Here is a 72,089-nt window from a genome sequence, read left to right on the forward strand (position 1 = left end):
GTGAGGAGAGATAATAAAGACAAATGAGGTGACTAGCACAGTTACCTATGGTCGGCGTCCCTTCAACTGCACGCGCGCTTATCTATGAATAGTAACGACAGGTTTACCATCCCGAGATAAAACGTTACAGCTGTTTTGCTTTAAAAGAGGTTCTGAATCAACTTAGACAATGAAACGTTAGTAATAACAGAATCATAATTTCTAGAAGATTTCAATCAGAACTTCTGATTAAAAAAAATCCACATTCATTTCAGAAGATACTCATACGTAAGAACTTCTCATCTTCTCATTCTGGGCATAAATCCATACTGATGTTCTTCAGAATGAACTTAAACCTATCTTCAGCCAGGGGTTTTGTAAAGATATCAGCCCATTGATGGTCTGTATCAACAAAGTTTAAAGATATAACACCCTTCTGAACATAGTCCCTTATGAAATGATGTTTAATCTCAATATGTTTAGCTTTTGAATGAAGAATAGGATTCTTAGATAAACATATAGCAGAAGTATTATCACGGAATATAGGAATGTTACTCTCAAATATCTGATAATCTTCTAGCTGACTCTTCATCCAGAGCATCTGTGTACTGCAACCAGCAGCAGCGACATATTCTGCTTCTGTTGTTGATAGAGCAATAGTTGCTTGCTTCTTGCTGTACCAGGAGATCAAATGACTTCCAAGAAATTGGCAACTTCCTGAAGTACTCTTTCTTTCAATTCTGTCTCCAGCATAGTCAGCATCGCAGAATCCTACTAAGTTGTATTCTTTAGATTTTCTGTAAACTAAGCCAACATTAGTAGTACCTTTCAGATACCTTAGAATTCTCTTAACAGCAGTTAAATGAGATTCTCTAGGATCTGATTGGAATCTAGCACACAAACAAACACTGAACAGAATGTCAGGTCTAGAAGCAGTCAGATATAGAAGAGATCCAATCATACCTCTGTATAACTTCTGATCTACCTTCTTACTTACCTCATCCTTACCTAGGATGCATGTTGGATGCATAGGAGTTTTGGCTTCTTTGCAGTCTAGAAGATTAAACTTCTTCAGAAGTTCCTTCACATACTTGGTTTGGTGAACATACGTTCCTTCTGATGTTTGATTTATTTGTATTCCAAGGAAATACTTGAGTTCTCCCATCATGCTCATTTCAAACTCAGCCTGCATAGACTCAGCAAACTCCTTTCCAAGTGTAGCATTAGATGTTCCAAAAATAATATCATCTACATATATTTGACAAATTAAAATATCCCTTTTAAAGGTTTTACAAAAGAGAGTAGTGTCCACTTTTCCTCTAGTGAAACCATTATCCAGAAGGAAAGAACTTAAGCGTTCATACCAAGCTCTGGGAGCTTGTTTCAATCCATATAACGACTTCTTTAATTTAAAAACATGATTAGGAGACATAGAGTCTTCAAAACCAGGAGGTTGATGGACATAAACTTCTTCATCTATATAACCATTTAAGAAGGCACTCTTAACATCCATTTGATAGAGAGTGATGTTGTGTTGAGTGGCAAATGAAATTAATAGACGAATAGATTCTAACTTGGCCACTGGTGCAAAGGTTTCTGTATAGTCAATCCCTTCTTGCTGACTATAACCCTGAGCCACCAGTCTGGCTTTGTTCCTTACCACTTCACCTTTCTCACTGAGCTTGTTTCTGAAGACCCATTTTGTGCCGATTATATTGAATCCATCTGGTCTAGGGACAAGATCCCAAACATCATTCCTTGTAAACTGATTCAGTTCTTCTTGCATAGCAATTATCCAGTCTGGATCTTCTAGAGCATGATCAACAGAAGTTGGCTCGATCAAAGATACAAGACCTAATTGACAATCTGCATTGTTCTTAAGGAATGCTCTTGTTCTGATTGGATCATCTTTCTTTCCAAGAATGACATCTTCTGAATGACCAGAGATGAGTCTGGATGATCTTCTGACAGATGGTTCTTCAGAAAAGTTTAGGTTCTCCAGAGAAGCTGATACTTGATCTTCAGATTCTTTGCTTCTGAGAAGCTCTGCTTCTGATGCGTTGCTTCTTGGCTCAACAACTTCTGATATATCAATATCACAATCTGCAAAATTATCAAACTGCTTTGGTTTTTCAGAACCAAGCTTATCATCAAACTTGATATTGATTGATTCTTCTACAACCAATGTTTCAGTATTGTATACTCTGTAGCCTTTTGAGCGTTCAGAATATCCAAGAAGGAAACATTTTTGAGCTTTGGAATCAAACTTACCAAGATGATCTTTAGTGTTCAGAATAAAGCATACACATCCAAAAGGATGGAAATATGAAATGTTGGGCTTTCTATTCTTCCACAATTCATAAGGAGTCTTATTTAGAATAGGTCTGATAGAGATTCTATTCTGAATATAGCATGCAGTGTTTATTGCTTCTGCCCAGAAATGCTTAGCCATATTGGTTTCATTGATCATGGTTCTGGCCATTTCTTGCAGAGTCCTATTCTTTCGTTCTACAACCCCATTTTGCTGTGGAGTTCTAGGACAAGAGAAATCATGGGCAATACCATTTTCTTCGAAGAATTCTTCAAAGGATCTGTTCTCAAATTCACCACCATGATCACTTCTGACCTTTATGATTTTACACTCTTTTTCAGATTGAATCTGAATGCAGAAATCAAAGAACACTGAATGAGTCTCATCCTTGTGTTTCAAGAATTTTACCCATGTCCAACGGCTATAATCATCTACGATGACTAATCCATATTTCTTCCCTCTGACAGATGCTGTTTTGACTGGGCCAAACAGATCAATGTGCAAGAGTTCTAATGGCCTTGAGGTAGAAACAACATTCTTGGACTTGAATGCAGGTTTGGAGAACTTGCCCTTCTGACATGCTTCACAAAGAGCATCTGATTTGAATTTCAGATTAGGGAGTCCTCTGACCAGATTCAGTTTGTTAATCTGAGAAATCTTTCTCAAACTAGCATGACCTAATCTTCTGTGCCAGACCCACTGCTCTTCAGAAACAGACATAAGACAAGTCACCTTCTGACTCATAAGATCTTGCAGATCTGTCTTATAAATGTTGTTCTTCCTCTTGCCTGTAAATAGGATTGAGCCATCCTTCTGATTTACAGCCTTGCAAGACTCTTGATTAAAGATTATATCATAACCATTGTCACTCAATTGACTGATAGATAAGAGGTTATGTGTTAATCCTTCTACAAGAAGTACATTAGAAATGGAAGGAGAGTTACCGGACTTTATAGTTCCAGAGCCAATTATCTTGCCCTTCTGATCTCCTCCAAACTTGACTTCTCCTCCAGACTTAAGCACCAGGTCTTGGAACATAGACCTTCTTCCTGTCATGTGTCGCGAGCATCCAGAGTCCAGGTACCATGACATGTTGTGCTTTGTCCTTTTTGCAGTCAAGGATATCTGCAATAGGAATAATCTTATCCTTAGGTACCCACATTTTCTTGGGTCCTTTCTTGTTAGATTTTCTCAAGTTCTGATTGAACTTGGGTTTAACATTGTAAGCAATAGGAGGAACAGCATGATAATTTTTAATGTGAGTTTCATGATATTTCCTAGGTTGTGTCACATGCTTTTTGGTGTGTGTTATGTGAAAACTTTGAGCATGTGAAGTGTGCCTAATATCATGGGAGTGGCCATACTTGAACTGATCATACAATGGCTTGTATGTGAGTTTCATTTCATCAACAGGTTCAAGTTTGTATGGGGTTTCACCCTCAAAACCAATGCCGACTCTTTTGTTTCCAGACACAGCATATATCATAGAAGCTAGCTGACTTCTGCCAATACTTCTAGATAAGAACTTCCTGAAACTTAAATCATATTCTTTCAGAATATGGTTTAGACTAGGAGTGGATTGTTCTGAATCAGAAGGAGATCCAACATTATTGGATAATTTTAAAAGTTTTTCTTTTAATTCAGAATTCTCCAACTCAAGCTTCTTTGTTTCAAATTCAAATAGCTTTTTCAGCTTTTTGTATTTGAGACTAATCTGAGACTTGAGTTCCAGAAGTTCAGTTAGACCGGAAACTAACTCATCTCTAGTAAGTTCAGAAAATACCTCTTCAGAATCTGATTCTGATGTAGATTCTGATCCGTCATCTTCTGTCGCCATCAGCGCACAGTTGGCCTGCTCATCTTCAGAGTCTGAATCATCTTCTGACTCATCCCAGGTTGCCATAAGACCTTTCTTCTTATGAAACTTCTTCTTGGGATTTTCCTTCTGAAGATTTGGACATTCATTCTTGTAGTGTCCAGGCTCATTGCATTCATAGCACATGACCTTCTTCTTGTCAAATCTCCTGTCATCAGAAGATTCTCCACGTTCAAATTTCTTTGAACTTCTGAAGCCTCTGAACTTCCTTTGCTTGGTCTTCCAGAGTTGATTTAGCCTTCTGGAGATCAGGGACAGTTCATCTTCTTCTTCAGATTCTGATTCTTCAGGATCTTCTTCTCTAGCCTGAAAAGCGTTAGTGCATTTCTTGATATTGGATTTTGATGCAATAGACTTGCCTTTCTTTTGAGGCTCATTTGCGTCCAGCTCTATTTCATGACTTCTCAAGGCACTTATGAGCTCTTCCAGAGAAACTTCATTCAGATTCTTTGCAATCTTGAATGCAGTCACCATAGGACCCCATCTTCTGGGTAAGCTTCTGATGATCTTCTTTACATGATCAGCCTTGGTGTATCCCTTGTCAAGAACTCTCAATCCAGCAGTAAGAGTTTGAAATCTTGAAAACATCTTTTCAATGTCTTCATCATCCTCCATCTTGAAGGCTTCATACTTCTGGATTAAAGCTAGAGCTTTAGTCTCCTTGACTTGAGCATTTCCTTCATGAGTCATTTTCAAGGACTCATATATGTCATAGGCCGTTTCCCTGTTAGATATCTTCTCATACTCAGCATGAGAGATAGCATTCAGCAAAACAGTTCTGCATTTATGATGATTCCTGAAAAGCTTTTTTTGATCATCATCCATTTCTTGCCTTGTCAGCTTTACGCCTCTGGCATTTACAGGATGTTTGTAACCATCCATCAGAAGATCCCATAGATCACCATCTAGACCAAGAAAGTAACTTTCCAGTTTATCTTTCCAGTATTCAAAGTTTTCACCATCAAATACCGGCGGTCTAGTATAACCATTGTTACCGTTGTATTGCTCAGCAGAGCCAGATGTAGATGCAGGTGTAGGTGTAGACTTCTCACTTTCATCAACCATCTTTTACTGAAGCGTTTTTCTCTTCCTGAATCTTTTCTAAACACGGTTAAGTGCTTGCACCTTAGAACCAGGCTCTGATACCAATTGAAGGATAGAAAAACACTTAGAAAGGGGGGGTTTGAATAAGTGTAGCTTTAAAAACTTGACAGATAAAAATAAATTGCACAGTTATTTTTATCCTGGTTCGTTGTTAACCAAACTACTCCAGTCCACCCCCGCAGAGATGATTTACCTCAACTGAGGATTTAATCCACTAATCGCACGGATTACAATGGTTTTCCACTTAGTCAGCAACTAAGTCTTCCAGAGTCTTCTGATCACACACTGATCACTCCAGGAACACTGCTTAGATACCCTCTAAGACTTTTCTAGAGTCTACTGATCCACACGATCACTATAGTTACAATCTGCTTAGTTCACTCCTAAGACTTCCTAGAGTATTCTGATCCACACGATCACTCTAGTTCCTTACAACTTAATGTAATTCTAAGAGTATTACAAATGCTTCTTAAAAGCGATAATCACAACTGTGATATTTCTCTTAATCGTTTAAGCTTAATCTCACTAATATATTACAACAGCAATGTAGTGAGCTTTGATGAAGATGAAGATTCTGAGCTTTGAGTTTGAACAGAGTTTCAGCAAGTTAATTTGAATTGTATTGTTCAGGATCATTAAAATCGTCAACCTTGCTTCTCATCAGAACTTCATATTTATAGGCGTTGGAGAAGATGACCGTTGAATGCATTTAATGCTTTGCGTGTTCCGTACAGCATCGCATTTAATGTTATACGCTTTTGTCAACTACCTCGAGCCTTGTTCACGCTGTGTCTACTGACGTAGCCTTTAATAGCTTATAACGTTCCTTTTGTCAGTCAGCGTAGCTTGCCACTTGTACTTTCTTCTGATCTGATGTTTGTGAATACAACGTTTGAATATCATCAGAGTCAAACAGCTTGGTGCATAGCATCTTCTGATCTTCTGACCTTGAAGTGCTTCTGAGCGTGATACCATCAGAACTTCAGTGCTTCTGTTCTCTTGTTCTTCTGATGCTTCCATAGACCCATGTTCTGATTCTGCTTCGACCATCTTCTGATGTCTTGCCAGACCATGTTCTGATGTTGCATGCTGAACCCTTGAGACAAAGCTTCTGAGTGCTGAATTATGCGTACTCTTTATATATTTCCTGAAAAGGAAATTGCATTGGATTAGAGTACCATATTATCTTAAGCAAAATTCATATTATTGTTATCATCAAAACTAAGATAATTGATCAGAACAAATCTTGTTCTAACACTCGTTTCCTCTCTCTCTCTCTCTCCCTCTCTCTCTCTCTCTCTCTCTCTCTCTCTCTCTCTCTCTCTCTCTCTCTCTCTCTCTCTCTCTATCTCTTGTATTTAAATTTTCATTAACAAATTGTTAAATATATTGATTGAGTGATCGATTCGTAGCGATTTTCCATTGATTGTTAAAATCTATGTTTATTTGTTGATTGTCTTACAATATAAGTGATTGTGATAGTTTTTGATATTAGCGAGCTTGAAAGAAAAATCTGAAAAATCGATCCGCCAAGTGTTCGATAATTTGTCAATTTACGTTTTTCTTATTATTTTCATTGGAAATAGGTTACCATAGTAAGCCTATTAAAACTATTGATTGAAAATTGTGTCTATCAACTCACTTATCATTATTATCGATTTCTTACAATTGTGCGCATATCCGAGTTTTCAATAATCGGTTCGGTTTATATGACTTAATTGATCTTGGCAAAACCTTCCGCTTACCATATCTTTTGTGATTTTCAAAAACTATTTTAAAAGGTCATTTTTGACTCGGGGATCTATTCACCCCCTCTAGATAAGTTTTTTTCATCGATTATATGGGAATGCATATCAATACTCATGGGCTACATAGCTAATTGAGGAAGAAACTGAAATGAAGTTTCACATTCCTTACCTATTGTTCTCCCAACAATATAAGTATACCTCAAGGATCTTCAAAATTTGAATAAATAAATCTTCTAACTATAAGAAATATTATGAAGAGGAATATTATTATAACCCTCAGCAATATAGTATAGATTGTGTTAATGAAACAGGGGCCCCACTAAGCAGAACAGACTTGAAATGTAGCTTGCACACCTCCTCTTAGGAACTAACCATTCCGAGAACATAGTTGGTGGAGCTATGGAGATGTACACTCACAACTAGGACATTGACACTGGAGAATAACACAAACTCTTCTTGATCGGAATGAATAATGACTAGACTTGGTAGCTATTTTGACCCACATCGGTCAGGACTATAAAATTCAACGAATACGTTGAATCTCATCGGTATGACATGCAATAGTTGGCTTAAAAGACTTGTAGATGATAGTACTAATGGGACAAAATCCACTTACATAAACGATTAGTTTCAATGAAGTCATGAGCAAGAACCACAAGTTAGTTCGAAGCTCAAAAACCAAGCCAACAACGACCCAGATGATAAAGTAGAAAGACTGGGAAGAAAATTATAAAGCACATCATACATGAAGAAAGCATCAACAGAAAAGGTAAATACATAAATATCATTGTTCATGCAGGTATCAAGGAAACATAAGGGCACAACACCTTGTTGGCATTCTAATTAAATAAAATAAAAAATAAAAGTCATGCATCTCCATCTTGAGATCTGAAGTTGCATTGCATGTCTATGATACCTCAAGGGTTATGGATTTGATTACATATCTTGTAAGCTTTTGGTTTTATTTATTTTTAATATTGAGTTTCCTCATCAATTGCGGATCACTAGATTGCTATATTTTTTAAATCCTTGTTTAAATATATGCACAAATCAAAGTGTATGCTTTGAGTCAATCTATTGAATTTTGGGATCAAGAACTATGTGTGAAAATGGTCTGAATCTTGACTTTGGTAAAATCTTAAAATGATTTTTAAAACATGAAAAATCGATGTTCTTCCAGTATGACTTGAATCACACTATTAATCTGATTCAAATTAGACCTCCAAGGAGTTAAATGACTCATTTCATATTTTCATCACTCGAGTCACAGACTTCATAACTCGAATCACATACTATGTGACTCGAATCACAAGACTACTTAATTTGAATCACACTAAACTAAACGATTCCCATTTTCCTTCTAGAACCCTGACTTAAATCACAAATATTCCTGACTCGAATCATGTGATCCAAATATCATATTGTGTGACTCAAGTCGTGCAAATGGGTTTTCATATTTTCTTACTTCTTGATTCAAATCACTTAGTTCTCTAACTCAAATCACACCCCTTGTTTATAATTGAATCATACACCATTATTTACTGCCTTTTGTGCTAGATCTCTAGCACATATAAATACCATTTTCTCTCAAACCCAGACAATTTTAGAAAACATACATTTCCAATATTTATTTGAAAAATCAAAACTCAATTGTTCTCTCATTTTCAAAAAGAATTTTGAATCTTTCTTGAACACTTGCAAACAATTTCTTTCATCTTTTACCTCATTCATTTTCTATTATCATGTGGATCCAAATCGCATTTTCGGAGGTTTGTGATTATTGAGGAGATTTTGTTATTTGATTTAACATTTATTTAAATATCTGTTTAAGATTTCATAGGTTCATAAGGTGTGTGGTGTTGTGGCTAGTATCACAATTCAAGATGAAAAATGAGGTTCTTCTCTCGAGATTCACTTTGGTAATATTATGTGAAAGCTTACGGACAAGGTGGGAGTTCTTCTCAATCTTTGAGTAGACAAACACTCAAGATACCACTAGGATTGAGGATATATTGTTGTAGAACTGGGACTTTGAAGCATGATTATTGGGGCTAGAAGATTCAAGGAAATTTCAAGTAAATATCTCACAAGAAATCAACTCGGGTATTGTGTATGAATAAAGGGATCCAGTTATAAGGATTTTATATTTTCAGCATTATTGGGATATTGTGATTCTACTAAAACTCGTGTAATTTGTCACATATAATATTGGAAGGGCAAATTTTTCAATGAGAAACCATTAGAGAGTAAGCTTAGGAGGAAGTTGGGTGAAAACTATATAACGTGCAAGTATACACAGCCCATAGTAGCAAATGATAAAAAGTAAGAATGACATTCCCACAGGGAATGTAAAAACTCAGATTGATTTGCCAAACTATCTTTTGCGAATGGGCATGAGCAAGGATAACAATAATGTTGGTTGTCACAGGTTCAGTTTTTAAGTAGACAATGATAGAATTAAGTTTGTCTAAATAAGTGAAGTCATAAATGGAATATATGTTGGGCAATGATATGTTAATATACGTTTATCTAGTGTGCGTATATGATGTGATATGCCGTGCCAGATGAGATCAGAACGTGATCTTATGGTGTATTCCTACAACATCAGTACATGTGCAAGAAAGCAAGAGGACAAATTCCTAAGCCTCGCATTTAACTTTAATGCATGTCCAGCTTCATTCCAAATTTCCCCTATGATTGTAGCTTTTTATTCCTAAAATAGTCATTCTAGTGAATATTCCTATCCTACTATTTTCAATTGTATTTATCATGAGTTCACTTGTTCATGGATTCCTCATATCAAGAAGCTTCTATCTTTTCCTAAGTTGACCAACCAAAGAATTAGATTTATAACAATATAATGCAAGATAAAATCAGTCACTAACCTCACATCAAATGACACAAAAGATTAATTCATATTAAGTTCTTGTTTCTCAACATAAGAGAATTTAGCTCATAATGAAAAAGAAATGAACACTTAAGAGTAAATTCTTCGTCTTCTTACAATCTTTGATAAAAAAGAGACGGGGTTCTATCACGCTATGTCATACCCCAAAATTTGCCCTCATATATTGCCAAATGTCATTTTATTTCAAATAAGTGACATAAACTAGTTGGTAAGGGTTTGAGTGTAAAGGTACAAGAGTGAGAGGTCCTGGGCTCGAATCTCACTTCTAACATTTCTCATTTTTATTTTATTTTTTAATTTTAGTTTTAACTTTATTTTCCTTTATTCAAAAATCACAAAAAAAATTAAAATTACTTTTTTATCATTTTAATTTTTAATTTTTATATATACTATTTAAGCACTATTTAAAATATTAATTTTTCAATTTTCCTTTTTTAAAAAAAAAAAGTCATCATAAAAATATAAAAGATTTGCTTTCATCATTTTAAAAACATTGCATTTTAGGATAGTTTTATTTAGGAATGAATTAATATAATTGATCCAATATATTGAGAATTAAAATCAAATCAAATTTTATTTTAATTTTTTATTATATATGGTTTAATTATTTGATTATTGGCTTTTGTATTTAACCTAAAAAAAAATCAATATAAAGGGACCAATTCCTATTTTTTTTTGAGAGGCTGGAACGTACCCTGTTCCTGTAAGTATCTACACAATAATTTTCTTTTCCTCTCTACAAACGATCAGCAGCCTTTACAATTCTCACACAAATTACCAGCAAACATCATAAAAAAAAAATCCAAAAGCTTTCATTGATTAAACGAAGAGGAGGGAAGAAATTTGGAGCTGAGAACCCCAACCAAAACTCAAGAAACCGTGACTTTCAAGAGAGGTGTAGACCTTGTTTCTCATTGCCCCAAGCCAAACCAAGTACACCAATCGATTCCTTGGATTCTTCTGATCAATCTCAGTCACTCACAACGCATCAAAGCCTTCCGAATCGTAACACCACCACCCTCGGTTCCTAAGCTTTCTTTTATTTTTGATTTCATATATACAGGAACTTTTTATGTAATTTAACGGTATATTCATGCTTATAACATTGTTTTGATTCTGTTTGGATGGTTGAATTGGAGTTTAGATGCAGGAACGAAGTCCCACCATTGTTAGGGGTTCATGTTCTTCAGAAGAGGGATTTTTCGTAAGGTCAATTTCAGACCGAATTAATGGGCTCAATGAACTCGTGGGATCGCATATGATCGAACTGGGTTATTTTTTTTGTGTCTATCGTTGAATATTTGCAGGTTAAAGGTGGGGAACCTACAGCCACGTTTAAAAACCGTGGTCTAAAAGTGCTGAGTTTTCCTGAAAAAAAACTAGCGAGGAAGAAGAAACAATAGGGGCGCGCTTTTCTTTTTTTTTTAAATCGTCAGTTGTGTTTTTATTATATAATTATCGTTGCACTATGAAAACATGAGACAAACACAGCATAGATGGCAACGGGATGCGTTCTGTGTTGGCCAGCGAGAAGACCTGGGTTCGTATCCCAGGAAAGTCACTTATTTTTTACAATTGCAAATTCGTACGATCCAGTGTGTTAGTCAGAGCGACATCCACCATACGCCTTCCAACCAATGGCCATCAGACTTCAGGAAAAGATAATCCAACACTCCTGAGAGCGCATACGCACCATGTACCTCTAAGAGCCTACCACACCCAATTGCAGTTTCTTCAAATTTTTTTCTTTTTAATTACATAATCTTTATTTTATATATATATATATATATATATATATATATATATATATATATATATATATATATATATATATATATATATATATATATATATATATATATTACATAAAAATATTTTTTACTAAAACCATAAAAACCTTTTCATCTTAACATATTTTTTTATATTTTTTTTATCATCGATTCCTCGATTTTATTTTATATGTTTAAAATACTCTAAATGTATTTAAATTGTTTTAATTCATAAATTAATTATAATTAATCAATTAAAATATATTTTGACCTTTTAAAGATCCATATTTTATTTTTAATCGATTTAATTAATTAGGTCGAAGACCAATAATTAATTAAATCCGATTGTTATTCAATTCAATTTCCACTCGATTTAAATATTTGCAAGAATTTGCCATACACTAAAAAATGTTATTTTGATGTGTCCTTTTCAGGGTTGATTTTTCAGATGTCTTCCGATTACGCGCCACGCCTTTTACGAAGCTAAGTCCCGATTAAATTTCTTTATTATTTTATTTTTCTTTCCCTTTTATTTAAATACAAATATTATTTCTGTCTATTATTTCTCTAAATTATTTATTTTTTGTCAAATAGAAGAATTGTCATACACTCACTGTCTGTCATTTTTTCTGTCAATTCTCAGATGATCAGAGTCAATGCTCGAGGCAACCTCCGACTGCCAACCCTATCAGATCAAATCAAAAGCTAAGTGTTATTTTTATCTTAAATATTTGTTTTATTTCATTTTACTTTGTTTTTCAAATTATGATTAACCCTAGTTGTCAATGAATCGATAATGCACTCACTGCCCCTTTGGTTTCTATTTTTCCCACATTTTTAGGGTTTGCCTACCGCCAAAGCTCAATAGTCGGTAATCCTAAAACCTTAACCTCTTTTAGTTTTTCTTATTATTACTTATGTCAAACCCGCTGGTTTCGTTCTCCCTTTCCCCCGCTGGTTTCTTTTTCCCCTTCCCCATATTGCTTTAATTATGTTGTTTATACTATTGCGTGGTTAGTAATCTTAGGGAATGCAATCCTTGAATCAATTTAGAACAACTAATTATAAGATAATATATTGAATTAATCACGTGTTTGTTGCACCCACGCACACTTTTTTGGTAACCTCTTTGCTGCCTGTTGCCAGTTGCTTGTTGCCTTGTGTTTTTTCGCAGAATAGCCATGTCCCTCAAATACGAGGATACCTCAGCCATGTTGCCTCGATTATGCAAAGATCATAGGTCCCTAATGATGCTGCCTTCGATACACTAATATGATCTCGTCCCTCGGAAGTTGCCTACGAAATGCTGAGGTATCCTCTGGTTGCCTACGAAAGGCCATTCTGATCCTTCCTTTAGACTACCTGCCTCTCTATGGCATGGGACAGTCTTATGGAGAACGATATTGCGACGACCCTTCAACCTCCAAATGAAAGGCTTCCTGCCCTCTTATGGCATGGATAGACCCTTTCACCCTGAAAGGCTAAAAGAACTATTTTCTACATTATTAAGGTAATTGCTCCTAATTGCCTTGCTCTGGCTAAAATTCTTTTCTTATTCTTTCTCATAAACCTTCAAAATGGCTACGCTCATTTACGAGCTAAAGTCCGTATTCACTTCTTCTACATTTCTGAAATCAAAGAGCAAAGCAATTAAAAGCCCATGGAAAACCATGGATGCAAAGGGTGCCTTACACCTTCCCTTTGCATAAATTACCCCCCGAACCCTGTTTTCTTTAAAAAGGTTTTTTTCTGTTCTTTTAGCCTTTCTATTTATTTGGATAAAATAAAAGTCGGTGGCGACTCATGCTTAACCGCGACATTTCGATATAAAAGTCAGTTCACCGTATTACAGAACTGGCGACTCTGCTGGGGATTTTTCGATTAAAAAGAGGGGTTACCTTAAAAGTTTAGGATTCACTTAATTGTTTTCTATTGTTTGCTTTGCTTGCTTTATTTTTCCAGGGCTGTTTCGGGAATAACTAAAGGACGAATCCTATACCCGGATTCAAGAACACTTAAGATTAGGAGTGGCATAGTCATGGCGACCTCTTTCACATATGTGGAAGATGAGTCAATATGAAGTTCACAATTGAGTTAGGACTCCATAGCACATGCACACCTTTCTCAAATGAGGGGGGTCTATGTATGTGTCTGTGGGTGCGCCGGAGCTCAAGGACCTTTAGTTACCTTTAACCCATCTTGGCCTTTAGGAACGTAGTGGGGGGACTACTCTTGGCAAATGTCGAGAACTAGTCGCTACCCGATACTACAATTAAGATAGGTCTTTTCTCAAAGTATCATTGCATGATGCGAATGTATCATGTCCGAGGGTGCTTTAGAAGGGATGACAATTCTGGATAACTTGTAGAACCCGTTACTGATATCATCTTTATCCTTAGAAATACCTTTGGGGAAGGGTATCTCCCATGATCTAAACTCCATGCAAGCCGAGCCTAAGGAAATTGTGTGACTTATGTGACTTGCGTGACTTGTTTGTGTTTGCTACTAACCTTCGTTTCCTCGCAGGTTTTGTTGAAAGGACTTGTTTGTCCTTACTATCTCACACTATGCCTAATGAACTTCATTCGCATAACATCATGACATCATGACATCATAAGCATAACATGATTTAACTAACCCTTTCAAGGATCTTAGGAATTTAGGGCGCACAATTTCAGGTGCCTTTATCAAAGACTGAATTCCTATCAAGGGGCAAGAGGATTTATTTTCCTCTGGCCACATACCTTCCAATTCAGAGACTCGATACCTATCAAGGGGCAAGAGGATTTATTTTCCTCTAGCCATATGCTTTCAAATTCAAAAGTACAAGTATCCCGAATCAGAGGCTATGACCCACTGGATATGGTGAGCTTGATTCTCAAAGAAAGACATTCAAAGACAAAAGTCAGAATTCTTCAGACAAAGACACGACCAAACCATTTTCTAATGTTGCTAACTAAATTCCTAAAGATCCTTGAAAAGATTGCATTTGCATTCATAACATCACATAAAACTAACTTTTCCTTTCAGGTCGACCAACTAGTCAGATAAATACCATCAACAAATCAATCCTAATCTGATGAACATTCTGGAAGCTTGGCCCCCAGACTTCTGAAACATTCCAATCAGATATACATTCCGGAAGCTCAAACCCTGGACATTCTGAAAGTTCCAATCAGATGAACATTCTGGAAGCTTGACCCCCAGACTTCTGAAACATTCCAATCAGATATACATTCCGGAAGCTCGAACCCCAGACATTCTGAAAGTTCCAATCAGATGAACATTCTGGAAGCTTGACCCCCAGACTTCTGAAACATTCCAATCAGATATACATTCCGGAAGCTCGAACCCCGGACATTCTGAAACATTCTTATCAGATACACATTCCGGAAGCTCGAACCCCGGATACTCTGAATCTCTACACCAGTTCCACAACAATGACGCAAGTCAGATGCACCTAAGTGTCAATTCACCAAAATCAATATGTCGTCGACTCAGACATTACAACATCCGTTGAAGATCAGATTGATTACTCTGAGGGATGCTCCTAAGAAATCTAACACCTCTGGCTATAAACTCAATGCGAGGTGCGCGTACCATTCCAACATTCCTGGACATTACAAAAATAATTGCTGGACATTGAGGAATAAGATTCAAGATATAATCGATAACGGGGAAATCAAATTCAACCCTCCCGAAACTCCTGTGGTGATCACCGCTTCTATGCCTAGTCATGACAAGACTGATTGACGTCTAGACGGACGAACTTTTGGATCATTAGATCTACTTTCATTTGCAAGTTTCTTTTCTGTTTGTTTAAACATTTGACTTATGATAGACATTATATGTTTTAATAATCATCATCAGTGCATTGCATATGTTTGTCTTGAATAAATTAATTCGATATCACTCATTTTATATTATGTCTTTACTTTGCATATGTTTTGTGATATTCAACTCCTGCTAAGCTGTAAGCCTTTTAAGGGAGGATGACGAAAACGATACCGCAACCTCATACAATATGCTTTTGAGCGGACTATGCTGACGATGTACAGGCATTGTTTCAATTCCTAAACAGTGGAGATATAAGGATGTTAATCCCTCGTCAACCCCTTTGAGCCTAAGAAGTAGAAGTTTATTTCTTGTACTAATTAAAACCCTTGATCATAACCTGGGGCAGGGTAGTTCTCAGTTAATTTGGCTGTACATTCTATTTTAAGAGAATCATTCAGTACACCTTTCAACAAAGGTTTCAATCACAAGCGTTCATCCGCACACATCAAAGAAGTGTTTGAGGTGTCAATCAAAAGCCAATGATGGTTCATCAATCATTAAGCAAGGAAGTCAATATCTTTCAAAAAGAAAAAAAAATGAATGAAAAAACATGTATACAAAGAAAAGCCTGCTAAGTCAAAAATCAAAAAGATGACTTAGGCAAAAATCAAGGCATCCCGCTGACTGTAAGCTCAAAATAGACAGTTCAGGCAAAAGTTAGGGATATCAAAAAGATGAAAAAAGAGAAGTCAATAAATTCCTGAACAACACAATATTGTGACTACCAAAAGGAAGAAGTGACTGCCATCTCAAAAGTTCTCTTTGCTTGTGAACCATCATCATTATCAAAGGTGCAAATCCAAAAGTCTCTTGGAACCTGAATGCATAAGTTGAATTAACTGAGCTTAGGACTGAAGATCATCACGAAGAGGAGTTGGTACAATCAAATTTTGAGCCATTATCCTTTGTTTCTTAAACCGTGAACCAAGCCACGTTACAACCCTTTAAAGTCCTAATTGAAGCATGGTTAGTTCGAAAGTATACTGTCATCAAAAAGGTATCCTGACTCCTTAAGGTTTACCAAAAATGCTGAGTTGATATTTCATTTTACAAACATCACGTTGTTACAAATATCATGTTTTACGAATATCGCGCTTTTACATCTCTTGCTTTAACGTTTTTCAAAAACTCAAGACAAATGTATGCATTGCATCTTATGAACTCATTATTAAACAAATTCTGCTACGTAATTTCAAACGTTAACAACATAAAGAATTTGCACAGGGTACAACTAATGACCAACAGTTATCCCGACATAGTACTCCAAGAAGCAATGTCTCCTACGTATACAAGGGGCATGGCACGTTTTGCCAAATCAATCTGAGGCAATTAAGTCAAGATTCCAAGAATCTCTCAAATGCCAAACAGTAAAAGGCACACATCACAAGTGGGTTTCAAACTATTTTCCGATCAATCTAGGGCAATCAAGTCAAGATTCCGAGAATCTCTCAAGGATGCCAAAACAATCAGGGGCATGCATCCAAATAAGATCTGAAGCTACTTCCCAACCAACATGGGATATTGTCTTTGGCCTATGATTACTAGGGGTATGTCGCCCATAATGCATGTCTCATAAAGTCCTCGCGAGGCGAATCTTTTCAAAGTCTCTACTAGCAGGGGCAAATCTATGCAAGTCCAGTTTGACATCTTGATCAATACTCAGCGGTGTGTCCTAATCAAATCCAGGAATGGTAGTTACTATAATACTGGGGGCAATGTTCAAGGCATCCATGCCTTCCCACAACTCCGATTTCACAAGATCATATCCCCACAGAGCAATCCTCAAGAAGATATCTTTAAACATACTCGTCCCGACAAAGACATGGCTCCCCAACAGAGTTTGCATCTTCAACACTACCGGTTCTCCAACACTTTGCTCTTCTCCAACATGGTGTATTAATATCTCTAATCCCCAATCAGGGTACATCAAGTTACTGATCGTCCCCAAGCAGAAATCATAAATCCCCAGCTGAGCATCTTCAAGATAGGATCAAACATCAAAATTACAATGACATGGAGATCCATCTTCTCAATCAAGATGTGTCAAATAGCATAAATCATATTCATACGTCATAAATCATAAACATATTGATACATCGCATGCATTTCATACAAAGTTTCTCATTTATTTTGAGGGACTCATTACATAACACCTGCATCATGATATTATATAAACTGTTATACCTATTGCAGAATACAGGTACAGACAAATGAACAAAATCTCCAACTTTCCAGGATCTAATTCATTTACTACGAACGGTGGTGACACCATCATTTTCAAAGATCTAATTCAGTTACTACGAACGGTACTGACACGGTCAGAGATCTAATTCCATCATCACGAACGGTGTGGACACGATCAATTACCTCCTCAGTCTAATTCAGTTACTACGAATGGTGATGACACGACAAGAGATCTAATTCTATCATCACGAACGGTGTAGACACGATCATCTCTCCAAAGATCTAATTTCAGTTGCTACGAACGGTACTGACACGATCAACCTTTAAGGATCTAATTCTATCATCACGAACGGTATAGACACAATCATCTCTCCAAAGATCTAATTCAGTTGCTACGAACGGTACTGACACGATCAACCTTTAAGGATCTAATTCTATCATCACGAACGGTATAGACACGATCATCTTTCCAAGATCTAATTCAGGTATTACGAACGGTACTGACACGATCAACATTCGAAGATCTAATTCAGGTATTACGAACGGTACTGACACGATCAACATTCGAAGATCTAATTCTGTCATCACGAACGGTGTAGACACGATCATCTTCCCAAGATCTAATTCAGTTGCTACGAACGGTACTGACACGATCAACCTTTAAGGATCTAATTCTATCATCAAGAACGGTGTAGACACGATCACATTTCCAAGATCTAATTCAAGTATTACGAACGATACTGACACGATCACTCTCCATCAAATACTTCTCAATACAAAGGATCCGGTCTAACGTACGACCCATCCTTCAGCCTAACGCACGGCCTTTCAAACATCTTCGGATGCAAATTGGATTCAGTCTAACGCACGACTCATCCTTCAACCTAACGCACGGTTTTCCAGACATTTGAGGATGCAAATCGGATTAGTCTAACGCACGACTTATTTCTCGACCTAACGCACGGTTTTCCAGACATCTGAGGATGCAGATCGGATTAGTCTAACGCACGACTCATTCTTCGACCTAACGTATGGTTTTCCAGACATCATCTGCTAATGCAAACTAAATTCAGTCTAACACATGACTCAACCTATTCTTCAGAAATGGTCTAACATACGACATATTCTGGTTCTCAATTCTATCAAGCTCGATGGCATCTTCAAGCCCATCTCCAACGAAGGTCCCTACTTCAGCTAGGACAAATTTCTGGGTATTCTAGTGTTCAATCCTCTTCTACCTTCAGATTCCGACAGGCACGCATGCTAGTCTACATCTTCATATATAAGAAAATTGAACAGGGGCAGTTGTCATACCCCAAAATTTGCATTAGCAGATGGCAGTCTCCTAGTAGAAGACAGTTTGTTCCCCTAGCAATTGTCAAATGGCAGCCTTTCCCCAAGGAAAGACAGTTTGTCTATTAAATATTTAAGAGATCGACAAATGGCAGTTTCTTCAAACAGTTTGTCTGTTTCTGGGATGTTTAGTTCCCCACAGAGTCGATGAATGGCAGTTTTCCTCTTAGGAGAACAGTTTGTTGATTCCCCGGCATCAGTCAACGAATGTTGGTTTTCACCCCGAAAACAGTTCGTCCGCCTTCAAGCAAAGTCATTAGCCCCTCAAAAGAGCGCGGGACCATGTGACGATCCTTCAAAGACGTCAAGTCAAAAGGGAAGATGGTGAAGTTTCTTTATTTACCATCAAATGGTATCTTACCTCCAAGTGCTGGTAAGAAGTTTGATGAGGAAACAAACCTTTGAAGTTTCTTTATTTACCATCAAATGGTATCTTACCTCCAAGTGCTGGTAAGAAGTTTGATGAGGAAACAAACCTTTGAAGTTTCTTTATTTACCATCAAATGGTATCTTACCTCCAAGTGCTGGTAAGAAGTTTGATGAGGAAACAAACCCTTTGAAGTTTCTTTATTTACCATCAAATGGTATCTTACCTCCAAGTGCTGGTAAGAAGTTTGATGAGGAAACAAACCTTTGAAGTTTTCTTTATTTACCATCAAATGGTATCTTACCTCCAAGTGCTGATGAGAAGTTTGATGAGGAAACAAATCTTTGGAAATTTTCTCTTTATCTGAGATATTGTCCAAACACGACTGAGACCAGTTTCGAGATATGGACATCCGAAACAAGGGGGAGGTTGTTTACCTTTTTCTAAGTATCAACACTTAGTTAAAGAAGATGGATCGCGCATCCTGCACTGCCATCCATTCGCCAGAATCCACATCAAGTATTTCTACAGGAGTTTGTCTCCTCATCCCCCGCCAAGTGCGACAACGGGATCAAGTCACGCAAAGATTTTATCAGTTACAACATCTCAGGAGCGCCCAAAATTCGGGCATTCCTCGATATTTAAGTCTCTTTTACGCAGGAGAGATCGAGATATCAATCTCTCTCCCTCCAGATAAAAGAAACTTAAATAGGGGCATCTGTCATACCCTAATTTTTGACCCCCCCCTGAGATGACATATCTTCAGGATTTTCATCAAGTCAAAGCAAGTACCCAGAGCAGTCTGGCATTCAATCAAGGGTGTTCAAAGACAAGAAAACTTAGGCAAAGGATCAATCAATAGAAGGATTAGTCTCTAATACAATCATAAGACTCAAGAGCTTCATTATTTCACCTATGATTGATTAGACACCCAGTCATCTGAGTACAGGTTTACTCAGGTCACCAGACTAGGGCTTTTGAGCCTATCAAGGACTAAAATCAGGGATCACCTTTGGGAAACCCTAAAAAGCCCCAGGGGATCATTCAAAGACATCAATCATTTTCAAATAGCTCATATGACAAGATCCACTGGACATTACACCTCAATTCAAAGTCTACAATCATTATTTTCATATGGTCGACAATTAGGGTTTTTGACCTAATTCACCAAGATAGTTGACTTTTAATTAGGGCATGGATTCAAGACTCAAGACATGATTCAAGAACCTCTACTACCTCAATATAATCCATTTACATCACTCATTTGAGGAGAAGATCTTGATTCTACACAAAAGTCCAAATTCTCACTTTATCAAGAAAAAGTCAACTGTATGAGTTCACCTTTGACTTTTGAGATTTTTGGTCAAACCATGAATTTTAAGGATCAATATCATCAATATATGGATATTAAAGTCATTTGACCAATGAAATTCAAAAAGAATCTTCAAGGAGCAAAAAGTCGGGAATTAGGGTTTTTGAGGGCATTGTGGGAACTCAAAATTTCACCTACACAACTCAAAAAACTTCCAACATGAAAGTTGTAGATCTTGCAAAATAAAATAACATCTTACAATGCAACTTTTTTCAAAAGATCAATCATTTAAGAGTTTTGGAAATTTTGAAGTTTTAGGTCATAAACACTTAGAAAATTTTCTAAGTGTTTTAACCTAGTTTTCTTCCAACTTTGGCCTCATTTTTAACAAATTTGCCAAAGGATTCTGAAGAAACTCCAAACTAATGATTTGAAGTAGATGTTTAGGGCTTTCCAAATTGTGTTCAACCTTCTCCAAATTCATTTTGAGCTAAGAGTTATGCTTGTTCAAAGTTGGCCTCATGAAGTGAAATTATAGGTCATGTACAATTTGAAACTTTGCAATTTTGTGCAAATGACCTCTCTTATGGATGCTACACGACCCATACCACATCTGAAAACATGCCATGCATTCATTTTTACCATGACATGAGAATTGAAGAAGATTCTAAAAACAAGAACATGTGATTATGTAATGATTACATTTGTGAATTTATGGCAAATTGATGAATCACCCAAGGAATCTTCTCACCAACCAATTAGAGCTCATTTCTGTCTCAGAATTGTCCCCTAAGATCAAGCAAAATCGAGGGCTAGGGGATTGATCAAATGGAATCAAAATTCTCATCATTGCATAAGAGATATTTGCAAATTTTCTTCTTGGCTAAGAAACCAAACTCACTACACTAAGCAAGCTTGCTATGTTCAATTGCTCTGAGACAATTGCCTATAAATAGAGGTCTCTTTCTCATTCAGAAAACACACCAAAGCAACCATATTCCTTGCTTTCTCTTTCTCTTCTCATGCTTATTGTTTTTCAAAGTTATTTGGCAAGAAGAATCGTTTTCTTCAAACCAGAGCTTATCTTTGGAAAGTAGGCATTCTAACATCTCAAGGGAGATCATTTGAGGTGATCCAAGCACCTGGATCACTTCTGTAAGTGGAGGAACGCCATTTTTGCTCTCACTTTGGAGCTGTTGCAGTTGGAGGTCCATAGAGCAATTCAGAAGGTTTCCAACAAAGCCAAGCATCCAGGCACGTTCCATAGGAGGTAGTGAAGCTGTTCAGATGGCTGCAGCTCATCTGTAACTCAAGAATCATCACTCTCCATGTTCACTTGAAGCTCAAATCGAGGGAGGTCCATAGAACAATTCAGGAGGATTGAGGTTACAATAAACATTCAGTTAGCATCACTGAGTCCCAAGGAAGCTTTTGGGATCATTCATACAAGCCCAGTTGCTCTCTATCATCCTCACGACTTCCATTTTCAGAGGTAAGTTTCTGAACTCCACCTCTTTAATTTAAGCACTCTTTATGATATAGCTCGATTCTATCTTGTTCAGCATCATCAGAGGATTGAAAACCCTCTATCATCATTCATTTATCTTTCAGTATAGTCATTTAATTTGATTTTCAAATTTTAGAGTTCTTCACGTTTTTTAGTAAATTAGTTAGATGTAGTTAATATAAATTTATGTTAGTTACATATTCAGAATCGTGAGTGAATTTAGAACAAGTTTCATGTTTACATCGTTGCAAATGGTTGAGAGTTGAGAGAGTTCAGATTTTCAAAAATTCAAAGCTAGAGGTTGAAGATGACAATGGTGGTGGCGCGCAAATTTCAAATTCAGGGTTAAGTTTATTTTATTTTGATTGATACCTGTTTCATTAACGACTAAATCGTTATAGCCCAGTGGTAAGGAGTGTTTGTGTGTTGCGCGTGCCCAAGGTCTGGGGTTCGAATCCCCCTCGCCCCAGACCTTTTGATATTATTTTTTTTTTGCTTCTATACACTTGAGTAACATATGAGTTGCAAAGGAGTCAGTTTACTATCACCATACGCGCGCTGGCTCAGTGGTGTTGGTTTTGGGTGTGTGACCTAAAGGGCGTGTGTTCAAACCTTGGAGGAGACAAAATCATTTTTTTACCACTAATTTCCTTCATTTTTTCTCATAACTTCACACAATTAATTCATCTATCAAATTAATTTATTTTCACTTCATTTTTCACACACTTGTTATTTAATATACTTATTTTATGAATAATCAAAAAATCATAAAAAATATTATTTATTTCATGTATTTTAATTAGGTTTAAAATAGTATGTTTTAAATGTTTTCTTAAATACTTTAAAATATATATTTTTATCTTGTTACCTTTGTGAATAATTTTATGATAAAACCCTAATTGTTTAGGTCTTAATTAGGCATAGATCTTTATCTTTACCTTAATTAAGTTAACTTTTGTCAATTTTCAAAGCTGTTATCAGTCTCCGATTAAACGGATGATTAAGGTTTTCAAACAACAAAACCTTATATCATTTCAAATCATTTTCAATTTGCTTTTATAGCCAGTACTGTAAAGTATTGGGCCTCTAATAGAGTGTAAGTCCCAAACACCTTCTCTTCTTAGCTTGTTTTCAAAACTGTATTTTCAAAATCTTCTTTCTGTTTTCAAAACATTCTTCTGGTATTTGAAGGGCATTATTCCCGGTGAAACTCTTCAGATACCTATGTGACCTTTGTCCATCTTCACTTCTTCTGTTTTCAAAAACCCTTTACTGTTTATCATATATATTCAACTGTTATCCATCAACTGCTGGTAAGGCTTTGTACATACTTCTTCAATGGCCTCCACTCCATCCAGGTTAGGCTTTACAAGCTTTCAATTTACAGTCTTTATTTAAATTACTGTCAAATATAAACTGTGCATATATATTAGTTTAGAACTACGTTTGAGTATAAACCCTAGGACAGTTAAACTATATATATTATAGGAATATGACCTAGGATTGAGAATGTCTTCCCGGTGAAGGCTCTTTCCTAATTAGAGATCTGTAGTTCAAACCCCCAAGATGAATTATTCCCGGTGAAACATCTTGGCAAAAACCTTAGAATCCAAAAAATAGGACACATCCACCCAAAGAGGAATTATTCCCGGTGAAACCTCTTACCCACTTGCTTAGAGCCAAAATAAGTTCAAAACTACATAAGCTTTCTCTTGTGCTATAACAAGGACCCTCGATTAGCCTCCTCTTGGGCTTTGTACAAGGACCCACAGGCTTCTTAAAAGCATTTCCAGCTTCCTCTTGAGCTTATATACAAGGACCCATCAGGTTTCTTATAAACATAGGAACAGGTCTTTAGTCACCTTTTAGCCTACCCTGGTGAGTTTCTTCCAATTTAAACCAGACTTTAAACAAGCTAAGTTTGTCTCAATTTCACATTGAGTACATTTTTGGAATAAGAGACATGGACAGTCTCTGTCACCCTTATCTTCATCAATCTTCCTTAGCAGAGTCTAGGATCCATGTTTGCTTATCCTCAGTCAGTGTCAGCCTTCATCTTGGGCTTTAAACAAGAAGTCTCCACTAGATAATCTTTCTGCCAATCATTTTAGCAAAATCCCTGGAAAGGGTTAGCCTCTAAAATCATTCTTTCATTTTAATCAAAATCCCTGGAAAGGGTTAGCCTCCAAAATCATTCTTTCATTTTTAGCAAAATCCCTGGAAAGGGTTAGCCTCCAAAATCATTCTTTCATTTTAATCAAAACCCCTGGAAAGGGTTAGCCTCCAAAATCATTCTTTCATTTTAATCAAAACCCCTGGAAAGGGTTAGCCTCCAAAAATCATTCTTTCATTTTTAGCAAAACCCCTGGAAAGGGTTAGCCTCCAACATCAGTCTTTCAAAACCAAAGATTCATTCTCTTAGGAGATAATTTCCCCAAAAAGAGTCAAAACCCCTGGAAAGGGTCAGCCTCCAAAAACATGATAAAATCAGTCTTTTAACAGACAAATTCACCAGCTGAGTCAAAATCCCTGGAAAGGGTTAGCTTCCAAAGAAAAACAGTCTTTTAATAAATAAAATCTCCTCAGTAGAGTCAAAACCAACAAAAATAGTTAGCCTCAACCTTGGGCTTCATACAAGGCACCAAAACAATAAAACTCCCCTGTTAATAGTCAGCCTCAACCTTGGGCATTATACAAGGCAGATAATAGAGTCTCCCTAGTGAGTTCTTCATCATTCAGTAGCCACAACCTTGGGCTTTGTACAAGGCAGATTAAACCATATTTCATGAGTCAAAGATTCCTAACACCTAGGATCTTTTCCCCATAGAGTCATCCATACTCAGTTTGTTTAAGAGTCCGCCACAACCTTGGGCTTTGTACAAGGCAGAAAATAATGTTTTCCCTAGCTAGAGTCAGCCTCAATTCTGGGCTTTGTACAGAACACCAAATAAAAATTCATCAAAATAAACACTCTCCAAATAGAGTCAGCCTCAATTCTGGGCTTTGTACAGAACACAAAAATACCCTGTAATTAATCCCTAGTGGAGTCATCTCCCAGAGTCAATAAATAATAATTAATCAATCAAAAAGCCTCAAGCTTGGGCCTCATACAAGCCAGCTAAAGTCAAATCTTTTATACAAATAGATAGACATAGCTTATCTCTATAGAGAGATATTTTTACTACTCTACCACATTCAAACAAACAAACATTATATTTCATTTTAATCAAGTCTCCCATTTAGGATTTTGAAAGGCATGAGCTGGCAGTAAAACCCAGACATGTGGTAACTTTCCCTAATTTGGATGAGCATCTTTCTTTCATTTAAGAGGCATTTGACTGGTATACTTGCACATACACAAGTAAGGTCCCCCTCTTGAATGAAATGAATTCAGTTATTCTGTCACTCCTTTAAATGTTTGTGGTAGAATAGTACAAATACCTCTCTGTAAAGATGATTTCATGTCTCTTTACTGTAAACATAGATTTAATTCAAAGCTTCAACCTTGAGCTTCAAGCAAGGCACCAAAAATAATTAATTTCCCTAGTTAGTTCCCCGAACTACATTAAGCTCTGACTTCCATTAGGGATATGTAGGCATGCGGTTCACAAGGAATCTCAGCGAGCTAATAAAATACCAAAAATAGTCAGTCTGTCTGTCTGTCTTTCTTTTATTCAATTCAATTCCTTCTCATAATACAAAGGAGAAACTTTCCCAATAATCATTAGCAGCACAAACACATTTAGACACAGAGAAGGTTCCTGTAGAGTACTACAGATATGTAGGGTGTTTAAACACTTCCCTATGTATAACCGACCTTCCGGACTCCAGAATTTCTAGTCTAGGTGAAATCCCCACACTTAGCAAACTCCTAGGGTTTAGTTGAGATCTTTTTTCCCCTTTCCTACTCGTAGGACAAATAAGAAAGTTCGTGTGATATCGTAGGAAGAACTGAAATAAAATTCATCCCACCACGGGCGCATTCTCCTTCCAAATTTTGCGTGAAGGGTCTAGCGTGCCATCCTCCCAAGTGAAACGGGGAGGTAAAAAAAAACGACACCACACCGCGAGCGAGCTAGCAAAGCAAGAGCAAATAGTCATCACACCGATTAGCCATAAAGCGTACAAATGTCGACTTGTGCGACGAGCATAATCACAATACACCTGCAAGAGGAACAAGCAAACCAAATAAGCAGATATAAAGTAAAAGGATCGTGTCTCCCGGATGAGAACACGATACAAATGAATAGGATTGTGTCCGCAAGTGAAGCGGAACACTCGAATAATAAGCGCCGGTCGGTGACTATCCAAAAGCCTTGCATACTAACACACAAGTTAGAGATAACAAACACCGCAATCAGAATTGCGTTATTATTATAAAGCGAAAAGAAATGGGCAAGTAATGTAAACACGAAATGGACAATGAAATATCAAAGTGAAACCACACATGACTGATCTACAAGTTAATGAAAATTAAGCATATAGCAAGATAGTACGTCTCATAAGCTTTCCGACGATATAAAGAACGCGCAAATCGGAGTTACGAGCGAAAAGTTATGCAAGATAGAAGTTAGAAAAGAAAACGCAAAAATAGCACACAGGAACCGGTTCCTGCATAGGACAACCCGGTTCCTGGTACAAAAAACCAGAAACTAGCCAAACAGAGTAAACTGGGAACCGGTTCCCACCTAGGGACAACCCGGTTCCTGGTACAAAAACACAGGGGCATGCATATTTGAGATAACTGGGAACCGGTTCCCACCTAGGGACAACCCGGTTCCTGGTGCAAAAACCAGAGGGGAAAAACAACGCAGGAACCGGTTCCCACCTAGGGACAACACGGTTCCTGGTACTAAAACACAGAAAATCAGCAATTTTGGATTGAGTGGGAACCGGTTCCCGCCTGGGACAACCCGGTTCCTGGCGCAGAAAAACAGGTTTTTATGCATTTTTAAAGCTTCGGAGCCATTCGCACTCAATCCAAAACCGTGCCGACTTGAGATCAAAACAAACAAACATCGAATATCATGATATACATGCGAAGAAATGCTCTTGAAAATGAAGGCACAAACACGATCACACATCAATGTAAAGCATGTTATGAGCAAAGCGCGAATGCGACGCGTCAACCAAGGCAAAGATCATGTTAATGCAACAACGACATCAAGAATTAACATGTACGATAGTGATCAAGCTACGAAACATATTCAACTCATGATTTAAGCATCAAACAAGTCAATTATCACGCAAAAATTCACCGCACGCATTTACATAAACACTTTGAGTGCGTCGTAAACCATATACATGAACATCAATGATTATATGCACGAAATCACCACCAAATCACGGATTTGAACACGAATATCACAATTCCTCATTAACGAGCAACAATTATATGCAACGAACATTAAATCTAAACACCATTCGTATGATCATCATCGATTCGAGCAAAAAAATAACAAATCACCGATCAATTATCATCAATCATCCACAAATCAAGAACAAAATATAGATCTAGATTCAAATTCACATAACGATCAACAATTAAGCACTTAATTCAAGATTTGAAGCTTACCGGATGAAGATCTAACCGAAGTGCGAACACGAACGCGACTCGAACACGAACACGACACGAACGCGACACGAAAACAAAATCCAAGAGGAGAGGAGAGAGAGGCGCGCGCTATGTAGTGAGGAGAGGAGAAGAATTCGAACTTCGGATCCTGATTTCTTCAATCCATGCTCTTGATCTTGATGAAAATTGATGAATATTGATGAAAGTTGTGTAATTTGTAGTTTTGATTCAAGAGAATTGAGAGAGAATTGAGAGAAAGTGTTTGTGAAAAATGGTGAATGGAAATTATGAGAGTCCTCCCTCCTTGATTTGTGAAGAGCAAAAGTTTATATATTGTCAACGCGAAATGTCCAAATTGCCCTCGATGCGTCTTATTTTGGCTCGTTTTTAAGGAAACTCGGTTCGGCTCTGAATTTTAGAACGGAACCAACGTCCACTCGAAGATGACTAAAATTGTAGATCATAGCCGCGAGAATCGTCTCAATCGGATAAGCGACGAAGAAATTACGCGCGTTTGAATGACGAGAAACGTCGGTTCAACAGGCGCGACTGTGCAGAATTTTGCGCATACCGCTCAAAGAACTCGATCAAACCCTATCTTCGGCTCAAAATCTGATCTGGCACGTGTGACGAAGAATCGAAGCTAACGAAATTTCCAAGAAAATGCCACCGGAACGGACTTCATACGATAAAAATCGAAGAAATTATTAATTTTCAAATTCGGCGCGACATACTTGAAAACTCACTTTTTATCAAAAGAACGCGACGATCTTAAAAATGCTGGGAGTTTTCGGTGCATAATTGGCCTTCGGTCCGAACATATGAAATCTCTTTAATGACGGCACGGAGCTCCAGTTAAATTTTCAAGCGAATCCGACTAGCGGATTGTGAGATATGAATTTTTCGAGGCACGAAACCCTACATTCAGCACTATTTTTCACCGTGAATTCTTGAGTAATTTGCAGATCCGACAACCTTCCTCAAAGAATTGGCTTCCGAGCCAAGCATGAAAGTTGTAGATATCGTCGAAACGATCGGGTTAAAGCGGGAATTCAGCTCATATTACTCTCAGAATACGACTTGTGAATTTTCTCGTATTTCCACTGTTTGAACCATATTTCACACTGTATTTTATTAAAATCACAAGAACTCTTTGTTGCTTTTTTTTCACATTGTGAACGACGAAATAAACGCCGTTAATAACTTATAGCTCGAATAAAGAGGGAAAATTTTGGGGTGCAACAAATACACTTTACAATCCACAAACAGTGCAACAGCAACCAAACCAAGAGAACCAGGATAATTCAAGATACTCCATGAACAGTATAATCCACAAGCCACAAACAGTGTGCAACCGCGGTTTGGAAGGAGAAGATAATCACAATCCAGAATCTCAAATCAAGAACATCCAAGAAAAAAAAATCAAAATTGCAACCGAGAAAACAAACCAAACACGACCCAGAATCACGATTCGTGAAGGAATCGCCAAGCAAACCAAAGCCCTAACCCCTGAATCAGAATAGCATCTGCACGAAACAAATTCCGCGGTGATCGATCAGGACCTAGACACGATGAACAACAAAACTGAAGCAATCAGAACCAAAAAATCACAGGTTTGATCGACGAGGCTGATACCATGTCAATAATTCTTGGCTTGATACCTTTCTCATTATTATTTCTCGTATATATAATAGTTACAAGGCTATACCGATAATTACACTAAATAATTACATTTAATGAGACCATATCAATTTCTAACTAATTCTTATTCACACACAAAACCAGTCAAACCTTCTACTGCTAGTAGAAACAAGAAAGAAGATAAAGGATTTCCTTGACGCAAGCCTCTCTCCACATCAAAGACCTTGGTGGAACTCCCGTTTACCAACACCAACACTGAACTCAAAAAAATTAGAGCTTTCATCCATAATATCCATGAATTCCCAAACCACGTCCTTTTTAACAAGAATATAAGATAATCCCAAGACACTTTGTTGTGAGTTTTTTCAAAGTCAACCTTTAAAATGAGACATCTCTTAAGTTCTTATTTAACCTTTTAGAATAATCCATCACCTCATTCAAAATAAAAATTCCATCAAACATTTGCCTTTGAACCAAAAAAGTCGATTGAGATTTAGAGATCAACCCATTCACCGCCTTCTTTATTCTATTGGCTAGAAACTTAGCAAACATTATTCTATACAAACTACCGAGCAAACAAATAGGTCTAAATTCTTCTAGACATTGAGGGTTGTCTGAAAGTAAAGAAGGAGGAAGTGATTGCTTTTGGAATCTTGGCACTCCAATAAAATTTATTTACAAACCTCAAAATGTCTTATTTAAAGATCTCCTAACAATTCTAGGCATTTATATGTGTCGACACATAACTTATATGTGTCGACACATGCGGAAAATTTTCTAAAACATTGCATACTTTTTCAATTTCTAAGCATTCCTTTTGCCTCTAACTTGCACTACTGTAAATATTTCATACATGTATCATTTTAAACTTGATGAAACTATAAACACATACAAATATTTCTCTTCATCTTCAACCTTCCATCTATGCATACACACAAGCAAACTACACATAATCATTTTTTTATTGGGTGCCATCTAGACTAGGTTGATAACGTCCAATTTAGGTAGTTGTACCGGGTAATTGGGTTGAGAAAATTTGGGCATTTCATTGGAGAAAAGGCAAGGGTTTCTCCTCCAAGATCAAGATGTTGATTTGGGGGTTTCGACAAGAGTTGCGCATTTTAGACTGCCTAAACAACTCCTCGTTTCCTCTCTCTCTCTCTCTCTCCCTCTCTCTCTCTCTCTCTCTCTCTCTCTCTATCTCTTGTATTTAAATTTTCATTAACAAATTGTTAAATATATTGATTGAGTGATCGATTCGTAGCGATTTTCCATTGATTGTTAAAATCTATGTTTATTTGTTGATTGTCTTACAATATAAGTGATTGTGATAGTTTTTGATATTAGCGAGCTTGAAAGAAAAATCTGAAAAATCGATCCGCCAAGTGTTCGATAATTTGTCAATTTACGTTTTTCTTATTATTTTCATTGGAAATAGGTTACCATAGTAAGCCTATTAAAACTATTGATTGAAAATTGTGTCTATCAACTCACTTATCATTATTATCGATTTCTTACAATTGTGCGCATATCCGAGTTTTCAATAATCGGTTCGGTTTATATGACTTAATTGATCTTGGCAAAACCTTCCGCTTACCATATCTTTTGTGATTTTCAAAAACTATTTTAAAAGGTCATTTTTGACTCGGGGATCTATTCACCCCCTCTAGATAAGTTTTTTTCATCGATTATATGGGAATGCATATCAATACTCATGGGCTACATAGCTAATTGAGGAAGAAACTGAAATGAAGTTTCACATTCCTTACCTATTGTTCTCCCAACAATATAAGTATACCTCAAGGATCTTCAAAATTTGAATAAATAAATCTTCTAACTATAAGAAATATTATGAAGAGGAATATTATTATAACCCTCAGCAATATAGTATAGATTGTGTTAATGAAACAGGGGCCCCACTAAGCAGAACAGACTTGAAATGTAGCTTGCACACCTCCTCTTAGGAACTAACCATTCCGAGAACATAGTTGGTGGAGCTATGGAGATGTACACTCACAACTAGGACATTGACACTGGAGAATAACACAAACTCTTCTTGATCGGAATGAATAATGACTAGACTTGGTAGCTATTTTGACCCACATCGGTCAGGACTATAAAATTCAACGAATACGTTGAATCTCATCGGTATGACATGCAATAGTTGGCTTAAAAGACTTGTAGATGATAGTACTAATGGGACAAAATCCACTTACATAAACGATTAGTTTCAATGAAGTCATGAGCAAGAACCACAAGTTAGTTCGAAGCTCAAAAACCAAGCCAACAACGACCCAGATGATAAAGTAGAAAGACTGGGAAGAAAATTATAAAGCACATCATACATGAAGAAAGCATCAACAGAAAAGGTAAATACATAAATATCATTGTTCATGCAGGTATCAAGGAAACATAAGGGCACAACACCTTGTTGGCATTCTAATTAAATAAAATAAAAAATAAAAGTCATGCATCTCCATCTTGAGATCTGAAGTTGCATTGCATGTCTATGATACCTCAAGGGTTATGGATTTGATTACATATCTTGTAAGCTTTTGGTTTTATTTATTTTTAATATTGAGTTTCCTCATCAATTGCGGATCACTAGATTGCTATATTTTTTAAATCCTTGTTTAAATATATGCACAAATCAAAGTGTATGCTTTGAGTCAATCTATTGAATTTTGGGATCAAGAACTATGTGTGAAAATGGTCTGAATCTTGACTTTGGTAAAATCTTAAAATGATTTTTAAAACATGAAAAATCGATGTTCTTCCAGTATGACTTGAATCACACTATTAATCTGATTCAAATTAGACCTCCAAGGAGTTAAATGACTCATTTCATATTTTCATCACTCGAGTCACAGACTTCATAACTCGAATCACATACTATGTGACTCGAATCACAAGACTACTTAATTTGAATCACACTAAACTAAACGATTCCCATTTTCCTTCTAGAACCCTGACTTAAATCACAAATATTCCTGACTCGAATCATGTGATCCAAATATCATATTGTGTGACTCAAGTCGTGCAAATGGGTTTTCATATTTTCTTACTTCTTGATTCAAATCACTTAGTTCTCTAACTCAAATCACACCCCTTGTTTATAATTGAATCATACACCATTATTTACTGCCTTTTGTGCTAGATCTCTAGCACATATAAATACCATTTTCTCTCAAACCCAGACAATTTTAGAAAACATACATTTCCAATATTTATTTGAAAAATCAAAACTCAATTGTTCTCTCATTTTCAAAAAGAATTTTGAATCTTTCTTGAACACTTGCAAACAATTTCTTTCATCTTTTACCTCATTCATTTTCTATTATCATGTGGATCCAAATCGCATTTTCGGAGGTTTGTGATTATTGAGGAGATTTTGTTATTTGATTTAACATTTATTTAAATATCTGTTTAAGATTTCATAGGTTCATAAGGTGTGTGGTGTTGTGGCTAGTATCACAATTCAAGATGAAAAATGAGGTTCTTCTCTCGAGATTCACTTTGGTAATATTATGTGAAAGCTTACGGACAAGGTGGGAGTTCTTCTCAATCTTTGAGTAGACAAACACTCAAGATACCACTAGGATTGAGGATATATTGTTGTAGAACTGGGACTTTGAAGCATGATTATTGGGGCTAGAAGATTCAAGGAAATTTCAAGTAAATATCTCACAAGAAATCAATTCGGGTATTGTGTATGAATAAAGGGATCCAGTTATAAGGATTTTATATTTTCAGCATTATTGGGATATTGTGATTCTACTAAAACTCGTGTAATTTGTCACATATAATATTGGAAGGGCAAATTTTTCAATGAGAAACCATTAGAGAGTAAGCTTAGGAGGAAGTTGGGTGAAAACTATATAACGTGCAAGTATACACAGCCCATAGTAGCAAATGATAAAAAGTAAGAATGACATTCCCACAGGGAATGTAATAACTCAGATTGATTTGCCAAACTATCTTTTGCGAATGGGCATGAGCAAGGATAACAATAATGTTGGTTGTCACAGGTTCAGTTTTTAAGTAGACAATGATAGAATTAAGTTTGTCTAAATAAGTGAAGTCATAAATGGAATATATGTTGGGCAATGATATGTTAATATACGTTTATCTAGTGTGCGTATATGATGTGATATGCCGTGCCAGATGAGATCAGAACGTGATCTTATGGTGTATTCCTACAACATCAGTACATGTGCAAGAAAGCAAGAAAACAAATTCCTAAGCCTCGCATTTAACTTTAATGCATGTCCAGCTTCATTCCAAATTTCCCCTATGATTGTAGCTTTTTATTCCTAAAATAGTCATTCTAGTGAATATTCCTATCCTACTATTTTCAATTGTATTTATCATGAGTTCACTTGTTCATGGATTCCTCATATCAAGAAGCTTCTATCTTTTCCTAAGTTGACCAACCAAAGAATTAGATTTATAACAATATAATGCAAGATAAAATCAGTCACTAACCTCACATCAAATGACACAAAAGATTAATTCATATTAAGTTCTTGTTTCTCAACATAAGAGAATTTAGCTCATAATGAAAAAGAAATGAACACTTAAGAGTAAATTCTTCGTCTTCTTACAATCTTTGATAAAAAAGAGACGGGGTTCTATCACGCTATGTCATACCCCAAAATTTGCCCTCATATATTGCCAAATGTCATTTTATTTCAAATAAGTGACATAAAGTAGTTGGTAAGGGTTTGAGTGTATAGGTACAAGAGTGAGAGGTCCTGGGCTCGAATCTCACTTCTAACATTTCTCATTTTTATTTTATTTTTTAATTTTAGTTTTAACTTTATTTTCCTTTATTCAAAAATCACAAAAAAAAATTAAAATTACTTTTTTATCATTTTAATTTTTAATTTTTATATATACTATTTAAGCACTATTTAAAATATTAATTTTTCAATTTTCCTTTTTTAAAAAAAAAAAGTCATCATAAAAATATAAAAGATTTGCTTTCATCATTTTAAAAACATTGCATTTTAGGATAGTTTTATTTAGGAATGAAGTAATATAATTGATCCAATATATTGAGAATTAAAATCAAATCAAATTTTATTTTAATTTTTTATTATATATGGTTTAATTATTTGATTATTGGCTTTTGTATTTAACCTAAAAAAAAATCAATATAAAGGGACCAATTCCTATTTTTTTTTTTGAGAGGCTGGAACGTACCCTGTTCCTGTAAGTATCTACACAATAATTTTCTTTTCCTCTCTACAAACGATCAGCAGCCTTTACAATTCTCACACAAATTACCAGCAAACATCATAAAAAAAAAAATCCAAAAGCTTTCATTGATTAAACGAAGAGGAGGGAAGAAATTTGGAGCTGAGAACCCCAACCAAAACTCAAGAAACCGTGACTTTCAAGAGAGGTGTAGACCTTGTTTCTCTTTGCCCCAAGCCAAACCAAGTACACCAATCGATTCCTTGGATTCTTCTGATCAATCTCAGTCACTCACAACGCATCAAAGCCTTCCGAATCGTAACACCACCACCCTCGGTTCCTAAGCTTTCTTTTATTTTTGATTTCATATATACAGGAACTTTTTATGTAATTTAACGGTATATTCATGCTTATAACATTGTTTTGATTCTGTTTGGATGGTTGAATTGGAGTTTAGATGCAGGAACGAAGTCCCACCATTGTTAGGGGTTCATGTTCTTCAGAAGAGGGATTTTTCGTAAGGTCAATTTCAGACCGAATTAATGGGCTCAATGAACTCGTGGGATCGCATATGATCGAACTGGGTTATTTTTACAATTGCAAATTCGTACGATCCAGTGTGTTAGTCAGAGCGAGATCCACCATACGCCTTCCAACCAATGGCCATCAGACTTCAGGAAAAGATAATCCAACACTCCTGAGAGCGCATATGCACCATGTACCTCTAAGAGCCCACCACACCCAATTGCAATTTCTTCAAATTTTTTTCTTTTTAATTACATAATCTTTATTTTATTTATTTTTATTTATCTCTAATATATATATATATATATATATATATATATATATATATATATATATATATATATATATATATATATATATTACATAAAATTATTTTTTACTAAAACCATAAAAACCTTTTCATCTTAACATATTTTTTTATATTTTTTTATCATCGATTCCTCGATTTTATTTTATATGTTTAAAATACTCTAAATGTATTTAAATTGTTTTAATTCATAAATTAATTATAATTAATCAATTAAAATATATTTTAACCTTTTAAAGATCCATATTTTATTTTTAATCGATTTAATTAATTAGGTCGAAGACCAATAATTAATCAAATCCGATTGTTATTCAATTCAATTTCCACTCGATTTAAATATTTGCAAGAATTTGCCATACACTAAAAAATGTTAATTTGCTGTGTCCTTTTCAGGGTTGATTTTTCAGATGTCTTCCGATTACGCGCCACGCCTTTTACGAAGCTAAGTACCGATTAAATTTCTTTATTATTTTCTTATTCTTTCCCTTTTATTTAAATACAAATATTATTTCTGTATATTATTTCTCTAAATTATTTATTTTTTGTCAAATAGAAGAATTGTCATACACTCACTGTCTGTCATTTTTTCTGTCAATTCTCAGATGATCAGAGTCAATGCTCGAGGCAACCTCCGACTGCCAACCCTATCAGATCAAATCAAAAGCTAAGTGTTATTTTTATCTTAAATATTTGTTTTATTTCATTTTACTTTGTTTTTCAAATTATGATTAACCCTAGTTGTCAATGAATCGATAATGCACTCACTGCCCCTTTGGTTTCTATTTTTCCCACATTTTCAGGGTTTGCCTACCGCCAAAGCTCAATAGTCGGTAACCCTAAAACCTTAACCTCTTTTATTTTTTCTTATTATTACTTATGTCAAACCCGCTGGTTTCGTTCTCCCTTTCCGCCGCTGGTTTCTTTTTCCCCTTCCCCATATTGCTTTAATTATGTTGTTTATACTATTGCGTGGTTAGTAATCTTAGGGAATGCAATCCTTGAATCAATTTAGAACAACTAATTATAAGATAATATATTGAATAAATCACGTGTTTGTTGCACCCATGCACACTTTTTTGGTAACCTCTTTGCTGCCTGTTGCCTGTTGCTTGTTGCCTTGTGTTTTTTCGCAGAATAGCCATGTCCCTCGAATACGAGGATACCTCAGCCATGTTGCCTCGATTATGCAAAGATCATAGGTCCCTAATGATGCTGCCTTCGATACACTAATATGATCTCGTCCCTCGGAAGTTGCCTACGAAAGGCCATTCTGATCCTTCCTTTAGACTACCTGCCTCTCTATGGCATGGGACAGTCTTATGGCGAACGATATTGCGACGACCCTTCAACCTCCAAATGAAAGGCTTCCTGCCCTCTTATGGCATGGATAGACCCTTTCACCCTGAAAGGCTAAAAGAACTATTTTCTACATTATTAAGGTAATTGCTCCTAGTTGCCTTGCTCTGGCTAAAATTCTTTTCTTATTCTTTCTCATAAACCTTTAAAATGGCTACGCTCATTTACGAGCTAAAGTCCGTATTCACTTCTTCTACATTTCTGAAATCAAAGAGCAAAGCAATTAAGAGCCCATGGAAAACCATGGATGCAAAGGGTGCCTTACACCTTCCCTTTGCATAAATTACCCCCCGAACCCTGTTTTCTTTAAAAAGGTTTTTTCTGTTCTTTTAGCCTTTCTATTTATTTGGATAAAATAAAAGTCGGTGACGACTCATGCTTAACCGCGACATTTCGATATAAAAGTCAGTTCACCGTATTACAGAACTGGCGACTCTGCTGGGGATTTTTCGATTAAAAAGAGGGGTTACCTTAAAAGTTTAGGATTCACTTAATTGTTTTCTATTGTTTGCTTTACTTGCTTTATTTTTCAGGGCTGTTTCGGGAATAACTAAAGGACGAATCCTATACCCGGATTCAAGAACACTTAAGATTAGGAGTGGCATAGTCATGGCGACCTCTTTCACATATGTGGGAGATGAGTCAATATGAAGTTCACACTTGAGTTAGGACTCCATAGCACATGAACACCTTTCTCAAATGAGGGGGGTCTATGTATGTGTCTGTGGGTGCGCCGGAGCTCAAGGACCTTTAGTTACCTTTAACCCATCTTGGCCTTAAGGAACGTAGTGGGGGGACTACTCTTGGCAAATGTCGAGAACTAGTCGCTACCCGATACTACAATTCAGATAGGTCTTTTCTCAAAGTATCATTGCATGATGCGAATGTATCATGTCCGAGGGTGCTTTAGAAGGGCTGACGATTCTGGATAACTTGTAGAACCCGTTATTGATATCATCTTTATCCTTAGAAATACCTTTGGGGAAGGGTATCTCCCATGATCTAAACTCCATGCAAGCCGAGCCTAAGGAAATTGTGTGACTTATATGACTTGCGTGACTTGTTTGTGTTTACTACTAACCTTCGTTTCCTCGCAGGTTTTGTTGAAAGGACTTGTTTGTCCTTACTATCTCACACTATGCCTAATGAACTTCATTCGCATAACATCATGACATCATGACATCGTAAGCATAACATGATTTAACTAACCCTTTCAAGGATCTTAGGAATTTAGGGCGCACAATTTCAGGTGCCTTTATCAAAGACTGAATTCCTATCAAGGGGCAAGAGGATTTATTTTCCTCTGGCCACATACCTTCCAGTTCAGAGACTCGATACCTATCAAGGGGCAAGAGGATTTATTTTCCTCTAGCCATATGCTTTCAAATTCAAAAGTACAAGTATCCCGAATCAGAGGCTATGACCCATTGGATATGGTGAGCTTGATTCTCAAAGAAAGACATTCAAAAACAAAAGTCAGAATTCTTCAGACAAAGACACGACCAAACCATTTTCTAATGTTGCTAACTAAATTCCTAAAGATCCTTGAAAAGATTGCATTTGCATTCATAACATCACATAAAACTAACTTTTCCTTTCAGGTCGACCAACTGGTCAGATAAATACCATCAACAAATCAATCCTAATCAGATGAACATTCTGGAAGCTTGGCCCCCAGACTTCTGAAACATTCCAATCAGATATACATTCCGGAAGCTCGAACCCTGGACATTCGGAAAGTTCCAATCAGATGAACATTCTGGAAGCTTGACCCCCAGACTTCTGAAACATTCCAATCAGATATACATTCCGGAAGCTCGAACCCCAGACATTCTGAAAGTTCCAATCAGATGAACATTCTGGAAGCTTGACCCCCAGACTTCTGAAACATTCCAATCAGATATACATTCCGGAAGCTCGAACCCCGTACATTCTGAAACATTCTTATCAGAGATACACATTCCGGAAGCTCAAACCCCAGATACTCTGAATCTCTACACCAGTTCCACAACAACGACGCAAGCCAGATGCACCTAAGTGTCAATTCACCAAAATCAATATGTCGTCGACTCAGACATTATAACATCCGTTGAAGATCAGATTGATTACTCTGAGGGATGCTCCTAAGAAATCTAACACCTCTAGCTATAAACTCAATGCGAGGTGCGCGTACCATTCCAACATTCCTGGACATTACAAAAATAATTGCTGGACATTGAGGAATAAGATTCAAGATCTAATCGATAACGGGGAAATCAAATTCAACCCTCCCGAAACTCCTGTGGTGATCACCACTTCTATGCCTAGTCATGACAAGACTGATTGACGTCTAGACGGACGAACTTTTGGATCATTAGATCTACTTTCATTTGCAAGTTTCTTTTCTGTTTGTTTAAACATTTGACTTATGATAGACATTATATGTTTTAATAATCATCATCAGTGCATTGCATATGTTTGTCTTGAATAAATTAATTCGCTATCACTCATTTTAAATTATGTCTTTACTTTGCATATGTTTTGTGATATTCAACTCCTGCTAAGCTGTAAGCCTTTTAAGGGAGGATGACGAAAACGATACCGCAACCTCATACAATATGCTTTTGAGCGGACTATGCTGACGATGTACAGGCATTGTTTCAATTCCTAAACAGTGGAGATATAAGGATGTTAATCCCTCGTCAACCCTTTTGAGCCTAAGAAGTAGAAGTTTCTTTCTTGTACTAATTAAAACCCTTGATCATAACCTGGGGCAGGGTAGTTCTCAGTTAATTTGGCTGTGCATTCTATTTTAAGAGAATCATTCAGTACACCTTTCAACAAAGGTTTCAATCACAAGCGTTCATCCGCACACATCAAAGAAGTGTTTGAGGTGTCAATCAAAAGCCAATGATGGTTCATCAATCATTAAGCAAGGAAGCCAATATCTTTCAAAAAGAAAAAAAAATGAATGAAAAAACATGTATACAAAGAAAAGCCTGCTAAGTCAAAAATCAAAAAGATGACTTAGGCAAAAATCAAGGCATCCCGCTGACTGTAAGCTCAAAATAGACAGTTCATGCAAAAGTTATGGATATCAAAAAGATGAAAAAAGAGAAGTCAATAAATTCCTGAACAACACAATATTGTGACTACCAAAAGGAAGAAGTGACTGCCATCTCAAAAGTTCTCTTTGCTTGTGAACCATCATCATTATCAAAGGTGCAAATCCAAAAGTCTCTTGGAACCTGAATGCATAAGTTGAATTAACTGAGCTTAGGACTGAAGATCATCACGAAGAGGGGTGGGTACAATCAAATTTTGAGCCATTATCCTTTGTTTCTTAAACCGTGAACCAAGCCACGTTACAACCCTTGAAAGTCCTAATTGAAGCATGGTTAGTTCGAAAGTATACTGTCATCAAAAAGGTATCCTGACTCCTTCAGGTTTACCAAAAATGCTGAGTTGATATTTCATTTTACAAACATCACGTTGTTACAAATATCATGTTTTACGAATATCGCGCTTTTACATCTCTTGCTTTAACGTTTTTCAAAAACTCAAGACAAATGTATGCATTGCATCTCATGAATTCATTATTAAACAAATTCTGCTACGTAATTTCAAACGTTAGCAACATAAAGAATTTGCACAGGGTACAACTAATGACCAACAGTTATCCCGACATAGTACTCCAAGAAGCAATGTCTCCTACGTATACAAGGGGCATGGCACGTTTTGCCAAATCAATCTGGGGCAATTAAGTCAAGATTCCAAGAATCTCTCAAATGCCAAACAGTAAAAGGCACACATCACAAGTGGGTTTCAAACTATTTTCCGATCAATCTAGGGCAATCAAGTCAAGATTCCGAGAATCTCTCAAGGATGCCAAAACAATCAGGGGCATGCATCCAAATAAGATCTGAAGCTACTTCCCAACCAACATGGGATATTGTCTTTGGCCTATGATTACTAGGGGTATGTCGCCCATAATGCACGTCTCATAAAGTCCTCGCGAGGCGAATCTTTTCAAAGTCTCTACTAGCGGAGGCAAATCTATGCAAGTCCAGTTTGACATCTTGATCAATACTCAACGGTGTGTCCTAATCAAATCCAGGAATGGTAGTTACTATAATACTGGGGGCAATGTTCAAGGCATCCATGCCTTCCCACAACTCCGATTTCACAAGATCATATCCCCACAGAGCAATCCTCAAGAAGATATATTCAAACATACTCGTCCCGACAAAGACATGGCTCCCCAACAGAGTTTGCATCTTCAACACTAACGGTTCTCCAACACTTTGCTCTTCTCCAACATGGTGTATTAATATCTCTAATCCCCAATCAGGGTACATCAAGTTATTGATCGTCCCCAAGCAGAAATCATAAATCCCCAGCTGAGCATCTTCAAGATAGGATCAAACATCAAAATTACAATGACATGGAGATCCATCTTCTCAATCAAGATGTGTCAAATAGCATAAATCATAGTCATACGTCATAAATCATAAACATATTGATACATCGCATGCATTTCATACAAAGTTTCTCATTTATTTTGAGGGACTCATTACATAACACCTGCATCATGATATTATATAAACTGTTATACCTATTGCAGAATACAGGTACAGACAAATGAACAAAATCTCCAACTTTCCAGGATCTAATTCATTTACTACGAACGGTGGTCACACGATCATTTTCAAAGATCTAATTCAGTTACTACGAACGGTACTGACACGGTCAGAGATCTAATTCCATCATCACGAACGGTGTGGACACGATCAATTACCTCCTCAGTCTAATTCAGTTACTACGAATGGTGCTGACACGACAAGAGATCTAATTCTATCATCACGAATGGTGTAGACACGATCATCTCTCCAAAGATCTAATTCAGTTGCTATGAACGGTACTGACACGATCAACCTTTAAGGATCTAATTCTATCATCACGAACGGTATAGACACAATCATCTCTCCAAAGATCTAATTCAGTTGCTATGAACGGTACTGACACGATCAACCTTTAAGGATCTAATTCTATCATCACGAACGGTATAGACACGATCATCTTTCCAAGATCTAATTCAGGTATTACGAACGGTACTGACACGATCAACATTCGAAGATCTAATTCAGGTATTACGAACGGTACTGACACGATCAACATTCGAAGATCTAATTCAGTCATCACGAACGGTGTAGACACGATCATCTTCCCAAGATCTAATTCAGTTGCTACGAACGGTACTGACACGATCAACCTTTAAGGATCTAATTCTATCATCACGAACGGTGTAGACACGATCATATTTCCAAGATCTAATTCAAGTATTACGAACGATACTGACACGATCACTCTCCATCAAATACTTCTCAATACAAAGGATCCGGTCTAACATACGACCCATCCTTCAGCCTAACGCACGGCCTTCCAAACATCTACGGATGCAAATTGGATTCAGTCTAACGCACAACTCATCCTTCAACCTAACGCACGGTTTTCCAGACAACTGAGGGTGCAAATCGGATTAGTCTAACGCACGACTTATTCCTCGACCTAACGCACGGTTTTCCAAACATCTGAGGATCCTTTGAGGTATATGAGAGGTTGTGAGGTCCACTTGAATTGTCAGAACTTGATTTTTCTTGACGGGAAGCAAGAGCCCTAGTTGTGGGTTGTTTACTTAGATCTTGAGCTGTTGATACTTGGATGAGCTTGAGTATAAAAATGTGATGGGCAAATTTTGGGGTATGACAACGTGTTATGTTAACAACCAACCTTTATGTGTTTTAGTTGATTGTGGAGCTACTCATTCTTTTATCTCTACCGAGTGCGTTTACCGACTTGGTTTGGAAGTTACTTCATTACCCAAACCTATGGTCATTTCTGCGGCAACGGATGATACCGTGGAAGCTCGACTGATTTGTAAAGATTGTTCGGTGTCTTTTAATGGTCGTGACTTCCCGATTGATCTAATTTGCTCACCCCTCAAGAGGCTCGATGTCATTCTGGGGATGGATTGGTTGTCTGTTGGAGCGGTAAAGCGGCAAGCAACAAAAGTTTTGGAAATATTTACCCGGGAAATTATCGTGTCCACAGAGATTAGTGCTAGCGAATCGCCGTTCGACGGATTCTTAGTTATGAGTTTGGGTTAAAATGGGTTTTAAGTAAACAAGGAAAATATAACATATGAACATAAAATAAATTCATTCTTGATAGAGAATAGCTTATTTGGTTTGAATCTAAACTACTCCTCACAAACTTAGATTTATCACTCCGCCGTACTGAATCTACAATACTCGTCAGAATTACCACATATCCCTCACATCAATGTCCATTTCTGCAACACCGACGGGAATTCAACTATATTGCTCTTTCGATGATGTCTCAACCGATCGAACAATACAAAGACATTAAACTCAGATATTATGTGGATGTTAACCCCAATCCTATGTCTAGAATCAAAAGCTAACAGATATCCCCCTAATCAAGATTTGTGATGTCTATTTCTACAACAACACAAATCTAAAGCATTCAAGCAAAAAGATCAAGAAAACACCTGTCGCCCTCGGTTTTGTGAGACGCAAACTGACTCTTCTTTTGCTTTTTGAGTTTGTGAAAATCAGAGAGTCGCCACCGACTTTTATTTTATCCAATTAAGGAAAGGTTTATAAAAGAAACAGAAAAAGACTTTTAAGAGATTTTGGGTAAGGGGATAGGTTATACAAAGGGAAGGTGTTAGCACCCTTTGTATCCATGGTTATCCATGGGCTCTTAGTTGCTTGGCTCACTTCTTTGAATCGTTTGTCTTGCCTTTAATTGCTTGTATGTGGTCTTAAAATTCATTTTGTGAATTGACTTTGTAATGATCCTTGTGCGGATGTATACAAAGTGTTTTGTTTTTCGAAAGATGTTTTGAAAAAAGACCTTTAACTTCGTAATGATCCTTGTTTGGATATATACCAAGTATTGTCTTTTTTGAAAGTTTTGAAAAAACGGTGAATATGTGAGATATTTGTTGTTTTGATTTGAGCAAGCAATTAGGAGGTCTATCCTATATTTATAAGGTCTTTTTCTAATTCTTTTAGAAAATTCTCCTTTTACCAGATGTAAACAAAAGTTTGAATTCGTATTTGAAACAATAGAATTGGATTTTTTGAAAAGAGTAACAAAGGGATTACCCTAAGAGGTGCAAGTGTGATTTGTGTTTTGATTCAGATATTTTTATCTTTGAAGTTAGTGACCTAACGCTTCAGTTTTTTTATTTTTTGACATACACGCAGTTTTATATGTACTGGAATTTAAAGTGCGGGAATGTAAAATGCGGAAAGTAAATCTACGCTATTACATCGATTGTGCGGGAAATGTAAACTACGCTATTTACATGATTTTGACAACCTATACACTTGATCTAGGAATTTAAATTGCAAGAAAATAAAAGAAACATTTTTGGATTTTTTTGATGATTGATTTTAATTAGAATTAATGCATGATTAATTTAATTAGAATGAGGAAAAAGGTAGAAATAAAATTTAAACCTAAAAATTAAGTTTAAAATATGTTCAAAATACTTGTCAATTAATTTTAAAAGAAAACTAATTTTTTTGGAATTTTTGAAATTGATTTGAAAACTATTAAGTTAAATAATATATAATTATACAAATAATTAGAACTTAAAGAGAAAATTATACTAAATATGTACAAAAGTAGTCTATAATATATAAACTAAATTTAATATAAAGAACAATTTTTTTTCTGATTTTTTTGATTGGTTGAAATAATTAAAAAGCAAATATATAAATATATACTAATTAATTATGCAAAATATTTTAATATTTAAGAAAAATAAAATATTTTTATATCAAAAAATAATAGATTAAATTATAAACCTAAAAATATTTTTGTTATATTTTTTGGATTTTTTAAACTATTTTTAATTAATTATTGAAAGAAAATTAAATAAAAATAGAAAAATATATTAATAGTAATCCTGTGTGGTAATTAAATGTGGTTTATGATATAGTGGCGCGTTTTGATGCGTTAGATGTGTAGCTGTCATGATCTGATGGTTCAGAATTTGAGGAACATGGCATGTACAGAACCTGCAAAGCACTGAATCAAAGGTCATTTTCAAAAAACACGCGTGCGCCCTCCAGCCAATGGGAAGGAGCCACGCATCATCTTCTTCATCAGAACCACCCTTTTACACCTTACATTTGCAGGTGGTGTAAAAACTCCCACCTATTACACCTGCAAAAAATAGCGAATACAAGCAAAACGTGATATAAATTTGGCGCGATGCCATGGTTGAATTCGTCTGGTCCATACGAATTCAATGGGACATGTTTGAACCTGTAATTTTGCCTAATTTGGAAAGCCCTAATTTTGAGATGAAGAACCCTAAAATGGTAGTTTCGTGTACAAGCCCCCAAACTTCAATTAAACTTCCAGAAATGATCAGAGCATCAAACTAAATTAAAATATATGTCTACATCTTGTTGAACATGCATGTATGATGAGATTTTTGCAAGTTTTAGTTCGAGCAAACCGTGAGCTATAGTGCTCGATTCTTGGAGTTTCAAAGCTTGAAACTGATTGGAAAAGGTTCAATGATGCTCAGAGATGATGTTTGAGTGTTTAGTTTGGATTAAAAACAACTTAAACTGAAAATTCGAATTTCAATTTTCTTTGAAAATTTCAATTGGATTCAAGAGTGTTACTGTCATACCCCAATTTTTGACCTAAGATACCACCTCATATCATTTGCATATGCATCATTTGCATCTCTAACAAAATTGCATAGCTTGTGTTTGCTACTTGTGACTCAGCAGGATTTAATCAGGAAATCACTCATCAGTACAAGTAACAATCAATTAGGGTTTTGTTCTCCCTTCATTTCAAATGAATCATCTTCATCAACAATCAACATTTGGTCCTCAGAGATTCATTTCAACAAGCTCAAAGGCTCTGAACCAACCAGATTAGGGTTTTGACTGAAGATAGCATACTCCTGACTTTTGCTCAGGATTTGACCTAAAGACTTGGGACATGACCTCAAGACCCCAAGTGCATCATTTTTACCTAATCCATTGGCTCAGAACATCTCCTATACAAAGATTGATCAGACAAATCCTCAGATCAGGGTTTTTGAATTATCAGGGACCAAAATCAGGGATCACATTTGGGAAACCCTAAAAATCCCCAGGGAGTCAATAAAAGGTTTCAATCATCTTCAAATAATCCCTATGACAATATACAATGGAAATTATGTCTCAATTCAAGATCTACAGTCATCAATTTCATCTGGTCGACAATTAGGGTTTTTGACCTAATTCACTGAACAACTGCCTTTTTAATTAGGACATGGTGTCACAACTAAAACCATGGCTCAATATCCTCTAATGCTTCAATGTGGTCCATTCATACCATTCATTTGATGAGGATAGCCTGTTTCATTTGAAATCTCTAGAAACGCGATTCGTCTGAAAAAGTCAACTGTACAAGATCACCATTGACTTTTGGAGAATTTTGGTCAACCATGACTTTTGAAGTTTTTAATCATCAATATATGATATATGAAGTCATTTGATCAAGAAAAATCAAGAAAATCAATCAAGAATCAAAAAGTCAAAAGTTTGACTTTTCATACTTGGAAAAATTTCCAAGTGTTTTTCATGGTTTTTTCCAAACTTTGGAAGGGAATTTCTCAAAATTTCACCTACAAACTGAAAAAAACTTCCAACATGAAAGTTGTAGATTTTGATCCAATGAACAACTTTGTCACATATAATTTTTTTCCAAAAGATCAACCATTTAAGAGATATGGAGCTTCAAAGTTGGTATCTTTTGAAAATTTCACTTAAAACCTCATTTTCTTCAAAGTTCATGGATCTTTTTCACCCACTTCCTTAAAGATCTTGAAGAAACTTTCAACTAGGGTTTTGAAGTGTGTAATATGAGCTTTCCAAAATGTCCAAGAGCATGAAAAAATTTGAAGTGTAGCTATGGTTTTGAATTTTGACATTAGTGAACTTTTCACTTGAAATTTCATGCCATTTTCACTAAGTTATGAGCCAATTTGCCAAATGATCCAAATAATGATGCATAGAGGCAATAATTGGAGATATTTTTCTGATTTGAGATCAGAATGGAAGAGGATAAGAAGCTTGAGTTTTAACCATGGTTTGGTCACTTTAACCATTTTGCATTAAATGTAAAAGATTCCTTTTTATCTCTTAAGCCAAATCACCAATTCTTGATCAACTTGCAAAGGTCTGAGTTCAGAACTCTTGGCCTATAAATAGAGGTGCAAATCACTCTTCAATTCACACCAAAACCTCACAATTATAGGTTTTCTCTCTTCTTTCTTGAATTGCAAGTTTCTTAAGTTTCAAAGAGGTAAAATGCTCAACCTCTAAACCTTTGAAGTTCTGAGCAAAATGATGCTTCCCACAACTCACAAACATCATTTGGAAGTTGTTTGATCCATCCATACACCCCAAAAACACCAAGAACTCAAAATCACTACCTCACTTCCATATGAACACATATTGAGCCTTATCATGCCAAATCTCACCCAAGCTCATTTCTGTCTAAGCTAATCATCCAAACACATCCTATATACCATATATGAGCTGTTCCTACCATCATCCATGACCTGTAACTCCAAAATCACATAGCATGATTCTCACTTGAGCCATACTGCAGATCGGGTTCCATAGCTTTACACAGATGAATCCAAACAGTTCCAAGCATTCAAACATGTTTCATAAGGTTCGTTGAAGGTGTTCAGATCAAGAAACAACATCTGGGAGCCCTCATTTGCAGAATTCGATTTCCAGTTTGGCCGTTTTTGAAGGTAAGTCACTTGAACTTCAAACTCATATTTGCACGCATCATAAATGAAATGTGAGCATATCATCTTGTTTCTGCACCTATGAGGATCATTAACCCTCAATCAATTGCATCATAACTTGCACATACACGATTTCACATTGAATTTCAGTTTTAGGGTTCTTCATGTTCATGCGAAAATTGACCCCCTTAGAGTGAAAATAAATGAATTATGAGGGCACCATCATGTTCTTCGTGAAAAACCGAGTGAGATAGACCCTTTGATTTGACCAAAACAACACAGTTTTAAAGAATTTTGAAAATCAGTTGAAGGTGTGTTCTTGGCGCCATCTTTGTTTCAGAAATTTCAAATATCAAGTTTAAAATATAATCAATTGAACGCGTGTGTCTTACAAGCTGCGCGCGCAGCCCAGTTGGTAAGTGTTTTGGCCGGTGAGAGAAAGAGCGTGGGTTCAAGCCCTTGTGTAGACAAAACCCATTTTTTTATCACTATTTTTCTCTATTTTCTTTACAACTTTAACCCATTAATTAACCAATCAAATTAATTCATTTTCTCTTCATTTTTTACACACCTCTTATTTAATATACATATTTTGACAATATCAAAAAAAATCACAAAAAAGGATTTATTTAATATGCTTTTAATTAGGTTTAAAATGATACATTTTTAAGTGTTTTTAAATACTTTAAATATTGTTTTTTTCATTTAATTTTCAAACCTAATCACTTGTAAATATTTTTGTGATCAAACCCTAATCACTTAGGTCTTAATTAAGCATTAAAATGTGATTTTAACTTAATTAAGTTGACTTTTGTCAAATTCAAATTGTTTTAAAACAAACGATCATTCTTTTCGAAACAATAAACCATTTCTTTTTGAAACTATTGATTAAATCTTTTTAATTGATCAATTGATTTTCAAAACGATGTGGGGGCCTCTCGAATATTAGAGAGTATAAGACCCACTCCTTTTTCCTTTTGTACAGTTTTTTTCTTTAAACAATAAAACTTCTTCAAAATAAAACCTTTTCAAACAATTTTCAAATCATTTTCAAAACAACAAAACTTCAAAGAAACAAAACTTTACAAAATACCATGGGCCTCCATGTAGGTATAAGTCCCAAGCCCTTTTGTACATACCCATTCCTGTACATGAAATTCGGTATTTCATTGTACGCCTTTTGTACATATCTCGATCATTAAAACTCCAAAAATACAAAAACAAAAATGAAGGTTTCTTCAAATCTTCCCAAAAATACCATGGGCCTCCATGTAGGTATAAGTCCCAAGCCCCTTTGTAAATACCTGTTTACATAGCTGTTGAATAAACTCAATGGGCCTCTCCTCGAGTATGAGTCCCGAGCCCCCGTGTATACACATGGATCATGCTTACAGGTATATTTCCTTCATAAACTCCATTATATACACACACTTTGTCATATATATAATTGTTCATACCTGTTCATGTTTGTTCATACTCGTTCATGTTTGTTCATATGTGTGATATGTGTGCTTGTTCAACTTAGTACAACACTAGGTTCCCCATAGCCTCCTATTGGGCTTCGTGCAAAGAATCTCCCCTAGTTTAGGTTAGGACATAGAGTATGGTTTCCCGGTGAAATCGCTCTAAGAGCTCAAACCAACTATACCATGCCTCCCCTTGGGCTTTGTACAAACGAGTGTCCCTCCCATAGCCTCCTCTTGGGCTTACAATGCAAGGACCCTGGATTGTCCCTCCCATAGCCTCCTCTTGGGCTTACAATGCAAGGACCCTCGGATAGCCTCCTCTTGGGCTTCGTACAAGGACCCACGGGCTTCTTATAAGCATCCCCCAATATCCAAATCAAATACCCTAGGAGATTAGACATTTATCATCTCTATGATAGGAGTATCTCTTCTATATCATCACAAACAATCAATCAATCAAACTTTTTTGCCACAAGTCTGGCTAATCAATCAAACTTCTTTTTGCCCCAAGGCTGGCTAATCAATCAAACCGTTTTGCCACCATACTGGCTGATTAATCAAAGTTTTTGTCACAAGGCTGACTTCATTGAAACTTTTGCCACAAGGCTGGCTGATTAATCAAAAATTTTTGTCACAAGGCTGACTTCATTGAAAGTTTTTGCCACAAGGCTGGTTAAACAAACAAAAACATCTTTATCATTCTAAGCGCCATAAGTGGCATGGCCCAGGGCTTATAATGAAAAGATTTTCAAACAAAAATCAAACAGATGTATGTGATGATATAGATTAGATACATCGAACATTGAGATGACATTTGTCTCTTTTCCTTTGCTTCCACTAGCATAAGTGGGAACTACGATTGCTCTGACTTTCTCAACATCCCTTTGAGAATACGTAGGCACAAGGTCGATCCTTGGCGAGCAAAACAAAACAAAAAAACCATTCAAACCTTAGCACCCGTAGACCCCGAGCTACAGATGCTCTGATTCCCTCTAGGGGATATGTATGCAGAGGATCGCGATGATCTTTGCGAGCATAATCAAACAAACACCTTAGGTCCCACCTATTTCACAACAGAACCTCCACCATAACATGGAATGAAAAACAATAAAGAATCCTATAGAGTACTATAGATACGTTGGGTGCTAATACCTTCCCTTCGTATAACCAACCCTCTTACCCAAGATCTCTCCCCCCACTTTTAGGTTATTGCAGCTTTTTTCCTTTTCCTCCTTTGGAAATAATAAAAAGTTTGGTCGGAACAAAAGAAAAATCATTTTTTATGAGCACTCGAGCCCAAAGAAGGCATCAGGTGTCTCATCCCACCAAAAAGAGGAACAAAACGATTTTTCGCCCGCGACAGAAAAATGGCGACTTCACTGGGGACCATCTTTTTATTGTTTCCAAAGGAAGGGTTATTTCTAATTATTGTTTTTATTTTAATTTTTGTTACATGTGTGATTCTTTGGTTCTGTTACTTGTGTGGTTCTGTTACAAGTGATACATTATGGACAAATCCTAACCCGGATTAAGTACACATAAGAAATTAGGTGGAGGGTATAGTCATGTACAGGCGTACGTGAGAATCCTTCCGCTCAGTGGAGGTTCCTTGTTGGTAATATATGTTTAGCATGTTTCGTAGCGAAAACATTATTGCTGCATTGAACTGTAGAAGCTGAGTTGGCCGTAGAACCCCAACCCATCCTGGCCTTATTAGGACGTGGTGCAGAAACGATCCAGGTGAAGACTTGGATAGTTGTCATGCGGAGAACCACACTCAGACGAGTTTTTCTTGAGAATATTACTGGCTCATGAGATGAATTGTGGAAGGCCGGTAATATCCGAAAGAAAAATGTAGACTCTGACGTATCAGTAGAACATGTTGTGCAGGTGATTAACTAGATCTATCCCATTTTTGGTTCTCTGACCTCATGCTCGTGACGCTGGACCTTTGAACCTATGTGTACCATGTTTGTGTTACCATGTTTGTGTACCATGTTTGCGTTACCATGTTCGTATTACCATGTCTGTTTTACCATGTTTGAATATGTGGCATTCATGCATCCACGCATTCATACATTCATTAAAAAAAACCATCTTTTTTCCATAAAAACATGATTTTTCCAAAGATTTAGAGAAATTTTCTTTGCAAACATTAGGATTAAGTTATGGAAGAGGTAAAGAGGCATACCAAGAAATATGGTTTCAAAGCGCCTGATGTGGGAAAACTGATAGAGTTATCATCTTTTGTACAAGATCCTTCGGATTTTAGGAAAAGTTATGGAAAGCTTTTGCCTATCCTGAACACTCATGTTGATGAAGGACTTCTCAAAACTCTGGTTCAGTTCTATGATCCCGTCTACCGTTGTTTTACCTTTCTAGACTACCAGTTGGTACCGACCTTGGAAGAATATGCCAATCTTTTGGGTATTCCTGTGTCTGACAAAATACCCTTCAATGGTTTGGAAGCCATTCCTAAGTCACACGTCATTGCAGCAAGTATCCACTTGAAGAAATCTGAAGTAGAGAGTAATTGGACTACCAAAGGAAACCTCCCGGGTTTAACTTCACACTTCCTGGTAAAGAAAGCCTTTGATTTCATTGAAACTGGTAGCATGATAGCTTTTGAAGCTGTACTAGCCTTGCTCATCTATGGGTTAGTTCTGTTTCCCAACGTCAACGACTTTGTTGATATCAATGCCATTAAGGTCTTTCTGATTGGAAATCCTGTTCCGACTTTGCTTGGTGACATGTATTTCTCTGTTCATCATAGGAATCGCCAAGGCGGTGGAATCATTGTTTGTTGTGCACCTCTGTTGTTCCAATGGATTATTTCACACTTACCTGAGTCTCCTATTTTCACAGAAAACCGAGAAGGCTTGCGTTGGCCTCGAAGACTTATGTCTCTTACTAATAATGATATCCGTTGGTATACCTTGGCTCACTGTGGTACAGAAACCATTGAAAGTTGTGGAGAGTTCGCCAACGTACCCCTCATTGGTACACAAGGAGGAATTAACTACAATCCGATTTTAGCCCGACGACAACTCGGGTATGCAAATTCAACTAAACCCTTTGGTCTCGCAGTGGAATGCTACTTTTACAAAGAAGGGGATGATCCTCAAAGGTTGAAAACAAGAATGGTAAGAGCTTGGTACGACGTCCGATGGAAAGAAAAAGGTGAAGCGAGAAATTGCATTGCCGTGGACACCTACACCTGCTGGGTAAAGAAAAGAGCAAAGGAGTTTCAAATGCCTTATGCTTATGAAAAACCCATGTTTCCTGCAGTATCTCAATTGCCCAACATTCCCACTATGGAGGAATACCAAGACACTTTAGCCAAGATGAGGATAGAGAAAGATGCTTGGGAAGAAAAGTTTCGTAAGACCGATGTGGAAAACAGAAGGTTGAAGAAACGAGTGAAAGATCACGAAGAAACTCTTTACCGTCAAGATGGATGGCTCATGAGCAAAGATGAGAAGATTCGTCGGAAAGATGCCGCAATCAGAAGATACATCAAAGAAAGCAAGAAAAATCTTGAAGCCTCGACAAGCAACGCTCCGATGCCTGACAATTGGAAGAATGTGGTTGACAAGCTGAGAGCTGAAAAGGCCGAGTTGAAAGCTCGCTATGGGAAAGAAATCATGAAGCTCAAGCTGCATAATGCATTTGGTTCTTCGTCTGATGAAGACGTTTAGGATTTGTTTAGATTTTCATGTATCATTTGCTTCTGTAAGGAGCTACGCTCCAATGTTGTAACATTTCCCATTATTTCAATAAAAGAATTGTTTGTGTTCAAATGTTTGCAAGGAAATAATCTTTAAAATGTTTGGAAAAATCATAAAATTTCTCTTTGCATACATCATTCTGCATATCGAGTCTGTTGTATAGAGTCTCATCTTTTGGATCTTTCTCCAATAGATCGTCAAGCTGTCGCGTCTCAAAGTTTCTCGACCGCGCTCGCAATCAGATCACAGATACAATACTCGTTCAAGCAGAAGAAGAGTAATGGAACACTCTGAACAAGAGAATATTGAGCTCCGTGGTACAGTGACCACCCTTCAGGAAAAGTTGGAAAGTCTCACTACTCTGGTTGACTCCTTGATGGCCGTACAGAATCAGCCGCCACCACCCAACAGTCAAGCAACGGTAACATCTGAAGTCACTACTCCAGTTTCTACAGTTGCATTCGGTATTCCATCTTTCTCCATGCCAGAAGGTTGGGGCCCGCCTTTCAGTTTTGGTACAGGATTCCGCCATAATTTCTCTGGGGTTCAAACAGCTACAACTGAAGCGCCTGCTGCACAGGGTTCAGCGTTTATTCCACATTCAGGGGTAACTTTTTCCCAAATCACTATGGCACTTTCTCAACCCACTATGACAGTTCCGACCCCTACGGTTCACACTGTTCCTTATGATGGCAATGAGATTTATCATGATCAAGGTGATAGCACAAATCCGCGTAATCTTGTGGAAGATCTCCAAGAACAGTTCAACAAGATTCAACTGGAAGTCAAAGCTATTCGTGGCAAAGATTTGTTTGGAAAGAATGCCCAGGAGCTATGTTTGGTTCCCAGTGTACAAATACCTGCTAAATTCAAGGTCCCAGACTTTGAGAAGTACAAAGGTAGTTCTTGTCCACAAAGTCATCTTGTGATGTATGCCAGAAAAATGTCTACTTATGCAGATAATCATCAGTTGCTCATCCATTACTTTCAAGACAGTTTGACTGGTGCCGCACTGAAGTGGTACACAAGCTTGGATAGCACTAATATTCGAACATTCAATGACCTAGGTGAGGCCTTTGTCCGACAATACAAGTATAACTCGGATATGGCTCCAGACAGAGATCAGCTCCGATCCATGGCTCAGAAAGACCATGAAGCTTTCAAAGAGTATGCCCAACGATGGAGAGAAACTGCTGCTCAGATTAATCCACCGTTAAAAGAGAAAGAGATGACAAAGATCTTCTTGAATACTCTCAGTCCGTTTTATTATGAACGCATGATTGCTAGTGCTCCAAGTGATTTCACCGAAATGGTAAACATGGGGATGCGTCTAGAAGAAGGAGTCCGAACCGGACGTCTAACTAAAGAAGGTGGATCTTCAAGCGGAACCAAAAAGTTCGGAGGTGGTTTCCAAAAGAAGAAAGAACAAAGTGTTGACATGGTATCCCAAGGAAAGCCAAGAGGAAACGTCAATCGTCAACAACAGATTGCTGCTATTGCGCCAGTCGTTAACACAACACCAAATCCGGGATTTACCCCGCAGTTTCAGCAACAACAGCCTCGACAACCGGCTCGGCAGTTTAACAATAATCAGAATCGTGTACAAAGAGCTCCACAGTTTGATCCGATTCCAATGACTTACACAGAATTGTACCCTGCCTTGATTGAAAAAGGTCTCGTTCAAACTAGAGCACCACCACCAGTACCTGAGAAACTCCCATGGTGGTACAAAGCCGAGGTCTCATGCCCTTATCATCAAGGAGCACCTGGCCATGATCTTGAGCATTGCATAGCTTTGAAATATGAAGTTCAGAGGTTGGTTAAATCTAATCTCCTCTCATTCAGAAATTTGAATCCAAATGTGCAAGCAAATCCGCTGCCCAATCATGGAGGGCATGTTGTAAACATGGTGTACGGATGTCCTGGTCCGTACCGAGTCTATAATATCAATTTCTCAAGAGCCAATTTGGTACAAATGCACGCCACTCTCTGTCGAGGGCCGAGTTTTCGCCAGCATCACTATGGTTCCTGTAGCATATGTTGTGTAGATCCTCATGGATGTTCGATTGTGAGAAGAGATCTCCAAGTGCTGTTGGATAATGGTACTATTCCGATCTACAGAAATAGGGATGAAAATGAAGTTAACATGATAGGATGTTATCCGCATGAGCTTTTAGTCTCAGATATCAACTCGGAAATGCCTACAGTTAACGTCATCATTCCTCATTTCAACATGCCCGAGCGCATAGAAGTTACTTACAACAAACCAAGGGTTCCTATTGCTCCTTTGATCATTTGTCTACCTGGACCTGTTCCTTATGACTCTGACAAGGCAGTTCCATACAATTACAATGCCACAATGATAAAGGATGGACAAGAAGTTCCTTTACCTACTCTTTCATCTGTCGTGAACATCGCTGATGTGAGTCGAGTAACAAGAAGTGGACGTGTATATACTCCACTACCTCCAAAGGAGCCTGTTGCTCCTGCAACCGGGCAAAATCCTGTGAATACACCAGTAGGAAATCCTGTGGAAATTCCTGTCAGTAATACAAACACTGATGTTGGTCAATCCAGTGGAACCAATGTCAATCCTGACTTTGATGAAATTTTGAAACTTATCAAAAGAAGTGAATATAAGATTGTGGATCAGCTTATGCAGACTCCTTCAAAAATCTCAATACTTTCATTGCTGTTGAATTCAGAAGCCCACAGGGAAGCCCTGATGAGGGTCTTGGATCAAGCTTTTGTAGATCATGATGTGACTGTTGACCACTTTGATGGGATAATAGCCAACATAACAGCTTGTAACAATTTAAGCTTCTGTGATGAAGAGCTCCCCGAGGAGGGTAAAAATCACAATCTTGCTTTGCACATTTCTATGAACTGTCAGTCAGACTCTTTGTCCAATGTGTTGGTAGACACCAGATCTTCCTTGAATGTGATGCCAAAGACGACTCTTGCTCGCTTGTCTTACCAAGGAATGCCTATGAAGTTCAGTGGTGTAGTTGTCAAAGCATTTGATGGATCGCGAAAATCTGTTATCGGCGAAGTCAATCTTCCCATGACAATTGGCCCACATACATTTCAAATCACCTTCCAGGTCATGGACATTCAAGCTGCTTATAGCTGTCTGTTAGGACGACCATGGATCCATGAAGCAGGAGCAGTGACTTCTACGCTCCATCAAAAGTTAAAGTTTGTAACAAATGGAAAATTGGTGACAATAAGTGGAGAACAAGCCTTAATGGTGAGCCATTTATCCAATTTCTCTTTCATTAGTGCTGATGATGTGGAAGGAACGCAGTTCCAAGGTCTCTCTTTAGAAGACGAATCTTCCAAGAAGAAAGCATCGATCTCTTCTTACAAAGAGGCGGTAAAAGTAGTAAAGGATGGAACTACCACTGGCTGGGGGCAAGTTGTGATCCCGACCAAGAATGAAACTAGAGCAGGTCTCGGATGTTCACCAACATTCTCAAACTGCACCAAGAAGGATGAAACCCTTCGTTCGATCAAAGAAACATTCATTAGTGGAGGATTCCTTAACCCAATTCCTCAAGAGGTTAATGTCCTTATCGAAGAATGCATCGAAGAAGGTCTATCCGATGATGAAGAAGAATGGAAATGTTATCTCAATGACTCAGGATACATATCTCAGGAAGAACCATATCCTCCTTCAGAGAAATCCAAAGGCAAAGAAACTGAGCCTGTTCCTGCAGAAATCTGGGATACCTTGGGACAACCAAGTGGAAAATTTGATTATATGGTGAAATATACTGCGCCTGAAAGTTCAAAGATTGCGATTGAAGATATCCAACCAACTGGATGGGGAGATTCCTTTGAATATAATAGTCAACCAGAAGAGGCTTATCAGCCCTGTCAATTTTCTCAGCAGCCTGAAATTACTGAAGATTTCAGATTCAATGCATCTGCCAAGATTAACAATCCTGAAGATGGTTATTATCACATAAATGCCATTTTTGAAGATGAAGGGGAAGATGGTCCCGCAACTGACTCGGAAAGTGTCGCTGACAATGAGTCTCTTCATCCTGAAGACTGGGAAGTACATCCTGAAAATTCTGAAGATTGTGACTCGTCTTATGCTCTTCAAGAAGTAGAAGAAGACCGTTTCAACTCTACAAAGAACAAGGGTGACAAACCAGGACCTTCAAATCCTGCTCGACCAGCGGTCAATGTCAATACTGAAGATAATTCCGAGGGGAATTTTCCTGAATACATAATACACAGAGGAGTTCGTTGCTACTGGAAAGCTGTCGACATTCCGAATGTTGTTCGCCGCTCAAAGTAATCACCTCGCTGTTATTTTGACCTCCTTCCTTGCCCAAAGCAGAGAGATGTTTTATAGGGCTTTGCTTTTAAATGTTCCGCCCAAATAACTTTGTGTATAGGGCTTTGTTTTAAAAGTTTCCCTCTTTGTCCCGCCCAAGACAAATGAGTTTGTGTTTAGGGCTTTGTTTCAAAAATGAATCATAAATAAAGTGTCATTTTGAATTCCCTACATTATATGTTTTATTTTTGCTTTTTTCTGGAAATGGTAATCCTAAAAAACCAAAAAAAAAAACTTTTTCAAAAAGAATCTGCATACACTCTTGCATTCATAAATTTTCTGAAATAAATATAAATCACATGTGCAGATTTACTATTGATAAACCCATTGAATGCAATAACCCTATGCCCTCTCCCAACTTTGAGTTTCCTGTGTTCGAAGCCGAAGAAGAGGAAGAAGAGGAGATCCCGGACGAGATCTCTCGATTACTTAAGCACGAGGAAAGAGCCATTCTGCCTCACAAAGGGCCTTTAGAAAAGATCAACTTGGGTTCTGAAGAAGACAAAAAAGAAGTGACCATTGGATCGCTGCTTGATACTGATATCAAGAGTAAGTTGACAGACCTTCTCAAAGAATATGTTGACGTGTTTTCCTGGTCCTACCAAGACATGCCTGGGTTGGATACCAATATTGTTCAGCATTACTTGCCATTGAAGCCAGAATGTCCGCCAGTTAAGCAGAAATTGCGAAGGACTCACCCTGATATGGCTAACAAGATCAAAGTGGAAGTTCAAAAACAGCTCGATGCAGGTTTTCTAGTCACCTCTGAGTATCCTCAATGGTTGGCTAACATAGTGCCAGTTCCGAAGAAAGATGGAAAAGTCAGAATGTGTGTTGACTTCCGTGACTTGAACAAGGCCAGTCCAAAAGATGACTTTCCATTACCACATATTGACATGCTGGTTGATAACACCGCTAAGTTCAACGTCTTTTCCTTCGTGGACGGGTTCTCCGGTTATAATCAGATCAAGATGGCTCCCGAAGACATGGAGAAGACATCTTTCATCATCCCATGGGGTACCTTTTGCTACAAAGTGATGCCGTTTGGATTAAAGAATGCCGGCGCAACTTACCAAAGGGCAATGACTACTCTCTTTCATGACATGATGCATAAAGAAATTGAAGTTTATGTGGACGACATGATAGCCAAGTCCAGCACAGAAGAAGAACATATTGAATACCTTTTGAAGTTGTTTCAACGACTAAGGAAATATCAGCTTCGCTTGAATCCTAACAAATGTACTTTTGGGGTTAGATCTGGAAAACTCTTGGGTTTCATTGTCAGCCAAAGAGGTATTGAAGTAGATCCCGACAAAGTCAGAGCTATTCAAGAGATGCCTGCACCAAAAACTGAAAAGCAAGTAAGAGGATTTCTCGGACGATTGAACTACATCTCCAGATTTATCTCTCAAATGACTGCTACTTGTGGGCCAATTTTCAAGCTTCTTCGCAAAGATCAAGGGGTTGTATGGACTGAAGATTGCCAGAAAGCGTTTGACAGCATCAAGGAATACCTGTTAGAACCACCAATATTGATTCCTCCAGTTGAAGGAAGACCATTAATCATGTACCTTACCGTGTTGGAAGAATCCATGGGTTGTATGCTTGGACAACAAGATGAAACCGGTAAGAAGGAGCATGCCATCTATTACTTGAGTAAGAAATTCACAGACTGTGAGTCTCGTTACTCCATGCTCGAAAAAACATGTTGTGCTTTGGCTTGGGCTTCAAAACGTCTCCGCCAGTACATGATCAACAATACTACTTGGTTAATCTCCAAAATGGATCCGATCAAGTATGTCTTTGAAAAGCCTGCCTTAACAGGAAGGATTGCCCGATGGCAAATGCTATTGTCCGAATATGACATTGAATACCGTGCTCAAAAAGCGGTCAAAGGAAGCATTCTCGCCGATCACTTGGCGCATCAACCAATTAATGAATATCAATCTCTCAAGTTTGACTTTCCTGATGAAGATGTCTTGTACTTGAAGATGAAAGATTGTGACGAACCGTTACCAGAAGAAGGTCCTGAGCCTGGATCAAGATGGGGCCTAATTTTTGATGGAGCAGTAAACGCTTTTGGCAATGGAATTGGGGCAATCATCATCACTCCCAAGGGTACTCATATCCCATTCTCCGCCAGACTACTATTTGATTGCACCAACAACATCGCAGAATATGAAGCTTGTATCATGGGTCTCGAAGAAGCCATTGACTTAAGGATCAAGATCCTCGACATATATGGAGATTCAGCCCTCGTAATCAACCAAATCAAAGAAAAATGGGAAACTTACCACCCTGGCTTGATTCCCTACAGAGATTATGCAAGACGTCTGTTGACTTTCTTCAACAAGGTTGAATTGCATCATATACCTCGAGATCAGAATCGAATGGCAGACGCCTTGGCTACTCTATCTTCCATGTTCAAAGTCAATCACTGGAATGATATGCCTACAGTCAGAATCACGCGCCTTGAAAGGCCCGCCTATGTGTTTGCAACTGAAGTAGTCATCGATGATAAACCGTGGTTCCACGACATCAAACGCTTCCTTCAAACTCAAGAGTACCCGCTTGGGGCATCAAACAAAGATAAGAAAACTCTAAGGAGACTTTCTGGCAGTTTCTTCCTGAATGAAGATGTGCTATACAAAAGAAATTTCGACATGGTTTTACTCAGATGCGTGGACAGACACGAAGCAGACATGTTAATGCATGAAGTGCATGAAGGGTCCTTTGGAACTCATTCAAATGGGCATGCAATGTCCAAAAAGATCTTAAGAGCAGGATACTATTGGTTGACAATGGAATCTGACTGTTACAAACACGTGAAGAGATGTCACAAGTGCCAGATCTACGCAGATAAGATCCATGTGCCACCGACTCTACTCAACGTTCTCTCATCTCCGTGGCCTTTCTCCATGTGGGGTATCGACATGATTGGAATGATCGAACCGAAAGCTTCAAACGGTCATCGTTTCATCTTGGTAGCCATTGATTACTTCACCAAATGGGTCGAAGCAGCATCTTACGCCAATGTTACAAGACAAGTGGTTGTGAGGTTTATCAAGAATAACATCATTTGCCGATATGGTGTTCCCAGCAAGATCATTACAGACAATGGTTCAAACTTGAACAACAAAATGATGAAAGAACTGTGTGAGGAATTCAAGATTGAGCATCATAACTCTTCTCCTTACAGACCAAAAATGAACGGCGCCGTTGAAGCTGCCAACAAGAACATTAAGAAGATCGTCCAGAAAATGGTCGTCACTTACAAAGACTGGCATGAAATGCTGCCATTTGCTCTACATGGGTACCGTACTTCAGTGCGTACTTCAACAGGGGCAACTCCCTTTTCTCTAGTATACGGCATGGAAGCTGTCCTCCCCGTAGAAGTTGAAATTCCATCAATGAGAGTCCTCATGGAGACTAAGTTATCAGAGGCTGAATGGTGTCAAAACAGATACGATCAGTTGAACTTAATCGAAGAAAAACGTATGACTGCTCTATGCCATGGACAGTTATACCAAGCAAGGATGAAACAAGCCTTCAACAAAAAGGTTCGACCTCGTGAATTTCAAGAAGGCGACCTCGTGCTTAAAAAGATCTTGTCTTTCCAAACAGATTCTAGGGGCAAATGGTCTCCTAATTACGAAGGCCCGTATGTTGTCAAAAGAACATTTTCCGGCGGCGCCATGACTCTTGCAACCATGGATGGTGATGAACTCCCATATCCTGTGAATGCTGATGCAGTCAAGAAATACTTTGTCTAAAAAAGAACAAAAGAACAGCTCGCTAAGTCGAAAACCCGTAAAGGGCGACTTAGGCAAAAATGAGCGTCTCGGTGGACTGAAAACCCGAAAGGGCGGTCCAGGCAAAAATTAGAGACAATAAACAGAAAAATTCATCCTGGTAGATTGAAAACCTGAAAGGGCAATCTAGGCAAAAATTAGGGATTTATGACAAAGTAACTGCATCAGTCCATACTTCGTCACCTGAAGAGTCTTCTTCATCAAAGGATCTTCAATCAAATCATCGCCAATCTGAAGCGACAAACACAGTTGGAACTCAAAGTTGTTTAGGGGGAATAGTGGTTATTGCTTTCAATGTAGCCTTTTTCGCATAATTACCATTTCCAACTTTTGTAAATACTCCATGGAATCACGCCTTTAGCGGATTTCCATCCTATTAAATAAATCTGAGCCTTGTGCCCATTTGTTTGCAATCTTTAATTTTTTTTCAGCTTGCAAAATGACGCTTTAATTGTGTTATTCACTTTTGAAACAAAAAAGAAAAAAAATAAGTTTTAAATGAATTTACTTCACTTTTCTTTTTCAAAATAAAAGCGAAATTTTCCTTTGAGTTGTGAACAACGGAAGGAACATCAGCAGTCGTCTCCATAGGATGAACAAAAGGATTCTCCCTGAAAAATTGTTGAGACAGCGGTATTCTTGTCCCAGAAAAGAATTCTTGAAGCAATTATCCCTCGAGGTAAAGAAGCTCTTCTATCCCCAGTGAAGAAGCTCTTCTATCCCCAGTGAAGAAGCTCTTCTATCCCCAGTGAAGAAGGTCTTTTATCCCCAGTGACGAAGATTTTCCATCTCCAGTGAAGAGGTTCTTCCACCTCAATAAGAAAAGATGCTTATCATCCCCAGAGAAGCTAAAAGCACGCAACACCATTCATCACCTGTGTTATCTACACCGTGTTGAAGAACATTTGCCAAGTATCTGGTTGTATTGCGACGTCGGTCCCTCTCCAGTATACTTCTTTGTCTGTCAGTATTGTTAGCATGCATGCTACATTCATGACATTCAACATTCATACATATTTGCATCATTTATGCATTCTTGCATTTTTCAATGTTTGCTTCAAAATCACTTGTTTAGGATATATCTATCCCAAAAAAAAAGAAAAAAAAGAAAAAGAAAAAAAGAAAAAAGAGAAAAAGGAAAAAGAAAAAAGAAACAGGTATGGGCGTGTCATCTCTCCAAATAGGTTGTCACCCATAAGCAGAAAGAACATCTTCTTTCTCCAGTTCCCCACTGAGATCATTCCTCGTGGAGGAAGGTTGCTTTAGTTTCTCCTCTCAAAACGAAGGAGAAAATCCCCAGTCGAGTTCATTCCTCATTGGGTATAAAGTCTTGTTTGACTGTCTCTTTCCAATTCATTTTTGGTTAGAACCCTGTCTTTACCAAAGATTCAAATTCCGATTCCTCAAACAGAGTCGTGAAAAATAGAACCATAAGCAATAGCCTCATCATCTGAGCAACTTATGTCTCTTTCAAAAATTTCCTCTCAAGGAAATCAATCATGAAGATCATTTGACGATCAGGGCCTTATTACTGTTCACAAGGCTGAATAACCAGTAATTTCCCTAGCAAAGTCTCTAGGATCATTTTATCACTCGGCTGTTAATTGATCATGTCTTCAAAACCACTATCACGAGGCTGGTAGTCGGTAATCCTTTTGTTCTGGTTATATTATTCAACATGTCTATCACCATGCTGATAGTCGGTAATATTAACCAAACCTTTGAAACTCTTTTTACTTTGTCAAGTCTATCACCATGCTGATAGTCGGTAACACAGTTTCATACCTTTCACCTTCGCATTATTAAACAAGTCTATCCCCATGCTGATAGTCGATAATGTCGATAGGTAAGCTTTTCTTACAGCTATCATTCCCAGGCGAAGCATACACTTGCTTTCCCAATAAAGCGGATTCTCTTCCTAAAAACGGATTGAGACATCCTTCCCAACCTCTTTTCCCCAGCGGAGTCAGTTCTTGATATCCCCTCGGTAAAGACATCCTTGCATCATTCGCAATTTTGGTATCTTAGGTCCAAAATTTGCGTCTTCTGATATTTAAGTCTCTTCCACCCTATCAAAATAAAGATTTTCAATCTTCATGTTTCAGGTTGAAGAAACTTAAATAGGGGCATCTGTCATACCCCAATTTTTGACCTAAGATACCACCTCATATCATTTGCATATGCATCATTTGCATCTCTAACAAAATTGCATAGCTTGTGTTTGCTACTTGTGACTCAGCAGGATTTAATCAGGAAATCACTCATCAGTACAAGTAACAATCAATTAGGGTTTTGTTCTCCCTTCATTTCAAATGAATCATCTTCATCAACAATCAACATTTGGTCCTCAGAGATTCATTTCAACAAGCTCAAAGGCTCTGAACCAACCAGATTAGGGTTTTGACTGAAGATAGCATACTCCTGACTTTTGCTCAGGATTTGACCTAAAGACTTGGGACATGACCTCAAGACCCCAAGTGCATCATTTTTACCTAATCCATTGGCTCAGAACATCTCCTATACAAAGATTGATCAGACAAATCCTCAGATCAGGGTTTTTGAATTATCAGGGACCAAAATCAGGGATCACATTTGGGAAACCCTAAAAATCCCCAGGGAGTCAATAAAAGGTTTCAATCATCTTCAAATAATCCCTATGACAATATACAATGGAAATTATGTCTCAATTCAAGATCTACAGTCATCAATTTCATCTGGTCGACAATTAGGGTTTTTGACCTAATTCACTGAACAACTGCCTTTTTAATCAGGACATGGTGTCACAACTCAAACCATGGCTCAATATCCTCTAATGCTTCAATGTGGTCCATTCATACCATTCATTTGATGAGGATAGCCTGTTTCATTTGAAATCTCCAGAAACGCGATTCGTCTGAAAAAGTCAACTGTACAATATCACCATTGACTTTTGGAGAATTTTGGTCAACCATGACTTTTGAAGTTTTGAATCATCAATATATGATATATGAAGTCATTTGATCAAGAAAAATCAATAAAATCAATCAAGAATCAAAAAGTCAAAAGTTTGACTTTTCATACTTAGAAAAATTTCTAAGTGTTTTTCATGGTTTTTTCCAAACTTTGGAAGGGAATTTCTCAAAATTTCACCTACAAACTGAAAAAAACTTCCAACATGAAAGTTGTAGATTTTGATCCAATGAACAACTTTGTCAAATATAATTTTTTTCCAAAAGATCAACCATTTAAGAGATATGGAGCTTCAAAGTTGGTATCTTTTGAAAATTTCACTTAAAACCTCATTTTCTTCAAAGTTCATGGATCTTTTTCACCCACTTCCTTAAAGATCTTGAAGAAACTTTCAACTAGGGTTTTGAAGTGTGTAATATGAGCTTTCCAAAATGTCCAAGAGCATGAAAAAATTTGAAGTGTAGCTATGGTTTTGAATTTTGACATTAGTGAACTTTTCACTTGAAATTTCATGCCATTTTCACTAAGTTATGAGCCAATTTGCCAAATGATCCAAATAATGATGCATAGAGGCAATAATTGGAGATATTTTTCTGATTTGAGATCAGAATGGAAGAGGATAATGTTAGAACAAGATTTGTTCTGATCAATTATCTTAGTTTTGATGATAACAATAATATGAATTTTGCTTAAGATAATATGGTACTCTAATCCAATGCAATTTCCCTTTCAGGAAATATATAAAGAGTACGCATAATTCAGCGCTCAGAAGCTTTGTCTCAAAGGGTTCAGCATGCAACATCAGAACATGGTCTGGCAAGACATCAGAAGATGGTCGAAGCAGAATCAGAACATGGGTCTATGGAAGCATCAGAAGAACAAGAGAACAGAAGCACTGAAGTTCTGATGTTATCACGCTCAGAAGCACTTCAAGGTCAGAAGATCAGAAGATGCTATGCACCAAGCTGTTTGACTCTGATGATATTCAAACGTTGTATTCACAAACATCAGATCAGAAGGAAGTACAAGTGGCAGGCTACGCTGACTGACAAAAGGAACGTTAAAAGCTACTAAAGGCTACGTCAGTAGACACAGCGTGAACAAGGCTCGAGGTAGTTGACAAAAGCGTATAACATTAAATGCGATGCTGTACGGAACACGCAAAGCATTAAATGCACTCAACGGTCATCTTCTCCAACGCCTATAAATATGAAGTTCTGATGAGAAGCAAGGTTAACGATCCTGAACAAAAACAACGCATATTAACTTGCTGAAACGCTGTTCAAATCCAAAGCTCAGAATCTTCATCTTCATCAAAGCTCACTACATTGCTTTTGTAATATATTAGTGAGATTAAGCTTAAACGTTAAGAGAAATATCACAGTTTGTGATTATCGCTTTTAAGAAGCAATTGTAATACTCTTAGAATTGATTACATTAAGTTGTAAGGAACTAGAGTGATCGTGTGGATCAGAATACTCTAGGAAGTCTTAGAGGTTATCTAAGCAGGTTGTAACTAGAGTGATCGTGTGGATCAGTATACTCTAGAAAAGTCTTAGAGGGTATCTAAGCAGTTGTTCCTGGAGTGATCAGTGTGTGATCAGAAGACTCTGGAAGACTTAGTTGCTGACTAAGTGGAGAACCATTGTAATCCGTGCGATTAGTGGATTAAATCCTCAGTTGAGGTAAATCATCTCTGCGGGGGTGGACTGGAGTAGTTTAGTTAACAACGAACCAGGATAAAAATAACTGTGCAATTTATTTTTATCTGTCAAGTTTTTAAAACTACACTTATTCAAACCCCCCCTTTCTAAGTGTTTTTCTATCCTTCAATTGGCATCAGAGCGCCGGTTCTAAGGTGCAAGCACTTAACCGTGTTTAGAAAAGATTCAGGAAGAGAAAAACGCTTCAGTAAAAGATGGTTGATGAAAGTGAAAAGTCTACACCTACACCTGCATCTACATCTGGCTCTGCTGAGCAATACAACGGTAACAATGGTTATACTAGACCGCCGGTATTTGATGGTGAAAACTTTGAATACTGGAAAGATAAACTGGAAAGTTACTTTCTTGGTCTAGATGGTGATCTATGGGATCTTCTGATGGATGGTTACAAACATCCAGTAAATGCCAGAGGCGTAAAGCTGACAAGGCAAGAAATGGATGATGATCAGAAAAAGCTTTTCAGGAATCATCATAAATGCAGAACTGTTTTGCTGAATGCTATCTCTCATGCTGAGTATGAGAAGATATCTAACAGGGAAACGGCCTATGACATATATGAGTCCTTGAAAATGACTCATGAAGGAAATGCTCAAGTCAAGGAGACTAAAGCTCTAGCTTTAATCCAGAAGTATGAAGCCTTCAAGATGGAGGATGATGAAGACATTGAAAAGATGTTTTCAAGATTTCAAACTCTTACTGCTGGATTGAGAGTTCTTGACAAGGGATACACCAAGGCTGATCATGTAAAGAAGATCATCAGAAGCTTACCCAGAAGATGGAGTCCTATGGTGACTGCATTCAAGATTGCAAAGAATCTGAATGAAGTTTCTCTGGAAGAGCTTATCAGTGCCTTGAGAAGTCATGAAATAGAGCTGGACGCAAATGAGCCTCAAAAGAAAGGTAAGTCTATTGCATTAAAATCCAATATCAAGAAATGCACTAACGCTTTTCAGGCTAGAGAAGAAGATCCTGAAGAATCAGAATCTGAAGAAGAAGATGAACTGTCCTTGATCTCCAGAAGGCTAAATCAACTCTGGAAGACCAAGCAAAGGAAGTTCAGAGGCTTCAGAAGTTCAAAGAAATTTGAACGTGGAGAATCTTCTGATGACAGAAGATTTGACAAGAAGAAAGTCATGTGCTATGAATGCAATGAGCCTGGACACTACAAGAATGAATGTCCAAATCTTCAGAAGGAAAATCCCAAGAAGAAGTTTCATAAGAAGAAAAGCCTTATGGCAACCTGGGATGAGTCAGAAGATGATTCAGACTCTGAAGATGAGCAGGCTAACTGTGCGCTGATGGCGACAGAAGATGACGGATCAGAATCTACATCAGAATCAGATTCTGAAGAGGTATTTTCTGAACTTACCAGAGATGAGTTAGTTTCCGGTTTAACTGAACTTCTGGAACTCAAGTCTAAGATTAGTCTCAAATACAAAAAGCTGAAAAAGCTATTTGAATTTGAAACAAAGAAGCTTGAGTTGGAGAATTCTGAATTAAAAGAAAAACTTTTAAAATTATCCAATAATGTTGGATCTCCTTCTGATTCAGAAAAATCCACTCCCAGTCTAAACCATATTCTGAAAGAATATGATTTAAGTTTCAGGAAGTTCTTATCTAGAAGTATTGGCAGAAGTCAGCTAGCTTCTATGATATATGCTGTGTCTGGAAACAAAAGAGTTGGCATTGGTTTTGAGGGTGAAACCCCATACAAACTTGAACCTGTTGATGAAATGAAACTCACATACAAGCCATTGTATGATCAGTTCAAGTATGGCCACTCTCATGATATTAGGCACACTTCACATGCTCAAAGTTTTCACATAACACACACCAAAAAGCATGTGACACAACCTAGGAAATATCATGAAACTCACATTAAGAATTATCATGCTGTTCCTCCTATTGCTTACAATGTTAAACCCAAGTTCAATCAGAACTTGAGAAAATCTAACAAGAAAGGACCCAAGAAAATATGGGTACCTAAGGATAAGATTATTCCTATTGCAGATATCCTTGACTGCAAAAAGGACAAAGCACAACATGTCATGGTACCTGGACTCTGGATGCTCGCGACACATGACAGGAAGAAGGTCTATGTTCCAAGACCTGGTGCTTAAGTATGGAGGAGAAGTCAAGTTTGGAGGAGATCAGAAGGGCAAGATAATTGGCTCTGGAACTATAAAGTCTGCACAAAAATGTTTCCTTCTTGGATATTCTGAACACTCAAAAGGCTACAGAGTATACAATACTGAACCATTGATTGTAGAAGAATCAATCAATATCAGGTTTGATGATAAGCTTGGTTCTGAAAAACCAAAGCAGTTTGATAATTTTGCAGATTGTGATATTGATATATCAGAAGTTGTTGAGCCAAGAAGCAACGCATCAGAAGCAGAGCTTCTCAGAAGCAAAGAATCTGAAGATCAAGTATCAGCTTCTCTGGAAGATCTAAGCATTTCGGAAGAACCATCTGTCAGAAGATCATCCAGACTTATTTCTGGTCATTCAGAAGATGTCATTCTTGGAAAGAAGGATGATCCAATCAGAACAAGAGCATTCCTTAAGAACAATGCAGACTGTCAATTAGGTCTTGTATCTTTGATCGAGCCAACTTCTGTTGATCATGCTCTAGAAGATCCAGACTGGATAGTTGCTATGCAAGAAGAACTAAATCAGTTTACAAGGAATGATGTTTGGGATCTTGTTCCTAGACCAGATGGATTCAATATAATTGGTACAAAATGGGTCTTCAGAAACAAGCTCAGTGAGAAAGGTGAAGTGGTAAGGAACAAAGCCAGACTGGTGGCTCAGGGTTATAGTCAGCAAGAAGGGATTGATTATACAGAAACCTTTGCACCAGTGGCCAGGTTAGAATCTATTCGTCTATTAATTTCATTTGCCACTCAACATAACATCACTCTTTATCAGATGGATGTTAAGAGTGCCTTCTTAAATGGTTATATAGATGAAGAAGTTTATGTCCATCAACCTCCTGGTTTTGAAGACTCTATGTCTCCTAATCATGTTTTTAAACTTAAGAAATCATTGTATGGATTGAAACAGGCTCCCAGAGCTTGGTATGAACGCTTAAGTTCTTTCCTTCTGGATAATGGTTTCACTAGAGGAAAAGTGGACACTACTCTCTTTTGTAAAACCTTTAAAAGGGACATTTTAATTTGTCAAATATATGTAGATGATATTATTTTTGGAACATCTAATGCTACACTTGGAAAGGAGTTTGCTGAGTCTATGCAGGCTGAGTTTGAAATGAGCATGATGGGAGAACTCAAGTATTTCCTTGGAATACAAATAAATCAAACATCAGAAGGAACGTATGTTCATCAAACCAAGTATGTGAAGGAACTTCTGAAAAAGTTTAATCTTCTAGACTGCAAAGAAGCCAAAACTCCTATGCATCCAACATGCATCCTAGGTAAGGATGAGGTAAGTAAGAAGGTAGATCAGAAGTTATACAGAGGTATGATTGGATCTCTTCTATATCTGACTGTTTCTAGACCTGACATTCTGTTCAGTGTTTGTTTGTGTGCTAGATTCCAATCAGATCCTAGAGAATCTCATTTAACTGCTGTTAAGAGAATTCTAAGGTATCTGAAAGGTACTACTAATGTTGGCTTAGTTTACAGAAAATCTAAAGAATACAACTTAGTAGGATTCTGTGATGCTGACTATGCTGGAGACAGAATTGAAAGAAAAAGTACTTCAGGAAGTTGCCAATTTCTTGGAAGTCATTTGATCTCTTGGTATAGCAAGAAGCAAGCAACTATTGCTCTATCAACAACAGAAGTAGAATATGTCGCTGCTGCTGGTTGTAGTACACATATGCTCTGGATGAAGAGTCAGTTAGAAGATTATCAGATATTTGAGAGTAACATTCCTATATTCTGTGATAATACTTCTGCTATATGTTTATCTAAGAATCCCATTCTTCATTCAAAAGCTAAACATATTGAGATTAAACATCATTTCATAAGGGACTATGTTCAGAAGGGTGTTATATCTTTAAACTTTGTTGATACAGACCACCAATGGGCTGATATCTTTACAAAACCCCTGGCTGAAGATAGGTTTAAGTTCATTCTGAAGAACATCAGTATGGATTTATGCCCAGAATGAGAAGATGAGAAGTTCTTATGTATGAGTATCTTCTGAAATGAATGTGAATTACTTTTTATCAGAAGTTCTGATTAAAATCTTTTAGAAATTATGATTCGGTTATTACTAACGTTTCATTGTCTAAGTTGATTCAGAACCTCTTTTAAAGCAAAACAGCTGTAACGTTTTATCTCGAGATGGTAAACCTTTCGTTACTATTCATGGATAAACGTGCGTGCAGTTGAAGGGACGCCGACCATAGGTAACTGTGCTAGTCACCTCATTCGTCTTTATTACCTCTCCTCACGTCACGTAACATTAAATGCTTTTCATCATTCGTTTCATTTTATTTTCTTTTAAATACTCTTCAAACTCTTCTCTTTCCCTCTCATCTCTCTCTATCTCTTTGCATTCCTCATCAAGTTTTTCTCTCTCTCTCTCTTTTCGTCTCTTGCTCAAACATTTTTTTTTTAAAAAAAAAAAAAAAAAATCCTAGCTCAAACCTAGCGTTCACTCTAAGCCTGTTGAAGATCTATGACTCAAAGGCGACAGATCTCTGCATATCTCGGGATGGCTCTCCTAATACCTCTCAAGTCAGACCTCTTCTTTAATGTTGTTATCAACTTTCACCCAAAGACAGAAGACTTTCTTGAGTTATGGGAGGAGGTTAAGAATGATATTCTTAACTTCTATGTTAAGGGAAAGCCCCGTTTGCAACATTAGCTCTCTGTCTGTGAACTGTCCCTCTCTTCCTCTTTGGTCACTTGGATCTCTCCTACAGTGGAGGTTCTAGTCTGGAAGACAAGAGTCCACAGGGATTCTTGATGGGTTGACACCGAGCGTGTCCTGCTAGGGTGCTGTTTTTAATTTTTGTAGTCATTTCCTCTTTGGATGACTTTTTATGTATTTGCTAGGAATGTTTCTCATCTTGTTAAACATAGGAACCTTTTGTAATATCTTTTGATTATCAATGAAAAGTTTCTTTGCTTTTACATTCCAGTGTTTTTATTTGTCGTTTTATGCATCTGAATTTTTTTTATATTCTTTTTGATGTTATGACAAAAAGGGGGAGAAGATAAATGATAAATGATTTGATTAAATCTATCAGTTGCTGGGTAAAGCTCCCACACATTCACTAACAAGAACTGCAAGTTCTATATGGTTTAAGTGTTTTGCAGGTATAAAGAAGTGAAGAAAATCTTCAAAGCAAACACAGAAGCAAAACCATGAAAACTGAAGCAAGCTGAGTGCTGTCAAGCTTCAGAAATCAGAAGCAAGAAAGAAGAATGAATCAGAAGCACTGATAATAGAATTTGATCCATATTTGTCTATTTGTTTTGACAAAATTCTATTTACTCTGATACATTATTTAAGCCTATATGGCTCTGATACATATAATGTTATAGCTCTGATACATATAATGTGTTAGAATATACATTTTACGTTCTAACTCGTTCATGCTGACTTTTGTCGTTTAGTTTTTTGGTTCTGTAACATTTCAGGATGTAGAGTTGCTCAGATGATGCTCTGGTACATTCAACAATGTTCTGATACAAATCTAGCATGAAGTGATGTTGGTAGAAATTCAAGCTCTGAAGCTATCCGAGGGAAGCAGAAATCAGAAGCTGCGAATGTTCTAAAGATCCATAAAACTCAAGTTCTGAAGCTGTCCTAAATGGAAGCAGAAATCAGAAGCTGTGAATGTTCAGAAGATCAAAGAAATTCAAGTTCTGAAGCTGTCCTGAATGGAAGCAGAAATCAGAAGCTGTGAATGTTCAGAAGATCAAAGAAATTCAAGTTCTGAAGCTGTCCTAGATGGAAGCAGGAATCAGAAGCTGTGAGTGTTCTAGGGATCTAAGGAAATTCTAGTTCTGAAGCTGTCCTATGGAAGCAGAAGTCAGAAGCTATGAATTCTATGAAGACAGAAGCTTATATGATCGTCTCTACCGAAATAATCAGGGAAGTCTTTTATTAAAGTTCTTCGAGTATTTATTTCAGGGGGAGATTATTTATCTCAGGGGGAGATTGTTAATCTCAGGGGGAGACATATTCATATGCTTATGCTATAGCTGTGTAATTTGTCTTTTGCCGTCTATTCTTTCTGATCGCAAATTCATATCATTTATATATGTTTTTGTCATCATCAAAAAGGGGGAGATTGTTAGAACAAGATTTGTTCTGATCAATTATCTTAGTTTTGATGATAACAATAATATGAATTTTGCTTAAGATAATATGGTAC

Source organism: Vicia villosa, unplaced genomic scaffold (assembly GCF_029867415.1).
Source record: "Vicia villosa cultivar HV-30 ecotype Madison, WI unplaced genomic scaffold, Vvil1.0 ctg.002276F_1_1, whole genome shotgun sequence".
NCBI classification, from domain to species: Eukaryota; Viridiplantae; Streptophyta; class Magnoliopsida; order Fabales; family Fabaceae; genus Vicia; species Vicia villosa.